At 39.9% G+C, this 72,089-nt stretch overlaps 1 protein-coding gene across 2 annotated transcripts; it reads right to left on the bottom strand.

The window, feature by feature from the left end:
• Nucleotides 1-21,100: 21,100 nt before the first annotated feature.
• CNKSR3 (CNKSR family member 3) lies at nucleotides 21,101-40,049 on the bottom strand. 2 transcript variants are annotated; one of them, XM_054392337.1, is made up of 12 exons: nucleotides 39,856-40,049; nucleotides 38,467-38,554; nucleotides 35,617-35,658; nucleotides 33,718-33,837; nucleotides 31,921-31,980; nucleotides 28,924-28,992; nucleotides 28,047-28,193; nucleotides 26,266-26,390; nucleotides 23,846-24,051; nucleotides 23,262-23,356; nucleotides 22,178-22,184; nucleotides 21,101-21,399 (listed from the first exon to the last, which is right to left on the bottom strand). In XM_054392337.1, exons 1-12 carry the CDS (start codon nucleotides 40,032-40,034, stop codon nucleotides 21,101-21,103), a joined length of 1,437 nt encoding a protein of 478 aa, XP_054248312.1. In that variant the 5' UTR covers nucleotides 40,035-40,049. The 2 variants fall into 2 exon arrangements, with proteins under 2 accessions (XP_054248312.1, XP_054248303.1); XM_054392328.1 differs by lacking the exon at nucleotides 22,178-22,184 and having other exon boundaries at nucleotides 23,267-23,356.
• Nucleotides 40,050-72,089: the final 32,040 nt, after the last annotated feature.

The following is a 72,089-nucleotide window of genomic DNA, read 5'->3' as shown; positions in this document are numbered from 1 at the left end:
AGCTGAAGTGTTCCTGCCTGCAATAGAAATTCAGGTTTTCTATGGCTGCTTCCCAATTTAACATTCATCAAACAGCCAACACCCTTGGTCAGGATCAAGGCCTCATCATAGTAGATATGAGGTAGATAAAGCAGATGACATCATCCCATCCCAAAAACTTGGCAAAGATAAAGAGGGAGTAAGATGAGAGCAACGCTCCTGGAGCAGGAAAACCAAATCCAGCCATGCTGCCCTGTGCCTCTATCAGAATAATGTTGATTATATGTAAAGCCCTGATTGTATGTGTACATGTAAATTTAAAAAAAAAAAAAAAAAAAAATCAAGACTTAAACTCAGAGCCAGGAAGTTTGACTGAAGTCTATAAGTGTCTGCCTGTAATAATCTTCTTGCCTTCTGATTAGAGCCAAAAAAAGGGTTTAGCATTTTCTTCTTCTCTAATCTACTATTTGTAAGTGTGCTTTTCCCCCTTCTATCTTTCCACTTGGTTTTATTTATGTAGACATTCTGACGTGGTAAATTTCAGACCTATAATTTGTGGCTTTCTGACTTGGGGATAGTTCTGAAGTAGTTCTCATGTGGCTGTTCTTCCAGCTAAATATTTACACACATATACACCATGCATAGGTTTTATGTGTATGAGCAAGGGCTCTGCATGCTTCACATATTTTTTTCAGAGTCTACATGTGTTTCTGATCATGACAACACGCTAAAATTATGTGCCTATGAAACACATTTCAAATGTATTTATATAAACTAGTACATGCTTACCCTTGAGGTGTTTTCTATATATAGAAAAGCTGAAGATTAGACTTCCTGTTCTCATTCTTTCCCTTCAAATTCTTCTCTTGTTAGTCATTGTATACACATTTCCATTACAACTCAGCCAGACATTATTTTTCACTGGCATGGAATCAGTCAAACATGAATTCCGATGATACACATGTCCATGATAAAGCATGAGGCTATTCCCTAAACAGACATCTGGACTTTCATATTTCAGTCAGTTCAACAATGGCGGTGCAGGAATAAGCATCATTCTCTTGCTCAGTGTCTGCTGAGAGATCACAACATACAAGTCTTCAACGTATCAAAATTGGCCATTGGAATGTGCTGCCCAGGGAGGTGGTGGAGTCACCATCCCTGGAGGTGTTCAAGGGGGGATTGGACATGGCACTTTGTGACATGGTTTAGATAGTCATGAGGTGTAGGGTGACAAGTTGGACTCGATCCTTGAGGTCTCTTCCAACCTTCTTGATTCTATGATTCTATGAAAAAGGAGTACAGTTATAAATGACTATCAACATTTGTTGCCATCGTATGTAACATACATACCCTTTAAATCTCTTTTCTTTAAAAAAAAAATAAAATCCACTAAGTTCAAATCAGAGTGATTTTAAAGAGTCATTCAGCTCCAAAGCCTTTTTTCTTTCCTTGTTCTAGTTTGTGGATGAGGTCAGACAAGTCATTCTAAATTTTCTTTCTGATAGCAAATCCAAAGGCATTTCTAGGAAGCTTCATATCCAAACCTAGCAGTAAGTTACTATATGCACTATCAAATGTTAGTCACCCTGTTTATCCCAAACAGGAAATATAAAGTCATGGCTAGTTCTTGATTGTCTCCATTTTGAAAGCTCTAATTCTCAGCAGACTTTGTAATATGGGCCTTAAACATTACTTTCTCCCCCAAGACTTCCCTTTCCTACTGCCAAGGTGCAAGACGGCAGGGAGGCTGCAGCAGCTCTGAGATCTAAGCTCAAAATTTACAAGTCCCCAGGTAACAGCTATTCATCTTTGCGGTAGCCTTCCCTTCTCTGTGAAATTCAAAATACATATGTCCACAGCCTGATAGTAATATACTAAAAGAGATGAGATTCAAAATTATTCTGGGTGTTTCGTAGCCTTTGGACTAATCTTATGAACTCAAACAGTTCCAAAAGTCAATGGTGCAACATAAATGTATTCACGTGCTGATAAATGCACTATTATTTGGATATACAGAAGATGATCTATTTGACTTAGGTATGTTCCTTTTTCATCATCATTATCTTGAATGTATTTTTATTTATGTGCATGGCTGGACAGTCTGTGCTTTGTATGAACACTCATATTCATCCACAGAGGAGACAAGAAATCATCTCTCTCCCACTGCAAAAGTTTGTCAGGGAGCAGAGAGAGAGAGACCTGCACATCTCAGACAGGCAGTCAAGTACCATGAATAACAAATAGAAAACCACGTTTCCTATTTGTTTCTGAAGGAAGCTGGTGGAGAGTTTCCAGGGGACATGTATACCACACTGTTCTACACAGGTACTTGTCACACTGTCCCACGCAACTTAAAATTTGTGTGGTTCAGGATCTTTTTGCAAGATTTGAGATAAAACGTTCTATTGGAGAAAAAACAGAAGGCTGAATAGACAAGAAAAGCCAAGCAGAGCTAGTCATCACTGACAGCTTCTCACTAGCCCAGCTAGCTGAATAGTTTCTGTTGTGCTCTCCCACAGCAGAGTCATACAGATAAAAGCCAGACTGCCCAGGCAGTCAGACTGCAAGCACCATCTGCTCACTTGGTGATATCTGAAGAAAACGTAAAAAAAACGTCAGAAATTCCAGATAGTATTTTGCATGGATCTATTTGAAATAAAGCTAGTGAAAGTGACATGAGAATAGGCTGTTCTCATAGGTTCAGCCAGTTGAAGCAGCTGATGAATATTCAATACCATGCTGACATCATGCCTGCTGTAGGAAAGGGCTGGAGGGAACAAAGGATGATGGGCCTGGGAGTTCAGACACTCTGACACTTCCCATTTCCAGTGGCAATGTCTGGCCAAGGCAAAGGATCATGGGGCTTGTAGATTGGACTGTAAGATGAGATGCTTCCTGTTTCCAGGGAGGACTTGTGGTTTCTGGTTTGGAGTGTTGGTCTCTTCTGCTTTGCTGGCTGCAGGCTGGAGGTGGGGGTGCATTTTATCACTGGATTGCTTCTGCCGCTGCTTCTGGTGTGTTTCCTGTGAAATACACTGCAGTATTCATATATTGTATTACTTTGTTAAACTCTCTTAATCCACAGGGATTTGGGGTTTTTTATTTCTCTTTTTGAGATAATAGTCGTGTGAGTGGACTGCTGGAACTCGACCAGCTGCTGAGTCTTCAACCACAACAGCTGCATAAATAATATACATTTTGGTAGTCCCTGCACATTCACACAGAAGTTCCTGTCTTGGTGAAAATCAGCAGAGAGTGGCCTGTCAGGGTTACCAACACTGGATAGTGCAGTCTGCAGAAAACCACCAGGTCTCTCCAGCTTTGTATGCTCTCTGAAGGAGGAAAAAGCTCAAGTAGACAAGCATCAGAGTATCACGTCCACCAGAACAAACTTTCTCAAACAGACCTTCTGACCAGGGTCACAGGTACAAATGCCTCTGAGCAGCAATGGTGGGTAGTTGTTTGATGCCAGTCTCTGAGGAGTGAGGTTCAGTGGTTGTATCACTGTGCCTACTTTCACCTTACATGATGCTGCTGCTATGTGATGGACTCTGCAGACATCAAAGATGCTTTGGTGTGGGAGACCTTCCTCTGCTGTAATCTACAATCCTCCCCAGGGATCTTCAGTAACGCCCAGTGCTCCTTGCATAACAGGATAATCAGACACCTTGGCTCCTCCAGCCATGATCCTGTCCCTACCATGGCAAAGAGGAGGCACCATTCCTCCTAAGCCTCCACCCTTGTGAGCAAGACCTTGCACTGCTGTAACCCTTTCTTGCACTGGGAAGAGTTTAGTGGAGAACATCCAGCTCACTTAGGAGCTTTGTTAGAGACCATTGGTCTCACACCAAACTCTGGACTACATCATCTCTCATCAACTATTCCATAGAATCATAGAATGGTTTGCAGTAAGCAGGGACATCCTCAACTAGATCAGGTTGCCCAGAGCCCCGTCGAGCCTCACCCCCCTAGGCAACACATTCCAGCATTCCACTACCCTCATGGTAAATTTCTTGTTCCTAGCATCCAATCTAAAGCTACTCTTCTCTAGTTTGAAACCATTGCCCTACATCCTGTAACTACAGACCTTCTTCTTCCTGAAGAAAGTGCTGTGCCTAGGATCCACAGGTAGGGACACTGGGAAGCAGAGGGTACTGACAAAATGCTGGTTTGTACAGTGATAAAGCAGAAAGGCACATGATGGCATGTCTGGGAGAAAAAGGCATGAGCATGTCCTGAATGCATGTCCCTCTCCCAGCTGTGCTTCAGAGTCCTAGTGTCAGTCATATATCAAAGAGGCAGAGACTGAAGGTAAAAATAAATAACCTAAAGCCAGAAGCCATTTAGGGTAGGGTTTTGTATCCTGAAACATTTAGCATCTTTGAGTCTTGTTTTAATCTTGGAATAGAAATTCAGACCACTGTATTACCTGAATTTTATCCAAATCTGCAAAAATACAGTAAAACAGTAATTTTAAGTCAAATTCTCTGCAATAGAACTGAGCACAACTTTAATCTAGTTTCTCCCATTCTGGCAAACCCACAGTTTGACACAGTCTCTGGTATTATAAATCTCATTCAGAATAATCCACTTTTTCTGTTCATTCTGATGGAGATGCCTTGATAGGAAAAAAATGGATCTTTCAGACAAAAGGAATTGAATTTTTTATTATTTTTTTCAATGTTCAGTGGTGCCTCATAGTCTACAATCTGTAGGATTAAACAAACAAGGAGGGGAGAAAATCCTACCTTGTAAATGAGGCAATTACAAATCTAGTTTCTACAATCTGGAACAAAACCAAGGTCTAAGTGTGAAGAACCAAGAGGAAAGTCTGTTGTAAATTTCTTCAAGATAAAATCCCTATTTAAAAGGCAGAGAACACCAGTTTCAGAAAGGTCACAAACTCACAGCAGTTTTCCCAAGGCACGACTAACTATCAACTCGATGACTTTTTTTTAAAGGCAGGAGCAGGCACAGCTGCACTTGGAGTGTAACGTTTACACTAGGAAGATAATAGGATGATGAACAAAATCATCCTATTTGGTAGATATCCATTTTAAAAAATGTAGATATCCACCATAGAATCATAGAACTGTTTCATCTGGAAAAGACCTTTAACATGTCAACTAGCCATGTGCCTTGACCATAGCCAATAAATTTAAACTCTGCAAGAAGGATTACAGCAGAGATGAAAGAGTGACTGAAAGATAGAATTGCCATTCCATCCTGTCATTCCATCTCTGATGAATCATAGAATGCTTCAGGTTAGAAGGGACCTTTAAAGGTCATCTAGTTCAACCCCCATATTATAGACAAGTAATTTCATTGGGCAGGATTCAAAAATGTATGGGTATAAACCCACAGACATATATGCACACCTAAATGCACTCACACAAAGCTCAGGCAAATTCCACCTAAACTAGGAAGCCAGACTGGAAGATGCACTTTACATTAAGCCTTTGCATTTTATTCATAAATTGAATAGACTCTGGATGCTGTGACTAAGTGGCAGATGTCAAATTGAGCCACTGCAGGGTGTCTACCACAAGGTAACTTGTTGCTTCATCCTGAATTTTAATCGAAGGTTAATTGAACTCTGGTGCACTCCACTATAAACAAGTCCTGACATTAAAAACAAAAAGGCAAAGAATATTTTCATGAATGTATTTCCATAGTCCATCAAACATTCATTACTTATGTTGCCCAAGGTGATAAACGTACATATAAATAACAATAGCCTCATATTCTGCTCTAATTTCCATCACAGGAAAGGAAAGCAAAACCATAAGGTGCAGGCACATTCAAGAATGTGAAAGATCTGGCTCTGATTCTCCAAAGCCTTCCTGAATACATATAGAACAGCACAATACCTTAATCTCAGTCTTCTATTTCTACTCACCTCACACTTAGTTGAGCACATACACAAAAGTGACTACGAAGCAGGTATAAAATGAGCTGGCAAAATTTGACAAAATTGTGTGTAACCCCAGAAATGCTACAACCACATGATGTTACTCCAGTCAGGATGCCAGCAGATAAAAACCCAACAATAAAAAAAAAACCAACCCAAAAAACAAAAACCCCACACCAACCTACAAACAAACAACAAAAAAAACCACAAAAAACCCCACCAAACAAACAAAAACAACACTTTGCAAGAAAGAAGAATCATGGCAGCAAAATAATTGTGAATCCTAGAACAAAGCTACTGTAACACTATAGTACATGTAGGCAGACCTGAACAGTGACCAGCTGGCAAAGCTGCCACACATTTCAGGCAGTATCCGAGTGACCCAGATCTACTCAGAGTTGTACTGTGGCTCAAGCAGAGATGAAGATACACAAATATCTCATTTGTAGTTTCCTGCATGTTTTGAAAAACAGAGATTAGTTACTGGGGTTTCGTTTATCAGATTGTTATTCTCCTACATTGCCAATTTGTTATGTATATTATGCCCCAACCCCCCCCCAAAAAAAAAAAAACCAAACAAAAAAACCCCAAGCAACTAAACTAAAACACAAACACAAACTAACAAAACACACCACCCTTAATCACAGGTTGTTCTCACTAATAAATTACCTATTTGATATGTTTATATAGGCTCTTTTCCACAGTATGAGTCATGATGAAATTGCCCTAATTAAAAGATTTCCATTTATTTGCATGACTAATCAGTATTTATCAGTAATGTGCCATTTTATATCTTCAAAGCACTTTAATTGCATTAAAACTTTATCTGAAAACTTGCCCAAGAACATATCTTGGAATCTGATGCAGAGTCAGTCAGCTATTTCTTCCTAAAATAACTACTGCCTTTATGTATGCATCAAATTGCAGTGAGAGTAATAGTGACAGGCCTAAAGAAGCATGTGTGTTACTCATGGAAATAATGAAGAGTCCACAGAAGAGATAGCAGACAAGACAGTACTCAGTGATGACATGGAAGAGCAGATGGCTCAGTCCTTTGAGTGGTAGAAAAGACACTGTCTGTCCCGCTTCCCGCCATGCGTTTTGCTGAAGAGAGCTGTCGTAGTTGTGTGCAAATGAAGTCCCACATCTCTGAAATTGCTTGCACTGTTCTTTCACTTCCTCCTCTTCAGAGCTTTCTATAGACGCACACATCAAAATATTCAAGGCATCTGATGCCTCTTTCTGGAAACATCGGTTGCTGATCAGTTACACTGGGTGGGAAATTAATGTTTTGGTGCCTCCTCACAAGGCTCTTATCCCTGAAGCCATCCATTACATGAAAGAAGACAAGGGTGGGAAGTTTTTTGTTTCACAGCTTGTTTTACCAAAGAACCAGAGACAAGCTATTTTATATAAGCACAATTCCTGCCTATCCAGAAGTTATACTCCTTTATAAAGACGAGGAACTACAAGAGGAACAAGGCAGAGGGTTTTTGTGTGTGCACGTGTGTGTGTTTGTGAAAGGTCTTTCAACTCTATCATATCAAAGAAAGGAAAATAAAAGGGGATAGATTTTGTAGATCTCTTGTTTTCGTTTTCAAAGACTCGAATACCTTTTAGAGCTATCAATATGCTTTCCCTTGAAGACTCAGAAGTGTAATGCCAGCCCTAATAGTTTCCTTTTGTTGAGGGGAAAAGAACTCACAGTTCTTCAAAATAAACACTATGTTTTTCCACTGTTTTGCAAATGCCTTGACTGAAGGAATGACAATGGTAATTGCAGATGATGTTTTTATTCTAGGTAACTACAAAACTGTATGTTACTGCCACTGAACTGAATCTTCTCATGAATTCATTTGAGTGCTTCAGGCTCCTCTGATCCTCAAAACTTTTCTACAGTTATAGTGAGTTAAAATATATATGGTGGCTTGTATCCAGAAGCACCTGAAAACACTCTATGAACTCTAACTGGGTGCAATTATATACAGCCTACTCACATCTCAGCAGATTCATAAGGTTGGAAAGAGACATCAAGAGATCAGTAAGCCTGTCCCTCCCAGCAGGATCAATTATACTTGGGCTACTCCCAACAGAGACTGCCTAACCTGTTACTAAAGACATCAAATAATGGAGGTTCTGCAGCTTCCTTTGGTAGTCTAAACCAGTGCTTAACTTTCCTCTTTATTGGATTTTTTTACCAACTTCAAGCTCCATGCTGTCAGTGGAGGCTACCTCTTGTCCTGTAAAAATCTATCCTATAAATTTCTTACATAAATCTTTATCATGTTTGTTCTTATGACACCAATTCAGTCACCTCTCCTTAAGACTACACAGCAATGTTTTTTTTAATGTTTCCTCAAATGCCAATGATTTCTAAGCAAAAAGCCCTATAAGGCAGCTGTTTCCCCCTCATTAGAACTACCTGCTGTGTTGAGTACTTCAGGTTCTGTGACAGGCACTGCCAACCCCAAAATGACAGTCATCAAAAGGAATGGAAGTGTCCCCCCATGACAGTCCATAAGAGAATCTCTTTAAGCACCTGCTGAGAGAACAAGAACCCCAGCTTTTTCTCTCTCTGCTAGGAATTTCTGGTTAGAAATACAAGAAAACTACCATCACTTCCCAGGCTGATTATTAGTCAGTTAGAGAGTTTGATATAGACTTAAAAGAAGACTTGAATCCCTTCTGTTTGTGTCCCTCTTCAGTTTTGGAAGGGAAAAAAGGAAAAGAAAACTCGAGCCATCAAGAACACCTCTAAGCAATCTTCTTTGCATTATTTTTTCCATTCTGCCACTCTTCAGGCTTTTTGAGCTGTATTTTTTTTTTCTACTTACTATAAAAGTGCCTAGAGACCAACTACATAACCAACACAGAGTGTTCAGGAAGTTACAGCTGTGAGATATGGCTTGCTACCAAAAAAAAAAAAAACAACAACACCAAACAAAAAAAACCCAAAACAAAATCCAAACCAACAAAAACAACACAAAAAACCCCCAAAGCAAAAAAAAAAAAAAACAAATAAAAAACCCAACGAACTTACAATCTAAATTTAGAAGAGATACTGGGAAAAATGGATAGAGCATAAAAACTTGTTTGCCAACGTCAACATAAACAAAACACCTCACAGAAAACTAGATAAAACTTATATGTGGAAAACTAATGTTGCATCTGCAGTGTGTGCAGGCTTCTGTAAAACTACTGCTCTTCCTCAACCCCCAACCTATGAGGCCCATTCCTTAGCTGGGAACTTTTTCTTCATTAAACAGCCCTTCACCACCATTGAACTTAGGTTGGTGAACATGTAAATTAAATATTAAATTTACAACAGAGGCAGCACAAACAAATAAGTCAAGTTACCATTTTCAGGAAACAGAAAACACAGTTTCAAGGATCTCCAGACCTACTGGGACTCCTCTGTCCTTCCCATGGAGCACTGTCTGAAATACAACTTATACTAAGCAAATCATACCTGAAAAGCATATAAAGCATTTTTACTTCAAAATAAAAACAATTTATAACCTAGCTGTAATAAATATTGCCTCCTCAAGCCTCTGAACATACTTACCACAAGTATAGAGACGTCTCTGGAAAATCATGAAGTTTGCACATAGGAACCAGAAGGGCTTTCCCTTCCAGAGACTCCTTCCTGTCTTCCTTTTCTTGCCCCTCCCACCCACCCCATCCCCCTAATAGAGGAAGAGAGATCACCAGCTGCCTGGCGAAGAAAACAGCCACCCAACAGTGTGCATCACATTCAGATGGCTTGAATGATTCAGCTTTTCAAAGTGAACTTTACTGAAGTTGCACACAGATGATCCTTTGTGCGTTTCTGAATCAAACACATAGTAGTTGAAGTTTACATCAACACAATTCCTATTTGAAGAACGACTTTCCATCTAAGATGTAGCCTTGTATCCATTATCTTACACCTGCTCCAGTTCTCCAGCATATTAATACCTACTTGTGCTTATATACTGCAATATCTCCAGCCTTTAAAAGTGCATTTCATATTGTTCTCAAAAAGTTGCACCAAACAGGGCAGTGAAAAGAGGATCCAGGAACAAGTTCATCATCTTGAAAGTCACCTGATGTGACATTCATTGGGTTTAGAGTGGGAGGGCTGGGAAGGAACAGAAAAGCTAGATTTTGCAAGCACTCTACCCTCTGCATGTACATGTCCCATGAAGTTACCTGAAACTACATTTGAAAGTTGATTGTCCAGAAACTTGTAGAACAATAAAGCTTCCAGACAGTAGGCTGTAAAAAAAAAAAAAAAAAAAAAAAAAAAAAATCAAACAAAAACCCCACAAACAACCCCAAAAAACTAAACAAACAAAAACCCACAAAAATGCAAAACACATACATCTTATGTGTGTATTTTTGGTTCAGCACTGCTCAAAGAAAAAGAAATATTGCTGGGTTTTCCTTTTCTAATTTCCTTGGGCTTTTCTCATTTGTTCAAATGTTCACTTGAATCCTCTTCATCAACACTCTATTTTCATTTCCCTCCCACAGGCATAAATCAGAAATGTCTCTAATAAACCAGACAGATTTGACAAAGAAAAGTAAAAAGAATAATCAGACCTAGTACTGCCTTGGACAGAACCTTTTGTCAGGCAAGATCTGGTTTTTAGCAGTAGAAATGCTTATTAATCTCAGAGTAGAAAAGCAGCATGAGTATGTCAAACACAGCATGCACAGCATGACAACACAGAATCATCCATGGTGTTCAGCAAGGGGGGGCCAAACTGGAGCCATCCAGAGGAACACAAAACTGTTGCCCAAGTGCATGTGTAGCACCCATGCCACCACAGGCAGCATTGCTTAAGCAAAGGGAGAGGGCAGCAATAGATTGAATAGAATGATCATCAATGGAAGTCACTGAAAACCTAGAGGGGAAAAAAAAAAAAACAACAGAAACATTGCTTGGCCTGGTGTTTTGATCAAAAGAAGGAAGCCCTTGGGGTCACCCAGTGTGCCTCTTCCTTCCTTTTGTCTTAAGGGTACAAGTTAAATGAGAGTACTGGAAAGCAATCTGAGAACCATGCTTTGGCAGCATCTCTTCTTCCACTAATGGCTTTTGTTTGGTTTTGTGTTTTTATAACTGACTTTCACTTCATTTTAAGACAGAAACACATTATGTATGTCCAACACAAAGAGCTTGTGTCAAACTGGTCAGGCTGGTGCTACCTTCACCTTGCAGCCCCTGCCCCGAGTCAATACTGTCAGACCCATCCACTCTCACCAAGATGTCTCCGATTACACCCAGCAGCAAACACTGCATGAGACCACAGGGTGCACAAAATTTTCTACATTTTGAAAAATGTCACATATCTTACTGGAACTAGATGAAAAATCCACATTTACAGGAGTGAGCTTTGGTTACCAAGGATGGTTCAGATTTTCTGAACTTCAAATTTCTGGTGATGGCTTCTTCATTCCCTGTCATTTCTTGATAGCAATGGGAGTAGTGTTCATTATGGCTTCCCACCATGTTCTCCCTCTTTGGTCAACCACTGAGAAAATGAGTCATGCTACTGAAACCTGAGCTTCTTCCATGTCCTGCTGGAGTTCTTATTCTCCACACACAGACCATACCCATCCCAAAGAAAACAGCAACCTCCAGCCAGTATCAAGTCAAGTTCATTTCTGCAGCCAGGCTCACCCATGTATGAGCATGCCTAGGTGTCTGACTCAGTGCCTTTGCAATGCCCCCCAGATGACCCCAGCTTACCTGCCACTCTGCTTCAATAAAGGCCTTCCTGCACAGCATTGGTGAATCATGCCCATGTCATAGAAAGGAGCTCATAAACTGCCAAACTTTTGTTTTGTTTTAAATAATGGCTCCTTCACATTACTTCTGTGTTAACACCATACTGTGGCATTCATCATCCCCCCAAACTCTTCCCACCCTTCCACACTAAAGCAAACTTGGAAAAATCAAAGCAAACTTGGAAAAATCAAAGAACACTCATGCATTTTACCACATTAGCCTTTTATTCTGTTTTTTCATTTTCTAGTCCCAGATTAATTTGCTACTCAAGTATACCTGTAAGATAGTTCTGACCTACAGCTCATTGGGAACCCAGCCACAGCAATCAAGTGCAGGTTATGCACCACAGGACACCATGTGGTCTGTGACACATGATAGCACACCAGTTTCTCTTCTCTCTCCCAGCTAATGGGAGCCAGGTAAGAGCCACTCCACAACTTAAAAAAAAGCCACAAATAGGAGGAAGGTAATGCCCTATTCAACTGTAGGGCTGCAGGAAGTTGCCAATAAAAATCTAGCCCATCCCTGAAAAAAAGGCCATAGAGTAGCCCCAGCATGATAGCAGGAGAGAATTCGCCAGTGGCTGGTTAATGGCCAGCCACATCAGCAGCATCGCAGGCATGTCTTCTGACCTGGAAACAATTAGGTGCACTCCTAAGTATTTTTACTTCCTGTTTATTACTTCTACAAAAAATACCTGAACAATTACTCATTTCTTCTGCAACCAAAAACTTTCTAAATTTGTATTTTGAGAGCTGAACCAGAGGGTAGCCACTCAGCTCCTGAGCAGGAGGAAAAGAGGGACTGATGTTTGAGCTGCTGGGCTTCTCCTCATCTTCTGGCCCTTCCATCCTGCCAGATAACAGAGCAAGAGAGGAGCAGGCAAGAAAGGTCAGGAGGCCTGTGCTGTAGGTCTGCACCCAACTGTCCAACAAGACCCACAAATTCAGAGTTACAAAACTCAGAGGAAAAGTAGACTTTTATTCCTCTCCAGTGATAAGAAGCTGATGCATTTGGAGATAAAGGGCCAAGCACTGCTTGGGGTGGTCTATACGTCTTTAAAGCAGAGTCTAAGCCAACACTTTACTAAGCAGAGAGGAATTCTTTGAATCTTGGGCTTGGAAACACTGTCCTGCCAGCAGCACTATTTTACTGGAAAGCTCTGCCCAAAACTACCTTGGGCAACAAAACAAAATAGATTATGCTATAAATATTAAAAGCTTTATAGCTGTTTGTTTGTTCAATAAATTCCTGGAAAGTCCCCTGGCCTTAATTGAAAGAAAAGGTCAGAGAGGAAGAAGTAGGGAAAAGGAAACAATTCATTTTGGAGATCACTTATTTTGTTCTTGTTGTGCTCCCTAACAGCAGCTTATACCAACTACCCACCAGAAACAAGCAGTCAAGACCTGTGCCAGAATATATTAAGAATTCTATGTGTTCAATGGGATGTTCAGAAGGCTTGGGGAAGACAGTCTCAGCTAGAGCTGTGTTATGCTTAAGAAAACATTTGTTCAGGTTCTGTAGGGAGAAATTTAAAACACCACAGTTGCTCTGCAAGAACATACAACATCTGAACTACAGCCCTTACTTCCTGCTGTTGTGTAATGAAACTAAGCAAATCACCCCCTAAAGCCTGGCTGATCATTTAACCTGGGTGAAAATCCTTCATTTCATTATTATTCATTATCATTCATGGTACTCATAAGACAAAAAATGGGTTTCTTGTGGTTTAGAGGGTTTTTGGGGGGTTGTTTGTTTTTTTTTTTTTTTTTTTGGTTGGTTGGTTGGGGCTTTTTACAGTTTACAGACAAAATTTCCCAGCCAGTTTGTGACTACTTGACACTATTAACATTTTAATTGGATGTATGTGAGAATTTCATTAGAATCATTTGTGCTGGCAACAGCTAACAGGGGATGGAAGAGGGAAACACGTTAATAAGTAGCACTGAGAAGCACATGATTACTTGGAAAAAACAGTAAATACATATGAATTGAGACTGTGGCATTTTCTATGGTTCCAGATAAATACTTCCTGAACACAAAAGCCTCATGAGGGTCTGGGGCTCATTAGCTGCAAAGGCCCTCCCAGAGGACATCAAAATGCACGACAGATGAGTGCTGAGTTGCACAAGCACAGCCCACAGCTTTGTTGGGATCCCATCACCTACATTGTGTCAGTCTTTACTCCTAAGACTGAACTCCCCTATGAATTCCAGACCCTGAATGAAGGAGAAGAAGCCTGGAGGAGAGAAGACTCTCCACTAGTCAATGAAGACTGGGTTAGGGATCAGTTACATAAATTGAGTATTCATAAGTCCATGGGCCCTGATGAGACGTACCAAAGAGAGTTGAGAGAGCTGGCTGATGTTGTTGCTCTGCCACTCTCTCCATCATTTTTGCAAAATCTTGGCAGATAGGAGAGGTTCCTGAGGACCAGAAGAAAGCCAGTGTCACTCCAGTCTTCAAAAAGGGCAACAAATAGATTCCAGGAAACTACAGACCAGTGAGCCTCACTTGCATCCCTAGAAAAACGATGGAGTGGCTCATTCTGGAGGTCATCTCTAGGCACTTGGAAGAGATGATGATGATCAGGAGTAGTCAGCATGGATTTACCAAGGGGAAATCATGTTTGACTGATCTGATGGCCTTCTATGATGTCTTAACAGAATGGGTAGATGCATGGAGACCAGTGCATGTAGTCTACCTTGTCCTTATAAAGGCTTTTGGCATTGTCTCCCATAATATCCTTGTGAGCAAGCTCAGGAAGTGTGGGATAGAAGAACAGACAGTGAGATGGATTAGTCCAAAGAGTGGTGGTTAATGGTGACAAGTCCAGCTGGAGAGCAGTAACTAGTGGAGTCCCTCAGGGATCAGTGCTGGGTCCAGTCCTGTTAAACTTCTTCATCAATGACATTGATGAGGGGACAGACAGACAGACAAAGTGTCTGCTCAGCAATTTTGCTGACGATACCAAACTGGGAGGCCTGGATGATTTGCCTGAAGGCTGTGTGGCCATTCAACAAGACCTGGACAGACTGGAGAGCTGGACAGAGAGGAACCTAATGAGGTTCAACAAGGATAAGTGCAGAGTCCTGTATCTGGGAAGGAATAATAAACTGCACCAGTACAGGTTAGGAGGTGATCTGCTGGAGAGCAGCCCCATGGAGAGGGACCTGGGAGTCCTGGTGGATAACAAGTTATCCATGGGTCAGCAATGTGCCCTTGTGGCCAAGAAGGCCAATGGGATCCTGAAGCGCATTAAGAGGAGTGTGCCCAGCAGATCGAGGGACGTTCTCCTCCCCTTCTATTCTGCCTTGGTGAGAGGGACAGGGATCTACTTGACAGAGTCCAAAGAAGGGCTACCAGCATTATTAAGGGACTGGAGCACATGCCTTATGAGGAGAAGCTGAGAGCTCTGGGTTTTTTGGGTCTGGAGAAGACTGAGAGGGGATTTAATAAATGTTTATAAATATCTGAGGGCTGGGTATCAAGAGGGAGGGGATAGGCTCTTCTCAGTTTCACTCTGTGATAGGACAAGGGGCAATGGATATAAACTACAGCACAGGAGGTTCCACCTCAACATGAGGAGGAACTGCTTCACTGTGAGGGTTGCAGAACATTGGAACGGGCTGCCCAGAGAGGTTGTGGAGTCTCCTTCTCTGGAGACTTTCAAGACCCATCTGTGTGACCTGTGCTAGATTCTATGGTCCTACTCTGGTAGGGGGTTGGACTCCATGATCTCCAGAGGTCCCTTCCAACCCTTAACATCCTGTGACTCTGTGATCTCAACAGTTCCTATTCTGGCCCATCCATAATGAAGAGGACTTACACTTATAGGAAAAAAAAATAAACCTAAAGAAGAAAACCCCACACAACCAACACACTTTGATAAAAGCTGCATTGCAGTTTGGACTTGGTCATCCTCCAATTCTTTTTGGCTGCTACCTAGCTGCCAAACTGCACCATGTCTGGTGACCATTCATCCACACCAGAGCACAGAGAACAAACAGAAACTGTAATCACAAACTGAAGGAATCTCCATACATCAGCACTGTCCAGCTAGTTTTCTGGTTAATTCCTCTGTCTCCATACGCAGTTAACACTTTGTGTAATCCCGTAAGAAATTATATCTTTGCCGTCTCCCCAAAAAATAGTAGGTTAGCTCCTTAGTCTCTCAATGGCTGATTACATCATCCTGAACAACTGAGGTGGCCACACAAGGAGGTTTAAAAAAAAATTGTTTATGTCTATTTAACCTCATGCTGAAACAAACATTTCTCCCACTGGTGAGAACTGGAGGACACCCAAAGGTCTGGGTTTTTCCCCCTTCCACTGAATATGTAATCCTCATTTTTCTTCCTACTGGCAAGTGATATGCAATAGACAACTTGTGCCTGTTTCATATTTAGTATGTATTAAAAACATCCCAACTCAAAGTGATACTTGCCCAGTAATACTGTTTCTAAATTGACTTTCAACTTTTGAGCAGAGTCCAGAGTAACCCAAACTAAGTTTTTAGACCTCTGTATGAGGCCCCATGCAAATGGCAATCTCAGCAGTGGATACTATCACAAAAGACAGCAAAACTGATGGTCATGCCCTTGCCAGAGAGCTGAGATCACACTGTGCAGACAATAGGATAAAGATGGGTTACTATTTTAAACTGATGCAGCAGCAGCGTAGGCAGCAGAAATTGATGAAATTATATATTGACAGCAGCTCTTCACTGCTTTTGTCATGCATCTTACAGCTTAAGCGCCACACATGCAGCTATATATAACTACTTTGAGTGACTGCCCTTGGTTCATATTCCAGCACCACGTGAATGTAGCAGTAGAAACAAAGGGGCAAGCAGTATTGTGAGTGTAGCTTTCTCTGAGAAGTTAGTGCTACACAGCTGAAACAGTGTTTGACACAACACAGACCCATATATTCAGATTAGCCTGGCCCCTCTTTCTTCAGTCTCCAAACTGAATCTATTTGGAGAGCTCTTTCTACATTTCAGTTTAAGTCACTGGCTTTCTTGAGAGCTCCTGTCATTATAAAACCTTACAGCCTGCAAGATGGCAAAAGCATTTCTATGTAATGGCCACAAAGACCACATGCTCCATAACCACAGCACTTGAAAAAGAAAACTCAGATTAAGGAGAAGAACGAAGCCACAGTTGTACAGCAAGACAAAGTCAGTTTACTCCAAAGGACCCAACACTCCTTTCCAGTTGGACACATGAGATGGTGTACTAGGACATACACTGGAAGCTGAGGGAAGCAGCACTTAGCGAAGTGCAACCACAAGCCAGCACCTACTCTCTGCCAAGATACTGATCATGCTGGCAAAGGCAGTCCTGAGAATGCAAGCACACAAGGGCCTTGTTGTCCAGATCATGTACAAGAACTTTCAGGAATTGACTGATGAATGCAGAAGTAAAACTTGAAAAACGGCCTTGAGCTTAATTTCTCATTAAGGTCCATGTCAAAGCCTAATGAGTGGTTAGCTTAACGTGGTGTCATAGATTGACTTGAACCTGCTGCTGTTATTCACACCACGCTGCAGTCATGCCAGCTTCAAAAATGAAAGTGCTAACTGAATCAAAGTATTATGGGGCTTGAAGTTCAGACTGCAACATGGGAGACTTCCTGTTCCAGTTGCTGCTTCTGGGTTCCTGGTTCTTGGGTGTTGGCTCTTTTCTGCAGACATGGCAGCACAATGAACAGGCATCAGCTAGATGCTGGTTTGGGGTTTTTTCCCCCCCCTGCATTTCAACTGTGCTTCTGCTGCAAATAGGCTATGCTAAGGTAATCATGTATTGAATTATTAGATACTTTAGATTATTAGCTAAGGTAATTATACATTGTGCTTATGATATCTCATGTTGCATTAAACTCTTACCTCTTTATCTGAGTTGTGTGTTACTCTTCCCCTCACTTTTGTATTGGGGGACCAGGCAGTTTAGCCCTCGCACTAAACCATTACACTTGGTCTATTCAGGATGTGGCTGCAGGTATAGAGCAGTCCATAAAAACTGCCTGTTGGCAAGGTAAGAAAACAGCACATATAATTTTTTGGGGGGGAAAGTTTTTAAAAAAAAAAAAAAAAGGTAAAAATATAGTTCTTTATCCTATCCAACTACATAGTTTTCACTACCTGTTTCCCAGTTTGGCTGAGTTTTAGATTAATTTCCACCTCCCCACCCCATTTTGTTCAACGAGCTCACAGAGCATGTTGTTTTTAAAACAAGCCCCGCTTAGGAGGAAGAAAAGATTATCAGTTCATTGATTAGTATAACACTCATGAGTACTCTCTGCCCACTTCTGTTGGTCATCCAGAACTCAAACAGTGATTAACTATCCACAACATTAGAGGAAACACATTGCTTGAAGAATTGCCCTGAACTCTGTCTCTACAAGCCATTAGTATTGATTTTTAGATCTTATTTCCTCTAGCACGTTATCATCTAGAAGAGTATTTTCTTACAACTATTATGTAAGGGAATACCCAAGGTATTGGCTTGCAAATTTACTCTGCAGACTAAAATAGAAGCCTGCTCAATATTTCTGAAGGGCACATTGCTTGCAAGAGCACCTAATAATCTTTTTCCTTTTTTGTGGGGTGTACATTATTTTTCCAATTAACTCTGTTGTTTTGCCTCTGTGACAGTGTATTCAGAGTAATGTGGGGCACCGTACCAAGGCAGGATATCTGGATACGTATGTTGTATTCATTAGGGAAGTCAACCTAGGCACAGTTTCTGTTATAACAGATACACCTACCTTCAACACCAAGAGATGAGCCAAGTTTCTGCATAACAGCAGTTTCTAACTATTACCTACATTTTTCTCAGACTAAGCCAGAAAGATATTGCCTATGATTGATTCTTATATCTGTCAATCTTTTTAATTCCCAAACTATACAAGCACTCTCTATATTCACTACACACAGTAAGAAGTTAAATGATCAGCATCTTCCAAATCTAACCTCTTGGACAAAGAAAGTGCAGCAGCCTGTGGGAGTTCAAACTTTTCAGATATTAAACCTTGCTTTTCAATTTATACGGTACAGAGGATTATCACAAGAGACAGGAAGAGCAGTAGGACTGGACCAGATGACCTTCAGGGGGCCCTTCTAAGCTTCTAAGCTCTCAGACTCTGAGAACTGCAACACCACTCCTGGTGATTTCCAGAAACATATTGCTGTTTCTCCTGTTTGTAAGAGCCAAGCAACTTATCACAATGATGAACTTACTCTGTCGATGCACATGGAAGGGGTACACAGAAAAGACATTGGTTGGCTGCGTGGGTTGGCTGGTTTAGCTTTATTTTCATTTGGGAGGGTAGGATTAGCTTGTATTTAAGCAACAAGGCAGACTTTGAAAGTTTCGTTCTGCCTAAGTGTGTGCAATGGTTTTTCCTCATTGCTGCAGTGATTTAAAGCCACCTGTTACACTGAGGCAAGTTTATTTCACTACTCTTAGATCAAACTCCAAAAGAACCTAACAAAACAAAAGAAACAAAGTTTCCAGTGTCTCTAAAGTGTGACCAGGTGAAACCCAAAGGAACAGAATACATCCATAGTTTCTTCTGCATCAATACGCATGACACTTTCACATTAATTTTGAAACCATGGGAAAGAGGACACAAAACTCGTTTAGGAAACATCTCTGACTTTAACCTAGTTCAGTAACTGTGAGTAAATTTGAAACAGTTGCATCCATTTGGGGCTGGACCATACACAGTGCCTACAACACAGCAGTTTCATCCCTCTTCTCAGAGACAGGACCAAACTGGTCTAGGGTCCAACTGCACTGCAGCTGTGTTTGGCAATGTCTCTAGTACAGACTGCCACCTTGGGGAGTGGAAGGGAGTGGCACAAGACAGACACATCATAATCTGCTTTGATCAGAAAGGTCCAAACCAGCCCCTACCTAAATCAGTGAGTCACAATCAAATGTAATTTCTGAGAACTGAATTTGACATCCCATCTCTGTGGGGCTGTAGCACAACTTCATAAGCTTTTGCAGCAGAATGGTCACATCTTCACAGCCACAATTATGTTATGTTATGTTATTGTATACAAATCCTGCTCCAGTCCAAAGTGCAAACCAGCATTTAACCTCTCTCTCTCCCCACCAATTATTAAAAATAAATTCTTCTTCTTTTTATTCAGGAAGGCTACAGGAGTAAAGGCTGTTGGCAATGTATCATCTAGGAAAATAGTTAGTCTTATAATTAGCAGGGAATACAAAAGACTTTGTTTCTTTTCATTTGACTAATCTGGGCCCAGTACCGCAGACAGGAAGGTACAAACTGTATCTAAGTGTAAAAATATATACAACTATATTTAACATTTAAATTACTTTAAACACAACTGTTTGCATACTAACAATCTTATGTACATTCAGTTTTAAGCAATACCTCTTCAATATCTTCCTTTGTTAAACAAGTTTTATTTTCCTCCCCAAATACCCAATGTTACTTTAAAATTCTGGAGGGGGAAAAAGTTGGAGCTATATAGAAAATAGCAAGATGTCTTACAATTGTTATGTATCATAGCACACACTCTCCATAAAAACAATGTATCATTCAAAAACTGAACCACTGTAAAAGTTCTCATAAGTCCAACAAGACTGTCTTTAAAAGCTTACTTTGGTTAACAGCAAATCATTCTTAATTAAGGAAAAAAAATATATATACTCTTTTACCACCTCTACAGATGCATTTCCTTGGCATGTTGTAACAATCCATGTATCTTTTCAGATGAGCACTGCAGTTGTTCAGTGATCTTCATTTGTACTGAGATTTCAATAAAATGGATTATAGATCAGGTTGTTTTGATTTATAATTAGATTAGTCCAGCTTCCTAAGATCTCTGAATAAGAGAACTCTTCCCAAGACTTCCTGAATCTCTGGCTATCAGAGAAAGAACAACACTACTACTTCTTGCTGACACCGTTGATCTTATGCAGTACTCGCAACGATATCACTAAATTGCATGAAACTGCTCTTTCCCTGCCCATCTTTCCTGGTCAGGAGAGGAACAACTTTTCCTGAGGTCTACATACTCTGACATCCAGCTAGTCATACCAGCCTCTGACCATTCAGACAAGTGAACAGGCATTGCACTTTACAGTAAAGCAATGATTTCCTCTGAGTCATTATACATATTTCAGGTCATGTCTGCCCCTGGAATTTTACTCATTTCCAGGGGAATAAATGCCCTCAGCTTTTGGTCAGCAAAAGGAACTTGACCTTTATGTTTCATCCCTGCTTGCACTATGAAACCCTCTGATCCATCAAAAATCACAAACGAAAAGGCAAAAATGTCAAATTCTCCAGGAAAGGAACACTGCATTAGTCACTATGCATCAGTTAAGCTGAAAAGTAGAAAAGTCTGACTGATGAGCAAAGGCACTTGGTAACAGTCCTGTGAACAACAGTCAATGAGTCAACAATTTCAGTCTTGTGATCCAGCTGACCAACAGCGAGGGCTCTGTGGAGGAAGATTTTGTGGACGACGTAACAGAGGATTTTTTAGCACCTTCCTCTTGAAAAGGAATTGTTGCACTGTTGTGAATGTCTGTATTCATAAAACACCTGCTGCCTCGAACATAATCCGTTCCTCTCACTAACTGCTTGTCAGACACTGGCCTGGACAAAGGGTGCTTTGTGGAGGGACTTTCTTCAATGATTGGTGGTATCCTTTCATTACTGAAGTACCTGCAGAGGACATCATCACCTGTATGAACAGGAGGAAGAAACCCAATTATTCCTGGCCTTAAAACACTTCATTAGCATTTTATATTTTTACTAAAATAATCTGGTTAGGTTTCAGATTACCTAGAATTTGGTTGACTTCCATAACACACCTGGACATATCAGCTACCAATAGATTTATGGCTTTTTGCCGCTCTAGTATTTTTAAGCAATGGCAAGAACAAGAAAATAAATTCACAGAGAATATACAGTTTGACTGTTAAATTCCAGATTCATACACACTAAAACTGTGAGTACAGATTACCTTTATGCAAATCATAATCTTCATGAGCGAGACCTAACAAACCTTGTAATGTGTGCTTCAAGATGTTGATAGACTGGGGATGAATCCATATTCATAGAATCATAGAATCAGTCAGGGTTGGAAGGGACCACAAGGATCATCTAGTTCCAACCCCCCTGCCATGGGCAGGGACACCTCACACTAGATCAGGCTCACCAGAGCCTCATCTAGCCTGGCCTTAAACACCTCCAGGGACCGGGCCTCAACCACCTCCCTGGACAACCCATTCCAGGCTCTCGCCACTCTCATGGTGAAGAACTTCTTCCTCACGTCCAGCCTGAATCTCCCCACTTCCAGCTTTGTTCCATTCCTAGTCCTATCACTACATGATAGCCTAAAAAGTCCCTCCCCAGCTTTCTTGTAGGCCCCCTTCAGATCCTGGAAGGCCAGTATCTGAACGTATTTATCTGAATGTATTCATCTGAAAGTATTCGTCTGAATGCAACTCATGACTAACCTAAAATCTAAAATCTAAAAATATTACTCTGGAAAACAGAAAGTACACTTTTGTAGATAAAATTGGAAGCACTTCCCTGGTTCTGACCATTGATCTGTGATGCTTTGCTGTTTTCACTCTTCCCCAGATACCTGACCATGGCAGCTTCTGCTAGAGATATCCTACTGGGCTAGATAGCCCTTTGTTTCAGACCCAGTACAGCCTACATACACTTGAAATATACTTCAGTGTTGTAGGCTTGTTTAAAAAAACCCAACACAAAATCAAAAGTAAAGCCATACACACAAAAAAACCCCAGCCCTGCCACCTGGTGATCATTCTGTTACACTTTTTACATACCTTGTTTCTAATATCCCTCCAGGTTGATGCTTCTTGCAATTACTTTGTATTTTTGGATAAAAGTAATATAATTCAGCTTCTATTTTCCCTAGAACTACACATTAGTGTCCAGAACTGATTTCAAGAATAAACTAAATAATCATCCTTTCTTATTTGACATTGTAACATGACTCAATCTTTCAGAAGTGAAGGAGGAGGGAGAGAAGAGCAGTGGGGAAGGAAAAAAGCCACCCAATCTAACACCCCACATTATAAGCTTCTTCTGTCTCCCTCTTATTCTGTGAGATCTGCAGAATATGTTTTCTAGCAGTAGTTACAACAAGAACCATCTCCTAAAAGGCCCTACAGTTTAATTTTGAGAACAAGTTTGCTTTCAGAATAGTCTCCACAGTGAGCTAAACAGTCAGAAAGACTTAAAAAAAAAAAAAGAGCAATTTTATGATCAATATTAAACAACATGCTATGAAGAGATAGATAGAGGTCTGCCGTCATCACTTTAAACTACTTTTAATTTTCATAAAAATTCTAAGAAGGGACAACAAAAATTTGAGCCCTGGCACCAAAGAGCCTCACAAATTTCAAAATTAGCATCTGGCATTCCTGCTAAAATCAGCAATCGTCATCTTGAATCAGTTCAGCAATATGCAAACACTAATTTTCCATTCCTAATTTAAACACTTCCATCCAGTTCACCCCAAGGAAAGTTTGGAGAGGAAGAGAAGAGAAACAGGGATGAAACCAAAACCTTGCCTTTTCTCCCTGATGCTCGTGGCCTAGAGAAAGGTTCTGCAACTCCAATCCAGCTCCCATCAGCAGGCATTGACAAAGGACGAGGTTTTCCTAAAGGCGAATATAGGAGATCATGAGGAATTAAAGTTCAGGAAACCAGTTTTGAAATTTATACTTCTCACAACAGAGCAAAGTGAGAGGTACACGAACAAGGCATTAAAATAGCACAAAAATTTAAAAAAAGAAATTCAAGATATTTCCACTGGTGAAATATAAGAAAGCAATATGCTGAGACTGAACAGCCACAACCTTCCTCATTTACAGCATGTTACAGGGAACATAACGACCAAAAGCTGTAACCAAAACACACAGGGAAATGACCAACTCTGCAGCAGTAGAGCCCAACTGAATGACATTCATTAGAGAAATCACAACGTTTAAAGGAAATTATTTCAGATGTGGAGTATCATTCACATTCACAGCTTGCAGAGACTGCCTTTAATATCCATCAAGCCTAACAAGCAGTTTTCTAACATAAATTATTCTAATCTGACCAAAGGATTTATCATAACAGCAATAATGAAAGCAGAATGAACTGACCGTAAGACTGTGTTTTTTCCCTCATCCTGGCTGGTAGGATATTTGCTTCTATGGGATACCCAGGTAACTGATCCGAATCAGCAATGGTGAACCTTCGCCTCCGACTCTCCTGATCCAGAAAAGAATTGGGAGACTCGGCACCCTTGGACCCAGGCAGTAGCTGGCTCGGTTTGCCTCCTCCATACACAAAACTCCCTTTTTCGTCTCTGAAAGGACACAAGTCAGGTGATGGAAGAGTTTGTTTATTTATTTACCAAGGAGAAAAGAAAGCTCCTCCCCTTATGCTAATTCACTTATTAAACACACAGAGAATAATTACATTGCATTAAATGCACCAAGAAGTTTAGAGGTGCTGCTCCTGAAGAAGTTTGAAAAATGAGACCTTTCTGCTCTAAGGCTATCAAAGCTTCTGATTCACTGCCTGGTGTTCAGTACACAGCTGTGACAGAGGAGTACATATATCAATCTACACATCTTTGTGTAAAGGCAACATCTACTACCTTCATCTGAGGAATGAAGCTTTACTGTCTTAATTATAGGAGTCCAATAACTATCACTGATAAGTTCATCACCTTCACCTTCCATCCAAAAGCAAGACCTCCTTGACAGTTTCAGTAATAAATTCATAGTTTATATACAAATGATTTTGAGCAACTTCTGCAGGAACTCCCTTCCCAGAGCAACCCCTCATTCCAAAAGCTAGGAACAGACACTTTTAGAAGAAAAGCTACCTTCCAAATTGAGATTTTCCTGTTTTGTTTTGTTTTTTCCCCTTCCTACAAGCTGCAATCTAATTGTTTGAAGCCAAGTCAGGCATAAAAATACACAGCTGTCTAAACATATATGTACTCCAGTACTCACAACAGCCCCCTGGACAGCATATACCACTTCTTCCAGTTCTCCATCAAGAATAATGGTAGAGCTCAGTGAATGAGAGGGAGCTGTTTATGGAGATTCAGGGGCAAGACTATTACACCACAACCACATGCATACAGAGAGCTCTCCTACACCACCACCACGTGGAGACTGCCATGGGGAGGGAAAGCAGCCAGGGCTCTCTGCCTCCTCAGTGTGGACCAAAGACAATCCATGCCAGAAAAAAAAAAAAGCCACAGCACGCAAATGCACTGCAAAACATGCTAGGTAAAATTCAATAGCCAAACAGAAAGCAAAAGTACTGCCCTTTCTCCTCTTCCTTGCTGCTACAGTTTCTCACACTTATTTTCTTTAAAAGTTGAAAAAAACTTCCCCTTTCCCCCTTGTCACCTAGGACAAGTTCCTCACTGACAGAGATTCGGGCCTAAAGGCATCTCAAGCTAGATATGATTTTGTGACTTTTTGGGAAATATAAACTGAATAAATGAACATAATTCACCAATGTATTTGAAATGTAACCATTTAAAGAAAAGACCAAGGCATTCTAACCTCAAATGCTAAACCTTTATGCCCGATTTATGCCAAAACATTTAAAAAAAAAAAAAAAAAAAAAGAAGAGAGACGTGAGCATGCATAAACATGAAAAACAGGGAGAGACCAGGTCAACATGGTAGAGAGACCCTACCTTGGAGAAACCCTCTCCCCCCTGCACTGCCCTTAAAAACTGCAGTAATACAACCCCTGTCTCTGTATCAGGCTTTGAGTGACAGGAGGCAAGCTCTCCTCCCATGAAAGTCCTTCAACAAAAGGTCAGTTTCTGTGCAGGGCTATCTATGTGAAACCTGAAGTGTCAGGGCCAGTCAGGAAGCATGCCTTGCCTGAAAACTCTTCTGTTCACCACCTTTCCAGGTCGGCTGGCGGGGTTCCACCATGAGTCAACACGGACTTGAGAACAAATAAAAAGCTAGCCATACCATACACCCACCACTCCCACATGCCTTTTGTGTACACAGGTCTGCATTTTTATAGCTTACACTGCAAGATAAGAAATAAAGTTTAATTAATTGACTCTTCTTTCTCCCCTCAGTGGGAATGCTCCTGTTGTATACAACTTGCAGGTTTAACAATTTAAACAAGTTCTTTTCTATTCTAACTCCCAAAACACTGACTTACCTTGCTTTCAAGAAAAAAAAAAAAAGGTTACAGATAAAAATGACTTCTTGCTATGTGAAGTCAGATTAAAACAAAAATCAAAAACATTGCCCCAAAACAAAACCAAGAATGACATCTGTTCACATTTTGGCAACAAGTCTGATCTATATGGCCCACAATAATGTTCTACTAATAAAATCTGTTACTATCCTGGTAGTTTATGCATTTAAGCATAAATTTAAGCAAACCTACATAGTTAAGGAACCAGAAGAAAGTCTGTGAGATGTGTAATTTCCTCAAGATAATGTGTAGAGAGCTCTAACAGCAAGCCAGATTAGAAACAAGCATAACATAGACATTTTTTGTTCAGTTGTGCATGTTTATTTGCATACCGAGGAGAATACGGAACAGCTGGTGGAGGTGGTATGTACAGATCCAGAATGGCTGGCTTCTCTTTTTTCAGTGAGGTGTCCATGGTGCTCTCTGGTAACTGGGCTGAACTTGGCAGAGGATTGGTCTGAAATGGTAAGACAGCTATCAAACATCTGAATATTGATTTACCATTCACAAAAAGTTAATTCAATAATCAATAGCACCATTTTACCCCCTAATGAACTATGTTTAATGAACACAAAAAATTCTTATCATTTAAATTTTCTTCCATCCTCAGTTGTAGCTAGCTTTGCAGTCCCTCCCCTGCAAAAATCCAATCACATGTAATGCATTGGTCAAGAGTATTTTCCTTTTTCCACTTCAATTTTTCCTGCAAATTCCATACACAGAAAAAAATATAGACAAAACCCTCCCCTCTTTTTCTCAGACGCATTAAAAGAATGAGATCTGTTAAATACACTACCCTTATTCCATACAGTGCAATGCCTGAGGCATGCGCAGGAATACGTTCATTTGCATCAAGGGATACAACTAGGACAAGGAAACCAAAGGAGAAATATTTGGTATTGCTCATCTGAGCAAGTTTGCCATTTTGCTTTTTGTGGTTCGCTTCATCTCCATGATCTTGTCAGGCTCCTGTCTGTCTCTAGGAGAGTAAAAGCTTGAAGGACTCACACTTTTCTAGTAAGAGGACTGCATTCTCCTCTTTTTGACAAGGCTTTCATTCTGGCCACTCAATTAACAGCATCCTTGCACAAGTATCTGCCTTTTACCAGCCAGTATGTTGGAAACCAGAACTGTCAGCATGCTTCTTCCAAACACTCATTCTCCCCAGGGAAATGCTGCTTGGCACAGCCTATATTCCCAGCCCACCTCCAGTCTTCACACTGGAAACACAATCTTTGCATTGGGTAACCCTGGATGGTGTTTTATTATCTTTGGCCCAAATTATATGACAGATATGATGCCATAAAAACAAGACACAGGTACTGGTAAAAAGAAGGATGAAAAAAGGAGTCATAAGCACATCATCTACACACAGTTTATGAAAAATCTGCCTGCCTTAAGACTTGTGATAGGCACTGGCATTTCATAGGTTGATAGATTATTCTCACAACTGTAGAGACAGATGTGTCAGAATAGAAGTCAAAATGGAAACTCTCCCTGGTTTTCTTAATTTCAGGTAATCAGTTTAGATTCAATTAGGTTATTTCCTCCTGTAAGCATTAATCCCTAAGCTTCTTAATAAAACCAGCCATTCCTCAACATGGGTATTTAAGAGTTATTAACATCACTTTCTCTGTCTTCTCATTACACAATCTGAATTGCCCAATAACTGAATCTTATTTAAACAAGTAGTTTAAATAACTTGAAAAACACTAACACTTTCCCACCCTTCACTAGACTATAAAGAGGGCAAATACATGGAATAATCTCAGTTATTTCAACAAAACACTTATTACTCTGCTAAATTCTTCCTCTGTTTATTACTCCGTGGTAATGAATTCCATCAGTATCAGCAGTTTCGCCTCAGGTAAGTTCTCTCTGTGGCACAGAGATCTATTAAAATGCTCAACACACTTCTGTGTATCAAGAGGGCATCAAAAACAAAAGGTTAAAAAAAGGTAAGAACATTTTCCCTTTTATCTAAGGAACCAGAAGAGGACTTTGACTTATACTTTAGCACTGGTACCCTGGGAGCATTTCTGGCACTTGTTTTTTCAAGTTAAAACCAAGGCTTTCCCATGCTGATATCTAAATGGAGCGAGCAGCCTCTCACCTGCACCAAGGGTGGTTTCCAGCGCAGGTTCTTCAGTGGAGCAGGAGTGAAATGGAAAGAGCCAGTAGGACGTTTCTTCAGCAGCAGCCTAACTCCAGCAGGATTCTCTCGCAACTTTGCCACCAGGTTTTTCAGTTGCCATCCCACCTGAAAGAGAATAAACACATCTTTTATTTATTATTGCTTCTTTTCTGAAAGCAAACAAGGAAAATCCAAACCCCCTAAGTCAAACTGCCTGTTTTAATATGAACATAAAGAGAGAAAAGAGATTAAAAAAAAAAAAAAGCCACCAAAGAAAAAAAAGGAAAGTTCCCTTTTGGAAGGTGCTTATTTGTTTTATTTCAAAGTAAGATCGCTACCTAAGCTGTAAATTAAACACTGAGATACTAAGCAACGCTCTTTGTGCCTCAGCTCTGGCCCTAAAAGGATACATGAGTGTGCTGAAATTGAGTAACACTGGTATTCACAGTGAACAACCTTTCTCATGTTTGTTTCTCACATTGAAAAGCATTGCTGACCTGAGATAAGCAAAAATGTAATCACTTTATTTAAATTCCCAGGTGCAAACAAATCGACAAATACTCAGGGATTTTTTTAAAGCTGTTTTTATATCTATATTGCAGTAAACTGTAACAATGCATCTTAAAAACATCTTAAACAATACATGAAGTATTTAAATGTGAGACATCATGTATTTTTAATATAAAAATATTGTGAAGAACAGAATTTGTCTTAGAAACAAAATGTTAAAAAGACCCAAAGATTTCAACAGGGAAACATCTGAACTGCCTCCTCACCTCATCCATGTAGAGCATGCTGGGAGAAAGCTTTGCAGAGCAAGGATAAGGGAAGGTTGGTAAGGCTGTTTGTTACTCACCACGGTTTGCCGATTAACCTGGATCACTTCATCACCAGCATGAATCTTCTGAGATCGATCCGCAGGGGACTACAAAGAGAAACCAGAGGCATATGCTTCAGCAGGTTCTCTTACCTCCTATAGCAACCCACACCAAGCTAAGTCCAAAAGTTTATATCTATAATGAAGGCCACTGATGAAAATTTTTGCACTGCTAAATCACACATTACATCTGTTGATGGCCCGAGAAACACAAACAAATACAACCAGCAATTCATTTTTCACTGGGGGAACTACAGGAAAAGGGAGAAGGCAGAGTCTGTATCTGTCACACACCAAATTTTACTTCAGTCATGAGATGGTCTCCACTGCCTCTGCCTCCAGTTTACACTGTAGTTTCAGACAGCAGTGGGAGAGGACTGAAGAGAAGACTTCCATCCTAACACAGAAATTATCTTTAACTTAGCTTTCAAGGAATACTGAATAAAAGAACTAAAAAATAATTTTCAAATGTAGGACCAAAACCCTTCCAACAAACAAAATAGATCTGTTGCATTTTCCCTTTCCTAATGTAAATAACATCCAAAATGTGAAATTATCTCCCTGCCTCACCAAGTCAACAGAAAAAAAAAAAATATATGCTTGCACACAGCGAGTGTGTGTATAAAGCTATTTTTTCAAATACCTATCTAATAATAATACACCCTAAAATACAATTTTCTTGGAACAAAAGCCAAGCCCTGGGAAACCATTAGCAATTAATAGCTAAATATGTCAATATTTACTTACATTTATCTACAGCTGGTGCCATACACCAGCTATTGCTGCAGCTTTTAAAGAAAGAGTCTCACTGCTTTTACACACCAACTCTGACAGCCTTGACAACACCCACAGCGTAGCAGCATACTATCCTGGTATATTGCACCCAAGCCCCAGGACAATTTCTCCTCCCATTCCCATGCCCCCATGAGCTGGCAGCAGGCCAGCTCTTCCTAGAGACTCCAGAATTGTAGGAATACATAGAGCAACAAGAGAAGAAAACATGGGGGAATTTATGGGAGGCTCCAACTATCATGAGTAACCCTGTTTCTTCATTGTCTTCTCACTTCCCCTGAGAGAAAATGCCCCCATAGAAACTGCATATGTATCTATGAGTCAACCAAGATCACAAATGCTGGGCCAAAGTCAACTTTGAGAAAAACAAAGCTGATTTCCAGCTGTCCTTTAGGCAATCAACAGCCCATGTAGGGGAGTGCCAGATATCACAGCAGAGACTGCAATCTCATTGTGAGAACAGAGAAAAGAGCAAAGTTTAGATTCAGACCAACATGATGCTGGAATTTACAACTCAGGAATTCTCTTGGCTGATTGGTATCAAATTCATGGACTTCCCTGGCCCTTGCAATGTACAATACTGTTAATTTTGGGGTGCAGTTTCACTGCGTTCCAAAACATTGGATTCTGGAGTTAGCTACTAAAATATCATTCCAAACCTAACAAGAAAACTGATTCAGCCTGGGCCACCCAAATGACTTCGCTAAGCAAGATTCTGTAAGCACTTATGGAAAGATACCAGCACAAAAAATCATTAAGTGAATGGATCCCAGGATGTTAGGGATTGGAAGGGACCTCCGAAGATCGAGTCCAATCCCCCTGTCAGAGCAGGACCATAGAATCTAGCCCAGGTCACAGGAGCACATCCAGATGGGTCTTGAAAGTCTATAAAGGAGGAGTGGAACAACATGCCAATGTATCAGAAATGCTCTGTCCAGCAGGAGTAGGGAGGTGATTGTCCCCTTGTACTCAGCTCTGGTGAGGCCACTCCTCGAGTATTGTGTCCAGTTTCAGGCACACTACTCAATACATGAGAGATGTCAAGGTACTGGAGCAAGTAAAGAGGAGGGCAACAAAGCTGGTGAAGGGCCTGGAGAATAAATCTTATATGAGGAGTGACTGAGGGAGCTGGGGTTATTTGGAAAAGAGGATGAGGGGAGACCTCACTGCTCTGTACAACTACCTGAAAGGACATTTTAAAGAAGCAGGTGCTGGTTTCTTCTAACAGGTAATTAGTGATAGAACAAGAGGGAATGGCCTCAAAGCTACAACTGGGTAGGTTTAGATCAGACATTAGGAAAAAAGTTTTCACAGAAAGAGTGGTCAGACACTGGAATGGGCTGCCCAGGGAGGTGGTTGAGTCACCAACCCTGGATGTGTTTAAAGGTTGTTTAGATGTGGTGCTTGGGGATATGGTTTAGGGATGAATCTTGTAGAGTTATCCATTGGGCTTGGTGATCCTGAGGGTCTTTTCCAACCAGAACGTTTCGGTGATTCTGTGATCTTCCTTGTAAGGAGAGACTGAGGGAGCTGGGTCTCTTCAGTTTGGAGAGAAGGAGACTAAGGAGTGACTTCATTAATGTTTATAAATACATAAAGGGTGAGTGCCAAGAGGATGGAGCCAGGCTCTTCTAAGTGATGACCAATGACAGGACAAGGGGCAATGGGTGGAAGTTGAGGCATAGGGAGTCCCATGTAAACGTGAGGAAAATTTTTTTCCCTGTGGGGGTGACAGAACACTGGAACAGGTTGCCCAGGGGGTTGTGGAGTCTTCCTCTCTGGAGATATTCAACACTTGCCTGGATGCATTCCTGTGTGATCTGGTATAGGTGATGCTGCTCTGGGAGAGAGGGGTTGGACTAGGTGATCTTTCAAGCCCCTAACATTCTGTGATTCTGTGAATCACTCAAAACAGCAGATACAGTAACTTATAGCAATTATTTTAACAGCAAATGTTGGAACTAACTCATGTACTTGCAGAAACTAGGTTAATTAGACTAACAGTTAAGCCATGCAGACAAAATATTTACAAATTGTGGATAAACAAATGATGCCTCTTACAGTATTTAAAGCTGTTGTATCATGAAAGCCATATGTAAAACAGGACGTAGTAGCAAAAAAAAAAAAGTCAAACTCAAAGCTACTGTCAGATAACCACAGTTAATCTACATTTATTTCACTTACATTTTCTGTAGTTCCAGTGATTACATGTAATCCATCATAAGTTGATTTGATGTACATTCCCTAAATATAAGTAGAAAATGAAAAACAAGTTTAAAGGAAAAAAAACAACCAGCATGACTTATCTGATTAAACAACTGATGGCAACTGACTAAAAACATTAAAAACACTTTAAATCATGTATTTTCCCTAGAAAAGTGTGTGGCCTAATATTACAACAGTCTAAACCTATTCACAGGTCACTTTTACTGTCATTCATTATAATAATTATAATTACTTAAGCCATCTAATATATGGAACGTAATTTAGGAATACTGTCTGGTTTGTGATAGCAAACACTGCTGGTCTCGCTGGCTTGCCAGTCTTCAGCCTAGAACAAAACCTTTTATCTTCACTGCCTGCTCTGCACTATAGAATTACAGGTTTTACTAGATGGCTACCAGCTCTCTACATACAAAGCACACTTACATAGGTAGGCTACAAATACTGCCTACATGTTCCTTTACAATTTCTCTTGGCAAGTAAATATGCAGACTGCCCTGTAAATCAGTGTGACATAAGCACTGAAAGCTATGGCAGAACTAAGTATTGGTGGCTTTATGCTATGCTGAGTGTGACTACAAGGACAAATTCAGATGCAGTGGATGTTAACCGTAGGAACACAATTTTTTTAAAAATCACCAACAGACTATGTACAGGCTATTGCAGAGTTTTCCACACAAAAGATGATCAGTACATTGGCTTAATCACTTATAAATGAATACATTTCCACTTTTCCTACCTACATCTGTTGCTAGAAGCACTTGCAGAGAGCCATACAGAACTGTTATTCAAGAGTCACAGACATCTTAACTGCCTGAAGCTACTGCACTTCCTTAGAAGTGCAAGAAAAAGGACAAAATTTCTTTGCCCCTTCCTCTCCAGCTAGTTCCCTTCCCTGTTTGCATGCTCATATCCAATTGCAGGCACCTATCTTCCTGTTTCTTACTTAGTCCAGGCTATGCTGGTGCTCTTTCATTGTAGCTTGTGCTTTCTCAAAGAGGTCCCCACAATTTCAAAAATGCATGACTGATTCAGTCAAATCCAGTGGCCTAGGTAAAATTATATAGCATAGTAATATTACAAAGCTTCCTCTGAAAGCGTTCATCTTTTCTGCCTGCAGGGCTGAGAAACGGAACACAAATGCACTCAAGAATTTAAATTCCCTCCAACTCATATATGTTTGTCTGTACCCCAGCCAGAAAATCCACCAAGATTTAAAACAGTTTCTCACAACCAGTCAGCTAAACAGCATCCACTGAATGAACTAGATTCAGTAACGTTACAGGGCCACTGAGCATTTGAAAGGTTTTCTTATATTCCTGCCAACAGCAAACCTCAAAAATCCTCATATTCTTCTGTCTTGTTATAAACACACATAAAAATGTCTTTGAAACACAAATAGCATTTTTCTCATCACCTTTACCTTCCCCCAGTCTAGAAAAAAACCTGGTTACAGTAACCTGCAAAAATAGAACAATTCATTTAACAAGTATCTAAATTCCCCAGCATCCTGGTTAAGACACAAATCTGCAACAATTTACCATCAGAAAAATATATTTGGGATCAAACTTATCAATGTACATACCAATCTCTGGCAGCCACTTCAGCATACTACCTGACAATTAACCTCCACATTTCCTTTCCCACTCATCTTTCTGTTTCCCTTAATGGTTTTGAAGTATCTTCTTGTGAGTGCTGTCTCACAAAACTACCTATTAAACACTGGAGACATAAGAACACTCCAGAATCAGTCCTTACCAGGCCTTCCCCAGGTTTAATGTTGGTTAAATGAACCTCCTCCAGACATGCACACTGGCTCATCAATGGATCTGTAGTTGATCGGATGGCTTTATCACAAATACCGTTTAAAGTCTTGGCCTACAATGAGAACATACAAGAAACCGTTACAAAAACTCACTCCTGGCTTCCTCCCCTCTCAGTTATCAAAAATGGAAAGGAAACGATGTCTAAAATTTGGCCCACTAATAAAAACATAGTTAAGAATCACTGAAACAGGAGTTTAATTTGTACAGACCTATCCTTACTGTAACCTAGCACAACCTGTTTCCATTAGTGCCACCTCATCATCACTAACGGATGCCAACACATTCTTCATTTAAAAAAAAAACAACCAATAAACACAAGAAATGAAACAAATTGTTTGCTTTAACAAAAAATATAACCCACTAAAATAATGAATAATTTTGGTGATTCCTTGTGGGAACAACTGGCAGTTTTTCATATTGAATAATACGAAATTTCTGCTATAAGGATAAAACTGACCACTTGTCATAAAAAGCATGATAGTATAAGGTCAGATATCTGGCTCTTAAGCATTTCAGCATTCCTTCTCTCCACTGTGCCTCTGAATTGACCTTTTCTGGAATGCTTATGCAGGCAAGGTTCATATTTCCTTTTTACCAAAACATAACTGATCCTAAATCAATATTGTAACTAAAGGCAAATTCTGACCTTGTGTGTGTACCAGTCAAGTCAGAGGCTTTGTCTTGTACAACTTTTAATGAGCAAAATGGCTAATCAATCAGGGAGAGGGGAGGAAGTCTAAAAATCTGGGCCCCCCTGCACTCACAAATACACAATCCAGTGTGTTTAGGATTTTGACATTAACTAGATCAATGCAAAGTAAATTAGGAAAGCTTAAAGGAGAGGGGAGTGAGGACCAGTACACATTTCAGTAGTTTGGGAATCAGCAAGGTAAGCCATCTTTCACATGGGATTTGAACCCTTCAAAGTAGACATATGTAATCACAGGACCAGAGAAGCTGTCTCAACAGAAGACATCGGTTTTGAACTACAATGTCCCTGGAAACAATAGTTCCAACTTTTTTTGTTGCTGTTTTGTTTTACATCAGATTTGCAGGGCTGCCATAAAACAAACCAAAACAATGCTTAACTGTGAATGCAAGGAACTGCTCAAACAAGGGCGCTCCAAACAACAATAACTATTTCAGAGTGGGTGTGCGCGCATGGAAAGATGCAAAAACTCCCATTTACGTGGTCTCATTATTTATGAGCAACATTATTTTTAGTTATTGTGCTACTAAATGCCTAAGCATCTATGAGCTAGCGGAAGGCCTTATCAAAGAGCACAGCCTGGTTCATGTCAAAAGCAGGAAGCGATGATTAACTGTTAAAAATATAAAAAGCATTCCATTACGCTCCTCCTTTTGTCACAAGGCTGCTTCAAACAGCCATGAAAACTCAAGCTCAAGTACAACCAGAGACAAAACTTCAGTTCTGTAGCAGGGCAGTTCTTTTATACGAAGAAGCTTAATAAGGTTTAATGTCTGTTTATTAAGGCACTAAATACACCTCACAGGCTTAATTGGTCTAGTCTACAATCAATTTGAGTACTACCCCTCCCTTGAAAATCTGAATTTCTCTTGAAAAATAGCTATGCAATGAAACTTTAAGGAATACTTGATCCCACGCTATTACAGACACTACTTGCCTGTTCAAATTTCATTGATTTCCTCTACCAAAAAAAGTATATTCACAAAATGGTCCATAACAATGTTTTCTTGCATGATGTGCTTACATGTGTGGATTACAAAGCTGTTGTCAGTAGTCAGTGTAAAAGCCACTGAAATAAACATGAATGAAGGCAGCTGAGTTTCAACAGAAATGTGTACTTACTACAGTCTGAACTTTATCTTCCATGTCAGCTACAGTGCAGTCCTAAAAACAAAGCAAGAACAAGAGCTCTACATTAACCAAAAAACATGCAAACCCATCATCTCTGAAAACTCTGCAAGACTGTCACTTTAACATGAAATAGAGGTATTTATGTTGCAGGGATTAATCAGATCAGCTTCACTCAGGCTATTCACCAAGTATTTTCTGGCCCTGGTAAAAAGCAATAATAAACCTTGAAAACTAAGAGAACACAGAATTCAATTACAGCAGCAGGCTCTTCCACAAAAGCAGAATCCTGCACAGTAAAACTAGACTCATAGAAGACCAGGCACATGAGCTTGCCTTACAATAATAAACTCCAGCTCAGGCCCTCCTCAGTCCCAGGCATCAAAATGGATCTAAAAGTATTGTTAAAAACAGAATGAAAAATAATTATTTTTTAATACACTATTGATGACATTCCTGAGGTACAAAGGACTAAAAACAAAGCACTATTTACACAGCTCAGATACAAAAGTCTTTGAACTGAAACAACTTCATGTAATAAACCGCAGAAGTCATCATTTTCTTCAAGAAGAGCTGAAGTAGAGAATGGTGTTAGATTCTCAGATTAAAACACTAAAACAGCAAGTTAATAATGGAATAAGATTTACAATAGCTATAAGGAGAAAATCCTCAAATCCCAGCATTTAAAAAAGGTATTTGCCTTAGACATCTCCACCTGCCATAACTACTTGCATATCTAACCACACACTGCCCAGAGAACTGTGAATCATCCTCAACATTTCTTTTGGTCCTTCTTACCTCTATTCTGTGCTTTTAAATATAGAAATCCAAGACAAACCACACAGTCCTCCAAATATGGACACAGAAGAGATAGATAAAGCAACTCATCTATGTTCTCTTTTATGTTTCAATAATAAGTCTTAATACCCTGTTCACTGTTTTAATGACTACCAAGAACTGAGGTTACACTTTTCACACTCTGGCAAAAGCCTTAAGACACTACTATGAAGTTGAAACTCCATCATTGAAACTCCATTATTGTAGATCAGCATAACTTTTCCCTGCTAAATACATCTGCATGAATCCACAGTGAATCAACAGTGAATGTCACCTATCACAATGCAGCCCAGTTGCTCAAAGTCCTTCTGATTCTTCTCATTTCTGTTTACACTGATAATTATTTTAACCCCAAAGTTTGCCATAAAATTTTAAGAAACAGTGGTGTAAATTCTGTTCCTTGTATCTGTGTAGCTGTCATTAAAGGCAATTGGAAACTTAATGCATTCCTGCCTTGCTCTACTATTCACCCACTTTTACAAATAATTTATGATTACACTGAGCAGCATTGGTTCCATAAGAGCCACATGGTCTCTTCTCAGCTATGAGGACTGACTATTTATTCCCGCAGTCTATTCCCTCATAAGAAATATTTCTGAAGTCTAAAAATTCATCTATATTTTTTTTCAACTGTATCTCTCTTTTCTACATAAGTGAACTCCTTCAAACCATTCTAATGCATCTGAAGTATCCCAATAAAAAATAGCATTGATTTTTTTCCCCATTAATGCTTTTTCTCATATTCATCAACCCATTTTTTATCATAACTCACATCAAATTGTCAGAGAAGCATTCTGACGTGGTTTAAAAGGCCAGGGTTGTATTCACCAACTGCCACTCCCCTGTCATCAAAGGCTGATTTAACTGACAGATTAGACACCATTTTTAGTAGTTTTATTAACACAGTTCAGCAATCTCTTATCTCAGTTCCTATAGCACTCTTGGGTTCACACCATCTGCTCCTAGAAATATTTTCTGTTCTACCTCATAATGTGCAAAGTTGTAGCTGTAAAATCTTTCTGCTGTAAATGACTTTCTGCAATTGCACACTCAGCATTCAAATGAAAAACAGTCAGGAGCAAGGAAAAATTGCATGCCTTCAAACTTATAATATCCAGACACTATCTTTCACAATGATCTAGCCAATATAATTGTGTGCCATCATAGCTTGGCAGTGCATGGGATGTCCTTTGACATCACCTCCAAAGAGGAAGAGTTCCATGTCCCATATCATGGAACATGGTCCTTCAGAGTTCAAACAGTATACCACCACAGAATGATGGTTATAAGCAAGTTCAGCAGGAATGTAAGTGTGCACACACTGCTTCAAAGCAATGGCACATCAGAACAGTTTAAGTCAGGCAGTATTATTCAGAGTAAAATGACATCCCAGTTGCTATGTGTCCTTTCAGTTATCACCGTACAGACAATGAACGAAGTGTGGTCTCACACTACTGGCAGAAGGCTGGCTACTGGGCTTGGTATTGTAAAGGTGGCAGCTCCTTCCATTGAATGCAGCGTTTCCCATGTGATGACTGAACCAGTCTGTACAGGACAAGACTTAAGGAGTACACAGGCATGTGTGCAACCACCAATGGACTCACCTTTTGTTAGCACTGATAACTGTTTTTCAACATGTTGTCTGGAATTTGAAAAAAAATCTTGAAATGCGTATCAACTACTTCAAACACAAATGCTCTTTCCATTAAAGCTCAAGACAAGGAGTAACTCTCAAACCACAGTCACTCAAGATACAGCTGACAATGACAACAGCAAAATTGGAAATTAAATGGGGGGATAAACAAACAAAAAAAACCCCACCAAACACAGCTCAGAAAAAACAGACAATTAAAACTGACCTCCATGGACTATCAATGCTTCAAACAAGCTCTCATTTCCACATCTGCCTTCCAATTAGCATTCTGCGAACAGCAAGCACATTACTTCCCCAAGCACCCCCCCCTTCCTTCCCTTTTGGAAAGCAAAGAGGAAAAGAAATCAGCTGACCTTCTGAACAGTAGTAGTGAGATCCAAGCAGAGCTGAATGATTCTGTTCTTCATTGAAGAAAAGTCAGCAATACCTGTAAATGGAGCCCTGCAACAAGAGAAAAATCCCTTTAGACAGAAGGGACCAGTCTTCTCCCATCCTACCTTATCAGTGAGGAATACAACATGAGAGCAAGAGCTGTAACTCTGATGTCCACACAAAGACAAGGCTGCCGTTTTCCAACATAAATACTCCTGACTACATAGTTCTGCTCTGCCCTTGCACCAGAACTAGTGAATATCGAGCCGTGTGTGGTAATAAGCACAGATAGAGAGCAGAACCAGAAGAACCAGTCAGTTTCTCCAAACTGCAGTTTTCTCAGCTGCATGCTCAAGTTAGAACATGCTGACCATGTTGTAAGAATCACACTCTTGGGTTTGCCAGTGAGTAGATTTCTAATGTCCATGTCTTTGATTACTAAACTCAGAATGGAGAGGGGGGGGAAAAAATCTAAAAAGCAAAACAAAACAAACAAACAAACCCCAAACAACAACATAAAAACCACCCTCTAATCTCTACCCAAAAAAAAAACCAAAAACTTTCACATTCTACAGTCAGTCTTAAGAGAAGGATCATTATAGGTAGGGCAACTTTAGAGCCTCAGACCCTCTAGACATCTGAAAGAGCTAGAAGCAGGGTTGAGAAGTAACTTGAGCAGGTTTGGACATGGACAAGCTAGCCATCTTGCTGATGGTGCGCTGCAGAAGACATTTAAGGCAATGTGTCAGGAACAGGATGAGAGAAGCGAATTAGGTGAGAGGCACAAGCTGTTAACATCACTGCCTGGAAACAGAATCAAGGTCTTGCTGGAAACCAGAGATACTAAAGGATAAAACCGTTCCTTGCTGCCAGCTCTCTTCCTAACTTTCCTTCTCAGGAAAGCTAGCAAGGGAGCTTGAGAATTTATGTTCATCTGTTATCATGGACTGCATCCCCGACAGCACCCAAGTGGCTCTGTTGCCTGTTTGCTTCTGCTGCAGCTATCAGAAAACAACTCTGGCTCTCACCAGGAAAAAACTAATTTAAAAACACAACAACAAACAAAACTACAAAACAACAACAACTAACAACAACAAAAGCAAACAAAAAAAAGTTGCCCAGGGAGGTTGGATGCCTCCTCCCCAGCAGTGTTCAAGGCCAATTTGGATAAAGCCTTGAGCAAAGTAGTCTAGTGGAACTTGTCCATGCCCATGTCTGGGAGGGTTGGAAATGGAAGATTTTTAAAGGTGGCTTTCAACCCAAACCATTCTATGAACCTATACAATAACAACAAAAAAAACCAAACCACCAGCCTAACAAACAAAAAACCACACAAACAAACAAAACGCACACACAAATTTTATTCTTACCTGTCCAACCATGCAAGGAGGGCTTTAGCAGCACCAATAAGCTCTACCACAGAAGTAAGGAATTCATTCGGGGGCTTGTGAGAGGTATTTCCATCATAATTTGAACTTTTCCTACGGCTGCTGATGTAATTTTGCAGATTGTTGGATGATGCTCGCAGCTTGAGAACCAGGTTCTTCATATTGTCAGTTTCAAGGCCATAGTTCTGCAAGGAATATTAAGCTTAATAAATTTCCCTATTGAGGAGTTCTATTTACCATACAGAATACATCTGGTTGGAAGAGACCTCAAAGATCATCATTCCAACCCTCAACCCAGTGCTGAAGGGTCAACACCAAACCATGTCCCTAAATGCCAGCTCTACATACTGCTTAAACGCTTTCAGGGACAGTGACACTCCACCACTGTCCTGGGCAGACCAACATTTTCAGTGAAGAAATACCTCCTAACATTCAGCCTAAACCTCTCTTGGTGCAGCTTGTAACCATTTCCTGTAGTCCTGTCACTTGACACCAGGGAGGAAAGGCTGGCTCCCTCCTCCTTCCAGTCTCCCTTCAGGCTGATATCTCCCCTCAGCCTCCTCTTCTGCAGACTGAACAACCCCAGCTCCCTCAGATGCTCCTCATAGGTCACATGTTCCAGGCCCTTCACAAGCCTCATGACCCTTCTCTGGACACACTCCAGCACTTCATATGAGATGAAAGGTCTGGCTATTTGTCTTTTTTTTTTTTTTAATGTCTTCTAAGATTTGTTCTACACTAAAGCCACTGAATAATGTTTTGTGGGTACCAAATTTGCTCAGTTTCTGACATTAATGAGATCAGAGGACACTTTTTGATTAGAATGAAATCCAAATACCCTAATGTGATAGGACATCTTAAAATACAGTTGGAATAACAGGATTGTGTTGTTTTTCTTTCTGTTAAAACAGAGCAAATGGTGGTTTTTCTTCAAATGTTTTCTCCACTGTGGTACATAAACACTGAAGCAACAATTTATTCACAACTAAAGATAAGTTTCATGTGGCAAGAGATGAAACCAACAACAGGAAGCAAATGTAATTTCATAGTCAAAAGCTGGAATATTTGTATCACAAGTTTTCGGTAATTCATAGAATCATTAAAGCTGGAAAAGACCATTGAGTCCAACCATAACCCAACCACCATGACCACTAAACTACATCCTAATTGTGCTCCTTTATTACAGTAGTGCATTTATTTGGAAGTTTGAGGACTACATCGACACTATACACAGCCATTAAAGCCAGTCTTCAACATTGTATTTTTCTTTCAACAGAATCTTTATAACAAGTTTTGAAACCTACAAAATCTGCAAATCTTGCCCATAACTTCACCTTTATAAATTCAAACACATGAAATCACACTCTGTAACATTAAACCAAATTGTTTTAAGCAACAAATCAATAATCTCATTCCAAATATGTCAGGAATACAGTTTTTTATCTGTTCTCAAGCCAACTCAATTTTGTAATCAAAACGGTCTTTTTGCTGTCAGTGTGCAAATGTGGGAATTACATAGCAATGCATTGCTGAGCAGCTTTGCTTTTGAGTTATGCAACTTTGCATGTGGGCATCTTTTGAAAGTTACATCTCAGGAAACACCCACCCACTCCCCACCCCAAAAAAAAAAAAAAAAAAAAAAACCACAACAACAAACCACCAAACAAAACCCAAAAAATAACCCCAGAGACCCAAACCAAATCACTCAATAATAATAAAAAAACCACCCTGCCTTTCTCTATCCTTTTGTTGCTGCTATGGAACCTCCAAGTTCCATGGATTAGTCAAATAATCTCCATTTTTCCTTTCCCTCTCAAAAAACTCAAGCAACTACAGCAAATATTAATTCCATTCAATTCCAAGTTTCCATTGCCTCCAGTCAGGAACATCAGGAACACAGCATGACAAAGGCTGAAGATTTTCTCAGGAGGTCTCAGTCCAACCTCCTGCTCACAGCAGGCTCAGCTGTGAGCTCAGACCAGCTTGCTTAGGGCTGTATTCAGTCAGATCTTAAACTTTCAAGGACAGAGACTGTACAACCTTTCTGGGCACCGTGATCCACTGTCTAACTATATTCACGATGAGAAAGTGTTTCCTCTTACCTACCTCAACTTCTCATTTCAACTTCTGCTCAAAATCTCTCATCCTCCCACCATGCACTTCCATGAACAGCCCAGCTCTGTCATCCTCCAACCGAGTGCCCCCTCATTACGAGTGCTGGAGGTCTGCAGCGAGGCCTCCCTGAAGTCCCAGTTCCTCAGCCTCTCCTCACAGATAAGTACTCCAGCCCTCACCAGCCTAGGAGCCCTGTACTGAGCTTGCTCTGGTTTGTCCATATCTTTCCTGTATTTGAGGTGGTAGGGGGGGTGGCATGTGTATACTAATGAGTGCTGAGTAAAGAGTGATAATCACGTCCCTCTCTTTCCTGGCTGTGGTCCCATTAATGCATCCCAGGATGATGCCAACTTCTTTGCTGTCAAGGCACACTGCTGGCTTGTGGTTGCATTCCCTCCATAATCAGGCACCCATAAAATAGGCTGGACTATCTTTAATTAGGTCTTTTACAGAAAATGAAACAGAAAATTGCCCCAAAGAAACCTACCAGTGTATGGAGAGGATTCAGACATTCAGCTACCTTGAAAACACCTATCACCTCTTATGGATAAGATCCCAGTGGGGTCTGAGTTACACAACTGCCCCCCCTCCTGCCCTTGAGGGCCCTTGGCAAGGAAGTAGCCTTAAAGTGCAGCCAGCAGTAAGGGCTGAGAGGATATATCCAATTTTAAAAATGCCACGGTTGCAACAAGCAAAGGATATCCTTACATTTTCCAGGTTCATAGAGAGGGAAAGATCTGGATAACTAAACAATGTTGAAGCACTTGCACAGCGCCATGTGTGAACTTAAGCTTTTAATTAAAAAAAAAAAATGAACAAGAGCATCACTCAGATGCATCTCGCATAGTTAGTTTTCTCCTCCTCATAGGACATTGCATATGAGCCTCTTTTGGAGAAATACTTTTTCACCAGCAGGTCAGGATGTGGGGTGAATTCCTGTGACCACAAAAATTTGAAAGCAGCCATGTGTCTGAAGTGTACCCTTTCAAGAGAGGGATTAAAAGATGCTGACTTCCATCCTTACATAAAGGAGCAGAACATATAGAAATCATTTTTTTCTTATACAGTGGTAAAAATCACCTAATCATAACAACTCTGGTCAGAACCTGAAACTGCCTTCAAATATTTAAGTACACCCAGATCTTTCTTTCTGACATTCAGGTGCAGAAACTCTGCCCACCACCTGTGTCTGCAATTAGAGATGGCCCCAGCATTTAAAAGGACGTGTTGATACACCAGCTCAGATTCTGGTTTTGGCCCTAAAACCTTCACATACTCCCTATTATCTCTCTTTCACCTTATTTATGTGGTGGGTCAGTCCATTGTGACTTTTCTAATTCAGCTAGTTTTTAATAACTTTTTCAAGTAATTATCAGTTTTGAGATGGATTTCAGCAACACAGGTGCTGCCTCTAGAGATACAGGGCCTCCATCTTATGACTGCAATTCATCCCCAACCACCTATCAGGAACATATCACAGCCAATCTTTCCAGTCTCTGCACTAAGCTTTCCTACAGCTTCCCCTAGAGATTCTGTAGTGTGCACCTCAGTTACCTAATAAACTGGCACAGCAGTTCATGCTCTAGGAAAAGTCCTGGCTAAGCAGTATACCTACCCAACACAACAACGAGCATGTAGCTCTTCAGTACTGGCAACCAAATTCTCCAACTATGGATCAGACATATGATGATCCCCAGAACAAAGGGTCATCACAACCCAAACCACTTCTGCTCTAGGTGCAAGCCTGTCTCCTCACCTGTTTGCTATAATACACAGAAAAGATGCCTTTTCACCACATATAGCAATGTCACTACCTGACACTACCTTGACCACCTGACACATAACCACCTATTTCTGCTATTTTTGTGCTCCTTCAGTTGCAGTGTCCAGTCTGTTGGGAGGGCTGGTTTAAAGAACTAAACCATTTAAAAAACAAAAAACCACAAACACAAAACCAAACACCCAACCTTTTTTTAGTGTAGTGTGCTTTCATCTGGTTTAGCTTCCTGAAGTAGCTCACCTCAGGGTCAACTGAGTGCAAGAACAAACGATCACTAATCAGAGAACAGGAGGGAGCAGAGGCAGCAGCTGACTTGGATTAACCTAAATTGTCCTGGAGCTGTAGCCCCAATTCAGGACAGATAGGAATGTTGATACTGTAGCTGCACAGCAAACAGCCTTCAGTGACACTGTTGCAAGTCCAAAGCTTAAAAAGCTTTTAAAAAGTATTTCTACAGGACTGTGGCTACAATATCTAACAGATTATTATTTAAGCAACCAGAATGTTTTAGATGTTGCTCGTGAACCAAAGCACACACACGCTGTTTTCCTATTGCTCCCAATTCACAACATCAAAGTTGCTTTCATCAAAACACAGGCTGAAGCCAGCGGTTAAGGGCACCCCATGTCAAACATTACCAGGCTGTTACTCATTAAGCTGGGGAGCCACAGGCAGGGCTGGAGCAAGAGACAGAATCCACACGTGCACAAGAGAGCACATGTGCACAAGGGCACGCTCTGTGCAAACTCCATTACATTTAATGAGAAAAAAATACACTGACCAACTAATTGCTCAAGGTCAGGCAGGCAACAAAAATAAAAACGTGTGGCTAACCAAAGTCAAAAGAGCACAGCACTTGTGTCAGAACTGACGGGCTGATCCAGAGCTCTGCTACTGCCCAGGAGCAGCACCCCTTCACAACCAGATATGAATGCTGATATCTGATATCTGCTGGCTGATCCAACTGAAAACCAACTCTGAGAAAAGGAGAGAAAAATGGAAAATTAAAAATAGACAGAATGCCTGTTCCAAAACTGATCCAACTCACTGCATGCCCATACAAACACTAGAGTTCACATGAGGTACTGCCACAGTCAACCCATTCTAGATCTCTTTATAAAAATGCATCCTAAAGATCCTTTGGACTCTCAAATTTCCCAATAAACAGCAATAAATTTGAGACCTCTAGACAACTTAAATTATGAGGTGATGAAGAGATGTATTATATCTGACAAGGATTAGCCACAAAGGTTAAGTCTTCACATATGCAGGTTCAATTTTATGTTGTGATGTTTAGTTGCACTGCAAATATGCTGGCTGAACATTACCACAAGTGAAATAACCAAAGACATGACACTAAAACCTGTTGTTTGCAGTTTGCTGATTATTTTTTTTTTCTTTAGATTGCTTAAAACTAGTATCTCTTCATTTTAAACTCAAGAAAAATCAGCTGGTATTTTTGCTTTCAAACTCACTCATCACAGAGCATAGGTAAATATTCAGAAACCTAATCCACATAATACATTAAATGTGAAAATATTCTTGTTAATGCTTGCTGGTTTATGTTTTTTAAGCTCAAACAGGGAAGTCATCAGGGAATGATTAGTAAATATTTAGTTTTCACCACTGCTCTAGATTATTTTTGTCCCAATTATTTGGCTGAGAAAGTTTATTTTCTGGATCCTTGCCCCTGCTTTTGTGGGTTTGTATAGGCTCAAATGTGCGTTCTCCCCCTCCCCCAAATACCTCAGTCAACTCAGAGATGTCTTCCTTCCATCTCTTTTCTCCCTCAAGTAAATGTTGTCAGTGACAAAAAGATGAAGACACTCAGTTGCTTTTTTTACCCTCCCCCCTTGGAGAATTCAGTTACTTTGATATGTCCTATAAATTCCTTAAACAACCCTTCAACACCTGCTCAGAAAAGTCTAGTAGACTAGCTCAGGAGCAACAGAAACGTGTGCTTACAGGAAACTTTCAACTTTTTACCCCTGTTCACACTCTCTCCTGCTGCCTTTTCAGAAGTTTTGTTGCATATGTGGCCACTGCTATGAGGAGATGAGGGAACACAGCCTCATCACCAGAGAAGCAAAGATGCATACATTTTTATTTCAGCTGTATTGGTTCTCGAGTTTGCTTACTGCAGCAACGTAACTTGCAGACATTTTCAGCTTAGCCACATGTAGCTGCCAGATGGCTCTATATCCCTATAAACTGTGAAAAGAGGGGAAGGGGGGAGTTTATTCAATGTTACTCCCCTCCCCAAGAATGGCAATTTTCAAAGCCTGATGTCAGGTAGGTCCAGCCAATGATGCATTTCTAAGAGTATAGTGGAGAGTGGAAAGAGAGAGAGATAAGAGAAGGAATTAAAACACCACCACTGCAGTTCCTTTGCTTTTTTAATTCAAGGCCTCAAAAGCTAGCAATATGCATACATCCCAAAATAATTTCTACTAAATTACATCAATACACAGATCTACTACAGTTCAAAAAACTAATAGATGTGGAATAAGGTAAAGTTTTATTCTCTCACACAAGTTGGGGGGGGGGGGGGAGGGGAAGGCTGTTACTAGAACATAAAACACACCAGCTGCTGGGAACAAAATCAATGGTGATTTTATACAGTTCCAAATCTCCTGGAAAGGGGCATCAGGAAGGTGCCAAAGGGCAAACCCAAAACATGGGACGTCGTGGATATTTCAGCTGCGATACGTGAAATCTGTCTAAAGCATTAACTTGAGCTGCATTTCACAAAGGATTTCCAGAATCCAGTATGAGGTCAAAATTTTTGTCGACGAGGGAAATTAGGAGGAAATTGTAGGAGATAAAACACAGCTTTAGGTTCTGGCAGTCACCCAGCTTTGTTCATTTTATTTTAATATTTTAAAAAGTAAGAAGTAAAAAAATACCTTTGGGGGCTGCCACATCCACTACTTCAGGCTGGACTGTATATAGCATACAGTACATTTACTAACTGATCTTTGCTTGCCTGACAGATTATCCCTTCCCACAGCATGAGCTGCCATTACATTCTTCTATTAGATTTTCAAGCTTAATGTTAAAAAGTCAGATCAAATAATGAAGAAGAAACAAAACATTTTTCAAACATAAGAGCAATTCTTTGGGAAACACTTCAGATTGTATGAACTGGTTACATGAAATATACTTCTTTTAATACAGGCCATCTGATCTGTTCCTGGTTATGGAATATAAATGATTCTGTAGCAATGAAGAATCTCCATTTTAAGAAGAGTATGCTTGGCACTGCAAGTTTTGGCAATGAAAGGGAAGCAGGCCAGTGCTGGCCGAGGAATCATTGGGCAGCCTTTCCTATCCTTCTCCCTGATGTAACCATATATACCTCTGGCTCTCAGTCACTGACTTGCATAAAATACATATTCAAGACTGTGTCCAAACTAAGGCTATTAATAAAGCATGCAATAGCAAAACAATCCAAAATACATATTTTTTTTTCAGAGTATGTTTGCTTTGAATGTATATGCACAGTTATATTAAGAGAGAGGAACAGTTTAAGTCCAGAGTATAACTTAACTGCAACTGAGTTAGGAAAACATCCCTCATTTCAAAAACATTTTCTTCACTTTTTATGTAGACTACAAAACTTCCCTAAATGCATTTCAACTGATGTGAGGAACCATTAGCAGCTGTCATTTCAACAGTCTGTCCTATAGGGCAAACTCACTCTACTCAATAGCAATTTTAATCATGTTTCACAAACAGGAGTCACAAGATCTAACACTACTACTAAGAAAACTTCTTTAAAAGTGCAACCAAATGAATTAGCATTGCCTCTTATTAGGAGAAAGTTGAAGAGCTATTAACACAAAGCTTGCAAGAATCAAACAAATCCTTACTGTTTTCTTTTACCATGATATGTAACAGAAAGCAAGAGACAGTATTCTGGTTTTATCAGACTTGCCTTAGTTATTCACACAAAAGAGTACTGTAAGAAATTATTTATCTCTCTTCACCACTTAACTAACCAGTGCACACAGAAGATCCACAGCCTCTAGAACCAGTTCCTGGTGCCCAATCCGTGAGATACCCAAGTCTTCAAGATCCTGGTGAGAAATCTGTAACAGCTGTTCACCATTTATCTTCTCCCGTTCAAATTTATGAACATACTGCTGCAGGCTATCATCCAGGCCTACCAAGACACAAAAGAAAGAAGTGGAAGTGCAGTCAAATTTCTGTGTTCTCTTCCCCTTTCCCTCCATTAAAAACAAAACGCAAAAAGACAGACAAAAATAAAACACCCCAAGGAAACAGACCAAAAAAAAAAAAAGCTGTAAAAACCCACACACAACCCCAACCAAAAAACACCACACCACAAACAAACCAAAAACCCCACCACAGCAAAACCAAACACTGCAAAAGGCAGGGTTCATACAGTACACAAATTGAAAGTTCATACAGTACAAAATGTCAAATTTTGAGAGAAACTTGCAGCAGAACTGAAACTGCACCACAGGGGCACACAAACAAAGCACACATTCTGTGGATCTTTGGGTCACCTAAGTCAATTCATGACCCACCTTGCTCATTGTGGATCAAGCTCAGCAGGAAAGAATGTCCCTATGGCATCTGCTTAGGCAGACCTATCGAGGGCATGCCCAGACTCAGCTATTAGGGTTACCCAAAACCCTTAAGGGCAACTAAAGCAACACAACAAATAACTTACCAAAAAAAATTATAAATACAAGGCAAGAACAAAGATCTTGCCCAAAGCTTAGTTAAACAAGGAAACAAAAGTACAAAAATCCACAGTTCGTCATCTACTTATATACAAAAGGGCTGAATGACTGATGAGTAGGAAATGGGATAATCAAAGGCAAAGCAATCAAAATTATGTTTGGCTCAAGTCTCATTATTCCCTTAATTTATGAGGCCCTGGAGCTTCCTGAAACAGCCATACCTTCCCCTTGCTAAGGATTAAAAGCAAACACCAATAAGAAATCTACTTCAGTGTTATCTTTGAAGTTGTTTTTAAAAAGTTTCTTTTGTCCCAGCAATATCAGTAAAACCCTCACTTTAAATTGTGATTCTATGGTGCTGTCATCTACAGTATCTTTCCCCAGATATTACAGATAGGATTTCTGTTTTTTGCTTTAACTATAAACTTTTTGAGTTCATCCTGCTTTCTTGTGTATTCCACTCACTTCACCAGTTTTTTAAAGATCCTGTAGACAACAGTTTGGATGATGTGTTAGTTTAGATGCGAAGTGCTCTTTGACACGTTAGCTACAGCAAAAGGTACAGATCCCATTAGATCTACTTTGTAGAAATACACCATATTCACTGAAAAGAGTTGATAAACAAAAATTCAGCTTGCACTTTCAAGGTCTACTTCACAGCATCCACAACAGCTGCATTGTTTGACCATTCAGTTTTTTAAAAATTGAACCTTTAGTTGCATAAAGGATGTTTATCCACCAAGCTGGCTCAAAAGGAAGCCATTGAGATGGACAGGATGTTGAATGCTGCAGATGAGAAACACAAAGAGCATCCTGAACTACAAGGAAACAAGAGCCAGAAGACCAGCACTCAGTTCCACTCGTGGAGATGCAGTAGCAGCCTGGAAAACAAGCACTCCCAGCATATTCTGCTGCCAAGAAAACATTCGTGACAAATCACAAGGAGGTTTCTAGAAATCACATGAAACCTATTCACTTCATAACAGCAGCACAAGTAGTCACTGCTGCCTTGCAGTGTCTGGTCACAGCAGATTTGTAGATTATGAGCTCTCCGAGGCATAGGCTTACTGAACATATTGCTTGTTTTTAGAATTACTTGCTCAGAAATTTATAAGGAGAGACACTCTGGCACTTAACAGTCACCCCTCTATACGACTCGGGCAAGCTTAATTATTACAGTATATCAAAATTGGGCTGAACAAGCTTGACTCCTCCACATGCAGAGCTACTGGTGTGCACAGCTTGATTTTTAAGTATAATTATGAATGGGAAAGCCTGCATGCAAGATGAGCAGTCTCCCAGGGCTACAGTTGTTTGGGTTGAACTTTTGTTTCTTCCCATCTGTCTTGGCAAGGCCACATAAATTTTGAAAATTGAGCTCAGTGTTCTCTTTCCCACAGGCACCAAATTCTCCCTTAGGCTATACAAACTCTTTTCCCAGGAAAAATAATAAAAAGATCTGGCCTTCATTGTTTAAGAATTTATTTTTCAAAACAAATTTTCAGATGAGGCCAACATACAGTGCACATATTTGGCATTCCCAATTTTTAATGCTGTCTTGCAGACCACTGTTTCCCATCACTTGCCATTGTAAGCCCAGTTTCCATTATAAATTATACAAACACCTAAAATAAAATACTTCATTCAGCATGCAAGGAAGTTTTTACTTAAGTTTTTTGGATGCAGTGCTGCTTTTGCCTACTATCCTGTGTGTTCATTCAACTTGCTAGATCCTCATTCTATGCTAAAACATGAGACTGAAAAACATAGGTGTATATATCCCCTTCAAGAAACACAGCTATGGCTTTCAGGATGCCTGTGCTTTTTTGTTTGTTTGTTTGCATTTTTTTAATTCTTGGTTGCCTGTTCTTGAAGGTCTATTAGAATGTGAACAGCATTTTTAAATAACAGTCCTTAAAAACAGTACCTTCTACAATCACCCTGTAAGACTATATTTTATTAAATATGAAATTCACACAAATGTTAATTCAAAACAGAGACTAAGTCCTCAGCTAGAAATGTATTTAAGTGACCAAAACGATGCAAAGCTGGAAGTGAAGACAGACCTGCACACTCATGCCAAGCAATCACTAATGGTTTTAGATTCACTTACTAACATTAGTGTTAGTATTACTTCCACTAAGATACATATGGAAAAATGCTTAAATATTTTGAGACTGCAACCACATTTAGGGCCTATTGTTTAATTTTCCGTCATACAAATGAAATGTTTAAACTCCATATGCAAACCAAAAAAGTTTCTGTTTCTCCAAGAAGGGATGAAAAAAGGACCCATAGATCAGTTCAATAAAATAAATTGAATAACATTTAAATAACATTTTAAATGTCAGTATTCAGATGCCACAGGTAACCTAAGCGAACTGCTCATTTTTACCTTGTTCCAAACCTCTCTATTTTCTCTGATTTGCAGAGTCTCATGCAGACTTGGTATCACCCTTTAGCAAATTCTGAATAGTATGAGAAACTTAGGTGAAATAAAACTATAAAAAGTGGCATACATTACTCAAAGATGCTTCTTTAAATGTCATTTTCAACAGTGTAATAATAGCAGGTTGAAGTAATAAAATAGTTTTGCCTATTTAAAAAAAAACCAAACACCATACACCATTAAGACTCTGACACTGAAATAGTTATCTATATTTATCTCCTTTACCTACACAGAAGGGCCTGAGAGAGAGAAACTAGCCTAGTTAGTGTCTGTATTGTGAAAAACTTTCTTAATAACTGCAGTGTAACAAAACTCACCCCCAATTTTGGCAGGTGTGGAGATGTGCAATAGATCCTAAGAAATGTCTAGGCTTTTTTTGTCTAAAATAACCTTCCATCACTATGCAAAACACTCCAGAGACATTCAATACCTTTCATTCATGCAAGACCATCAGGACAAGCCTTACATATACAGATTTGCACTGATACCAATCTCCGTCTGACTACAAGATTAAGAAAGTTATTTTGAGTAAGAGTTGAGATTAAAAAAAATAATAATCACCTTTGAGGGGGTTAAGGGGTAGACTTAGGTCTAAGCCATACCTATCAGTTTACTATTCAGAGATCATTACATTTTCACCATTGACGGATGTTAGCCATTCAGCAATGACGTGTCTGACTCCTAAAGTACTAGAGACATGGTTTGCAAGCAGTACATGAAACTACATCAAGTAGTTTTACACTTTTTACTTGACTTCTGTGCTGGCCACTACCAAATAACTTACTTACCATAAAGCAATAAAACCTGTTAACTGACGTATTACAGCCACAGGTCCAAAACCAGCTGACTTTTCTTTCCTCCCACCATTTCACTCCTCCTCAGACTCCAGTCTTGTGAGACCAGGGTCCTCATATTCCAACATGTCTGGAGGAGGAGAAATAGAGGGACAAGGAAGGCAAGATAAATAGGGCAAGGAACTAAGAAAAGAATGAGGGAGAACTGAAAGGTGATGAGGATCATTTTCTGTTAGTTCAGGAAGAGATTCTCAGGATATCTCATAAAAAGTCAAACCTGACACTAGGAAGCAAGAGAAACACAAGCCACTCAAACAGAGGAGGAACTTGAAAGTACACCACCATCTCTTTCATAGCACCACTGGTCTCAGGGATATACAGCCTTATTATTACGAACATGTACTCTTTTCTTCTCTGCTGAGTGACTAAAAAATGGGCAGCACCAAGGTTAAAATTCAGCCAGTTGAGAGGCTCCCTTACACTTTGGATAGCCTGTTGCTCAGACTGCAGTCTTTTTTGCCTCATCACCTTAAAGGAACACACACATTCAAATATTTTAAGTACCTAACCTCCCCCACCTAAGAAAGTATCTCTTATTATGGTCTCCCCTTCAGGATCTATTCAGTTTCCACTTTCAGTCTCCAAAGACTCCTTGCACACACCAACTTCAATCCATCCTCCTAAGGTTTCAAACGTAATCAAATTAGGAGAATCTTTGATATACCCCATGGTACATGTCATTATACTATCATTTATATTCCACAGTTTTATAACTGTTACTGTGATAGCTTCCTCCCTTTGCTTCTTCCATCTGCTTCCAGGACTGGAAGAAATTAATTTTAAAAGAAGAAGGAAAAAAAAAAAAAAAAAAAAAAAAAGGGCAAAAAGCAGGATGAAATCAAGGCAGCAAAGGAGCCCTAGAGAGAAAAGGGCCACTTTGTAAGTGGGTGAACCAGCATCTGAGAAGGCAAATCAAAGTAAGGAAAAAGGGTCTGCAAGACAGCTGTGAAAAACTGAAGCAGCTCAGTTGGACAGGTACGGGATGAAAAGGAACAAATTGAAAAAAGTTCAAGGAGAAATAAAACAAACACATAGTTTTCTTTAACATAGAATGCAGTGGGAAGCTTGTTCCACTGTAACACCACAGATGCCATCCTCCTGCAATAGCACAAATAAAAATCTTCAGGGAGGACTTAAAGGAATTCAAGGTCCTTTAAAAGGCCATACATCTACAGCAGTCAATGGAAACTTAATTCAGTAATGATTCTAGCCTAGGTAAGAATTCACTTTCTAGGGCCCACAAACTTTATTGTTTCTTAGGTATCATGACTATTTTAGCATTCATCTTTCCTTAAGTATTCAAAACAAAAGTTTAGTTATCAGCTAAGGGCCAGAAGAGAGCCCAAAGGCCTTAGTTTGCCAAGAAAAATATAAAAGCCTCCAAGAGATCTTTGAGTTACTGTCTGGTGTACAAAGTTAAAAAATCCTTCCTCATTCAATGTTTTCATCTCAGCAGTTTCACAATTACTCATAACACTGCTACCACCTGAAAGATTAATCATCAAAAAAAAAAAATCCTCACAAAACCCCAAAGATAATTGAAGAGCAAGAGCTGCTTATTATCACCATCACAAAATATCTTCTGCATAAACCAGCTTGTTTATAAAATAAGTTCTTCTCATGTAGTCAATTGTAAGTAACTCTTCCACCTGTTTAATCATCTGCATGCTACTCAAGGAGGCATAGCCTGTAATCTCAATAGGCATTAGGTCTAGCTTTGCTGAGGACAGGCATTGCCTAGAACAGCCAGAATGGTACAGAAGTTTGTCTGCATGTCCTCACCCCGGCCCCACCTCATCCCAGTACAGGGATGGAATCAGACAAACTGCTGTCCCGTGCCTGCCAGCAGGGACACAAAAGGCAGCTCGCTCATAAAGGTCACAGCAGGATAGAGGGAAAGGGCGAAGCCTTCAAATTGAACAATGACTGCTTTATTGTCCCCTCTGTAATCCCCTGTGATTGACAGCTACACAGAAAGAATTTTGCAACAAGCTCCTATTTTCAGTATTTCCAGCTAACATATTTAGCCTGGAAAAACAGACCGCTACATGCATTCACGCTACCTCAAAATAAATCTGTTAATTCTACCCAAACCCACCCATAAACCCCTCAGCTTCTTTTGAATGCAATACTAAACGTTTTGCCTTTGAATAAAAGAATTGGTGGATAAATTTGGGTTGTAAACTATTCTGAGCAGAAGGGCTATGGAGACCTTTTAACCTTTAGTTGCTTAATACAGATGCAATCTTGGACTGACGGGCCTTCTGCTGATACTTTCTAACAATCCTACCTATAAAGACATTGACTAAGACCATTACAGCAGTATCCTAGTATCACCTATAGGACAGCTATAAGCTTCAAAAGTTCACAGAGTAAATCATGAAGTTTGTCAAGGAAGAGGCAAAACAGCTTTTGTCCATGCATGTGCTGAATCCTCTCACATACTCCAAGCAGGTATGCAAAGATTTCTCTACAAAAGTCAGAAAAATCCAGGCTACCCTCAAAATATTTTCATGAAACTAAGCACACATGGAGTAGGTAACAGAGGAGTCTTTACAGAAAATTACAAGAAGAACAACACCACAAAGACTTATAAATCCAGAAGTGGCACAGAAAAAACCAGAAATATCACCAATCATACACTGTCTCTTGCAATTATGGGAATTAGGGAGAGACAAAGCTAGCATGTACAGGTCCAAACAAGCAATAAAAGAGTGATTCTTCCCACAGCAGTATGCAATGAATGTTCAACATTCATACAGGTTGAGGGGAAGATGAACAGGTTTATCAAAGGGAATGACACAGAAGTCTCAACTGTCTCTGAATAACTGAAACTGGAATGGTAGAAGGCTTGAGGAAGCCTACAAAAGGCAACACACAATATATCATCTTTCCTACAAACTTCCTTAATGTATGTTTGACAAACATTTAGAGTGGGACTCTAAGCTAGATGGCACAGAACCTCCACAGCCTCAAAATCTAAAGAAAATTCTTATCTCTTCACTAGTGAAAGCTGTGAAGTTAGCATTTAATGTAATAGTGACACAAGTTTCTACCCAAAACTCCAAAACCCTATACAGAGAAAAAGAAGACAGGGGGGTGAGGAGAGGTGATGGGAGTGGAGTATAGCGGAGGAAAAGGCTCAGTGAGTCACACAGCTGCTTTTGCAGCTTGTAATCCAGCTTGAGATATTAACAGCAAGTGGGAAATTGCAAGAGTGGCTTGATGAATTGTACCTTCAGCTGACAACGAATGAACTTGCATGAGGATTGAAAAAAAAAGATATTTAATAGGACTGAATGCTAGGATACAATAAGCCAAGATAAAGGTAATTCATTCCCAAAGCAGTTCAGCTTTTTTTTTTCTTCAGTGAACTTACAAGAAAAAAAAAATGGGGTGATATGGCACATCTTTAAAGCTTCAAATTAAAGGCAAAATTCAAATGTTATGCTATAGAAAAGTGAATTGTGCTGGCATGTCACATATCTAACAAAGAACACAAAACAAAAAATAAAACACACACAAACAACAGGACACAATATGACACAGGTTGAACCAGAAAGATCTCTCTTTATAGAAGTGATACAACCATATGGTCACAGGCCAATCACACTTCACTACACTGAAAAATAGATCACAGTGCCACAATCAGAGAGATAAAAATTAAAGCCTTCTTCAGTTTGACAGGGCATTCCCTCTAGACATCAAAAAGTAGAGTATACCAGGAAACAAAACACAATTTAAAAATCTGTTTTATTACATTCCCACCACATCGAAGGCAGGTGGGTCAGAACAGATATGCAGTCATATTTTCTACTGGACATTTGTGCACAGCTGTGGGCCCCTGCTGCACAAACTAGGCCATAATGCAGCAGGACTTAGCTGCCAACATGCTTGCTAACATCATCCACTTCCCTGAAAGAACGCCTCTGAATATCAGGCCATTAAGTATCATTTGGATAACAGGGTTGAAATTTTGACTCACCTGGAAGGAAGAGGGAAGAGATGAAACACACCCTCATTCAGGACATACCACTCACCCCCAGGCAGGCCAGACTCTGCAGTGTCACCCCAAACACTCATCTTGGGAAAATGGGTTTCCAACAGAACAGGAACCACAAACTAGAGCTCACATTCAAGACCTCAAAGACCTGCCAGTGTGATACCTTGCTGGCAACATTTCAGCTGTAACTCTTTCCTAATCCCAGCCAACACCAGAAGAGGACTCCTAACCAGAGAAAGATGAAGGATGAAAAAAAAAAAAAAAAAAAAAAAAAGAAAGAAAACTGATGCACATCATTTTTTCTTGATGACTTTGATATACTTTCTCCATCTGGATCAAGGATTAAGTTCCATGAGAAGAGGTGGCCCCACGCAATGTAACACTCATGTTTTGGTTTTTTGTTTAAGAATCAACTACATCACTCGCTGACCAGCTATACTTGGCAAAAGCAATCTTTCTGTGCTTTAACAGATTTTGTTTGGCAAACTAAATAAATGAAATGGAAACAGAGCATATCCGTATGTTCTTTGTGGACAGCCCTGGCACTACATGTTTTAACAGAACTTGCCATGATAGCAAACATTCAGCAAATGCATGCAAAACACAATGAAACAGAGAACATACCTCCCATGGGCAGAGAAGCCCAAATGGTTTCCTAGCCAATACCACAAGATGCCTTCAGGGACACTGCTGACAACATCCTCCCAGACTTCAGAGTAAAAACAATACCCTACTTCTAGCAAGATGCAAGTCACACTCATCCCCTGGGTGTACTGCAGCATGAGCAAAGCAACATGAACCAAACATAATGACAGTATAACACAACTGTAGTGAAGTACTTTCATGTAATCAACATTTATTGCTCAAGTAACACCTAAGAACAACTATAAACTGTGAATTGAAACAAGAAAACATCTCTTTGCTCAATATACTAACACATACTATGTTGTGCCTATTTGTCTGTAGGATTCATTTACAATAGCTGTAATTAAATTGGTTTACAATGGCTCTCCACTGACACAGAAGCACTTCCAGCAAATACAACCCAGATCTTGTTACTCATTTTCACTCCAAGCTTTTACCACTTATTTAGCAATCAACTTATCCCCCCATTTTTTTCACCCAGCACTGTGTACTTTAGTAGACTACTGCAATGGCAGAAAAAAATTACATTTGCTTGTTACTAACAAGGATTGAACTAATTCATTCAAACTCTTTTGACAGCCATCACATTTAATGATCTTATCCTAGTGTTTGTCACAGCCCAATAAAAACCACTTTGCCAGTGAAGAAGTGACTGAGTGTTAGCAAATATGGACCTTTCAGCATGGTGAAAGGATAATCACTCTGTGTGACTCTAAGTCACACACAGGCATTAAGAGAGGCAAGAAAGATGATTAAATGGCAGTGGCAAGATAGCTAGAACATGATCTAAAAGGTCTAGAAACATTGCCTGCTCCTTCACATACCCTAGAAAATTCTCTTTTTTGTTGTTTGCAACTGATGACTATTACTAATTAAAAGGTGTCGCCTAAACAGGGCAGCAATAGGAGCTACTTTATTATACCAGCATAAAGTGGTTTCATCAATTCCATTCAAGCAATGAGTGTAAAACTGTTCTACATACATCAGGATAAATTTATGTGTCATACAGGCTGTAGCATGATCAAAACTAACAAAATTTTAATACATTTTAAACATGGGGCCTCTTTTCCACCCTGGGCTTGAAAAATCTCACTATTCTTGGATGCCCAGGTGTTTTCCAATGTACATGGGCTCAAAGAACCCCTGAGTCTTTCACTAGAAGGAAACAAAAGCAAGTAGTAAAACCAAAACGCAGAAAAAAAACAGATGATTCCAATATTCTTTTTTTCCCCACCCCAAATGCTTTTTCTTCATACTAAGTACACTTTAAGACGTGCTAGACAATACATTTTAAATTATACTCAAACAGGAATTTGTAGTTTCTATAGTGAAGGTTGGTCTGGTTTTCTCTCTCATTGAAAAATTTATTGTTCATCCCACTGATGCGAACAACAGCTTTGCCTAGGCACAACAGGCTTTTGGCTGGAATGAAAGCAAACTGGTACCTGGCCACTGAAAGCTGAAGTTGAGAAGAATCTACAGGTATGAGCCTTTGTCTTTCCCTACAGTGCCTAGGTTTTATAGGCATCAATCCATTTCATGTGCCCTCTGTACAAAGCAGACAGGATAAGTAGCTCAGAAATAAACTGCCCATAGACATACCATAGCATGTCTCTTCTACAGCTAGGTGGCAACAAGAACTGAAGTAGGTGACAAATTGCTATTTCATCTTCAGGCTCACTTTTATCCAAGCCTGAGGTAAGGCTTCCTCTCACCACCAGAGTTAGATTTGTCCTAGCCACTTAACATCTTGACAGGAAATGGTAAACTGCATGGATGCCTGTGCCTCAACTATTGCAATAGCACCTTTTATGAGTTCAATACCAGCAGCAGCTTCAGCTGCTATAGTACAGTGGGCTGTACATTGGGAAAAGATGTGGAAGGACACAACCTGCAGAGGATAAGGTCAGAAAGTTGCAGGGGGATGGGGGATAAACAGCAGAAAGTGGCACAACTATGTCCAGCAGAGCTTATCTGTCAGAGACCTGACTTGTTTCTTTTGAGACCCCTCCATGCTGCTCCTCACTTGACCAGCTATGGACTTCACTTAGAGAGGCGTATTTCCTCCACCCATTAACAGCTCCAAAGAGAAGCCCAAAATCAATCTTATTTCTGCTGCTAACAGGTACAGATGCTTTCACTAAATCTAACCACTGAGAAACAGATTGCCCAGAGTTTTCCAATTCACACAAACTTACTGAATTTGTCAGGTGGTTTCTTTTTTATACCACTGTCCCAACACACATTTTTTACAGGAGAATCTTTACTGAAAAGAAGCCTTTAAACCACTTTACAACCTATGGAAGTACAATAGCTAAAGCTAAACTGAGCCTAAAGTAGTCTCAATGCTAGTTGTGGAATCATCCACAAGATTACAGGAACCAGATTTTCAATTTTTTATTGGAAACAATTAGATTTCATTTTATTGTTCTAGTGAGATATATTATAAGTTTAATCCTACCAGAAATACGGATGCATTTAAAATCCGGAGGTAAAAACTCTGGAAGCTGTGGAAACTATGGAATTATGACACAGTCTGTAAGTCATGCCCAAAGTCCACCCCTTTGTCTCATTTTTTCCGTCATCTAGGCCACTACTCTTTCCAATATCCCTGGATCTTCTTCTTTCTCACCTGCACCATACTATCACCTCCTTCCCAGAAAACTTTCCATATTCTATACATAAGTGGTGAGAGAGAGAGACAAATGAGGTGATGAGGGGCCCCACTGGGTGCTCTGGTTGAGTCTGAGCAGTAGTGAGAAACACTACAAAGAGCAGGCTGAAACAGCTCTGTGTTGTGAACCAGTATACACCATCCCCTAGACACTACTGCCCAGCCTGGCAGCAAATGACCCCATGCAAGCAATAGGTTTGGGGAAATATACTATGTAGGTGCCACACAGGAGGAACCAGAGAGATGCTGCAGGGTTGTACTTGGCACCATGGACTCAGAGAATATAAGAAAGCACTTTAATGACTGATGAAACATTGGACAAGAGGCAGTGAATGCCATACAACGAGGACAGTGAGAAATAATGATATGGTGTGAGATGAGGGTTGAACAAGTAGCACGCTAATATAGGGTCCTATCAGGTAAAGCTGACAATCCTATTTGTCCCTCTAAGTATCTGCAGAGGCAAGGGGAGGGGATGTTGGTGATAGAGGGGCAGAGAAGATGGGACACAGGTGGAGGTATCTCTGTAGTACCAGTACTTAAGAACAACTGAGTCCCTTCTGCATGACACTGCTCTCACCATATCCTGAGACAAAATACTCAAGACAAGCAGATTTACTGCCCAAGTGTTCAAAATTCATATGCCAACTTTTTTTTTTTAGGATTGTCTCTCATACAAAACAAATTAATCAATAATGATTTTTTTTATCAAAATTTGTCTCCGTTAAGCACAAATTTAACAGCTGAAAGGACAGGAATTGGTAGAGAAAGATAATCCCTACAAGAGGCAAAACCAGGCAGATACCTCCTCAAAACTGACAAGCTACCCATGGAGAAAAAGTCTGTTAACCCAGTAGCTGATCCACCTTGTAACAACCATGTTCCTCCCTCATTTCAAGTACTACTACTTCCAATTCCAGTTATAACAAATTTCATATCACTCATATCTACAGCTGTATGGGAACCAAGGGGGGACAATTCTCTAAACTGTATTTTAAATAAGTTAACATTTGTTGAAGCAAAAAGCTAGCCATTTAACAACCTTATTTTTAAGACAGTATTAACTGGCCAATCTCCCCTTAAGGCTTTAAGTTCTGTATCTCCAATACAGATGCATGAAGGGATGGAAATCCCATAAATGGTTTGCATTCTTAATGTATGACACAATTTACTCCTTAGGGAGCACACAATACATGTTTCTGTATGTGGGAGACTGCATGTCTAGGATCACTCAGAGATTCATTTCTTATTTTTCTTCTACACCGTTCCTCTATTTACCTTTAAAATAGCATTAAGTTTTTAAAATATCAAGCATCTTCTTGGTGCTCTGAGGTTCTGTGTTGTCCACTGGCAGTTACTACAAACCTCAGTGTTTTTTGGAAATCAGTACAGAGTAGAAATAATGAGAAGCAGTAAATGAAAGATTCCATGCGAAACCAAGTGTGCCTTATGTAGCTCCATGACTAACACTATACTTTGAAAAGAAGAATGAGTTCAAAGAAGAACTAAGTTATATTTCATGAGCACTGTAAAAATCTCAAAGCTTTGCTCATCCTTGAAATACAGACTTGGAAGAAGCCTAGTCACTTTGTTCTAACAAATAATTTGTCTTCCACATAACTTTCCAGAGCAAAACTGAAATACAATATACTCTCCTCTTGATCTTTCAAAGCAGGTATAATCACCTTAATCACAGAATGGCATTACTAGAGCCATTAATTCAAATCATGCAAAGAAAAATATTACAAAATTCCTTTTTTTCTCTCTATCCTCTCCCTTCTCATCTTTAAAAGTTGCATCATTCTTGTAGAAATGCCATATGATGGATATAAAGACTATATGATACTCAAAGGTATGGACACTTACTAGAAGCAGTTTGCCCACTAATAAATTACAGTTCATCCAGAAATATCCTAACTTTTATTCAAATACAGTTGTTTGTTTTGAGCAATTTAAAGCTGCCTGAGCAGCCTCTCTCTCCTAGATGAATACTTTATCTCACGTGTTACAGAGCCTTACTTCCATGTTACCTGAAGAGATCAAATGTAACTTGGACTTCCTCAAGTTATCGGCTGTATAGTTAGCACTGCATAGAAATTTCCAGCTAGTGGTCAAATTTTCAAACTTCCAAATCATGAGAAATTTCTCACTGTGCCCAAAAATGTATTTGGAAACAAATTCAAAAGCAGTATTTTGGTGTTAATGCTTTCTAAGTGTAGAGAGAACATGCAAGAAGGCTGATCCAGTTCAACACCTGACAGTATTGCTATTGGCCACACAATAACAGACTAAGATGGTGATTTATGGAAGCCTGTTTGATCACTGTTAATCTTTGCTCCTCACATACAGGCATGGCAATGGCTTTATTTACACCCAAGTTAATCATTAGATCTTACAGAGTGTGGGCAGCAGAGGGGAAAGTGGTAGGGAGAGGGAGGAAAAAGAGAGTTTCTTTTCTAAATTAGAGGCATTAGTGATTTTTAGAAGTTGCAGAAACAGCATCAAAGAAACAATCTCATACAGATATTCTCTCTTTATGCAGACTTGGCTTCATATTCCCAAACCAAAGCTGCTACTGGGCAACACATCTTCACATGCTCTCTCCCAAAACTTCCAAAAAACCCATCAACTCCAGTGGTACCCTCTGTGCAAGTAATGGTCACCCATAAGCAGAAAGCTGTGAAATAACAACTTGTTTCCAAATTGTCACCAGAGGCTACCAGACACTCCTCATTTTTTTCCAGATAATGGTAAGCAGAAGACAGGGCTCCTCATCTAGGGACTAATATAATACATCCAAACATTTGCTGGTCTTTGTTACTTCTATAAGCCACTTCCTTACTGAGGAAAAGTCCAAAATCCTCATTAAACTGTTATATATCAGCCAGTGACACAAAAAGATTGCTTCTACTTGGGCCTACCCAAGTAAGACTAACATAGAATCATAGAATGGTCCAGGCCAGAAGAATCCTCCAAAGGTCATCTAGTCTGTCCTCCCTGCAGTCAGCAGGGACATCCTCAACTACACCAGGTTGCCCAGGGCCTTGTCAAGCCTCACCATGAATATCTCCACATGACAAAATACTATTGGAAAAGAACATCACGTAACAGGAAAGCACTGGGAATAAAGGCAAATACAGCTGTAAGCTGTACAATAAGCAATTTTTTTTAATATTATTTGTCTGTCTTACTGTTTCAGATTGCCAGAAGTCACAGTACCTAGCATTATGGGCATATCATAAACAGGGTTAATATAAAAGTCTTCTTATCCCAAAGTTACTGTCTCTATACACCACGTCTTTCTCACATGAAGCAACTGCATAACAAAACTCCCTGGCAAAGCAACAACTCAAAAAACAACAAACCCATTTTGCTCAGAGACAAAAATGAAAACCTCAGCCCACTTTATGCAGAGCTGGACTTCCCTCAGCCCATACATTCCATCACAAAGCCTCAGCCCATCTGGTTTACTGTTACTAACAACTTCTTCACAACAGCATGGGTAAGTGCTCTTCCAAAGGAATAAAATAGAAGCAACTATGAGCACAGAATTCAATGACATGTAATATTAATCACTATGAGCACAGAATTCAGTGACATGTAATATTAATTACAAGCATTACACACTGACTACAGGCAACAGAAAAAGCACTGTCCCCTTTGAAGCATGCTTTCCTAATGTGGCTGCCTCCACGGCTTGTCAACTTTAACAGGTTAGTCCCCTTCCCATGGGGAAAATAGGTCAATATTGTTGCAGTAAGGGTAATTTTTATACTCCTTACACAGGTAAAAAAAAAAAAAAAGTCCTTTGCTGGCCATAAAAATAAATACTACCCTTCAACAGGTCAAAGTAATTTTCTAAAGGCAGCAGCAGTACACTCTACATGACTTGTGTTTCTAGCACATGAACCCCATGTGCCTGATAACTTTATGTGGTTAATACAGCACAACAACCCCCTGCCCTAGGGCTTTCATCTCAAACATGCAATTAAGAGCCTGCTGTTTAGAAGTTTGCAGGGTTTTGTGGTTGAAGGAGTAGTTCATTAGTCACAAGAGCTCCTTTTCTTGAACTCTGTTAATTAACACTCTGATGCCTGTTCCCACAGTGGAAACAAGAAGGAACATTGCAAAACTGTCTGCCTCTTGGCTCCCAAGTTAAAAAAAAAAAAAATGGGGTGATCCCTTTAATTTGGATTGGCTGCCTTCTCACACCACCATGTGGAACTGTTTCGGCTGATTGCAGCAAGGTCCATTACTCACATCTGCCTCTCCTTTGTGTATGCACCCTTGCAAACACTGCAATTGCTGCTACACCCATGAGCTAGTCACGGAGCAGTTTGCTGCAAAGCAACAGCTGATATAGTTGCCAGATAACCATCCTTTTAGAAGACAACCTCCTACACTGTTACTAAACATTATGACTAGCACCTTACAATCTCAGTCACCAGTAAAGCATAAATACAGGCACATTAGAATCACCAGCCATCAGCATTTGCTAATCACATTAATGCTCAAGCTGAATGACATTAAGAAAAAAAATGCTGACAATGCATACCTCTTTACATCATGGACAGAACTGCAGGAGTCATTACTGGATTCTCCTAGGAGACACTGGGATTACTTGGATGCATTCATTACTTCTTGTTGAAAATCTCCACAACATTTACATCAGGAATTCTAACTTCTTAAAAGTTATTGTCTGCATTATTTTATATAGTACATTGGAATCCCTTCCATAAGCCAGGACACACAAGGAGCTTTAAAAACAAAGAACAAAAATCCCAAACTCTGTCCAAAGAGAGCCTGAAACAGAGGAACATAAGACAAGGAATGACACTCCACCTCATTGGACAAACAATCATTTCACTGTGCTAGCTACTGTCCTTCACCTGCAAAGAGCTGAGAAAGTTGATGCCATCAGAGCTGACAGCTTTGAGGAGAGCTTCACAGCAGTGTGAAAAGGATGAAAAAGCATAAAGGAATTCAGGTAAATTAGTCATTGGATTCCCCACAAGAAGTGAGGAAAGATGGGCAGAATGAGGCTAGGTGGTCTGGCCACAAAGATCTCTGAGAACAAAAGCAGCCAGCATAGATCTGAAGCAAGAGAGGTAGTATCAGAGAGGGTATAAAAAGACTGATGCAGATAGCACTCCTAACTGGGGGGGGGGGGAAAGAAAACCACAAAACACCAAAAACACAACACACAAAAAAAAAAATAAACAAACAAACAAAACAAAAGCTTTTTAGCAGCAAAACATGCAAATAAGGTTGTCACAGTAACTTAAGCATTTTCAAGCATGGTGTTGAAGCATTTCAGCTTCCTTTGAACAGACTGTCAAAATCCAAGGTTTATCAGCTGAGCAGTCAATCACCTAATCTCTTGTCCATTTTGTAATTCTTTGAACATCTAAAGCAATTGCTTCAAACAATTTGATGCCCAACACGTTTTCATTATTCATTATATATTTTCATTATTTTCATTATGTTGTCTTACAGCCCTGGTTGGGTGTGCAGTAATGATGTTACTTCCTAAAACATCAGAGACCTCATCAGAGTTCAAGTGCAACACCCACAACCATAAGAAAGCCAAAAGCATCTAAGGTCAGTGGTGGCAAAGCTGACTGAGGACTCTGATTCATACACAAGTCCAAAATACCACCAACCAGACCAGGAGTCCTACTTCATTTTCCAGAGGTAAAAATGGAGCAGAGAAGGTTAGGAAAGAGCTTCATATTTCTTTAAGCCATTGCATCTGACATCCTCTTACAATAGTTTTTGTTATTACAAAGGCACAACAGAACACCATTGCTTATTTGTAGGAAAGGCAGTCAGTTCACGTGATGGCTGCATGCTGGGTTTTGTTTGGTTTGTTGATTCATTTTTTTTTTTTTTAAGATTAGTTACAGAATGCAACTTTATTGGCTCAGCTTCTATTAAGTGCATAATTCTTAGCTGCCAGAAGTATCTCTAGGGAGGGCCCTTCACATGGCTAACAAAGCTGCTACAGGGATGCTGCAGGCAGAATGAAAATAGTTAAAATTGTAATAGAAAACTAATTTTCAAAAGTTAACAGATTTTTGAGCACCCAATGACACAGAGGAATATTAAAGAGAAAAATATATTTCAGTAAAACCACAGGAGATAATTGATTAAGTCTCCAACTCTCATTTCAACACACTTAACCCTTGGAAAATCTAGGATAATACTGGACAATAAAATGACATAGATTATGCTCAATTATACATGGGTTAAAAACCACATAGTCCATGCAGTATTCTACAGCAACAAAGCCATGTTAATCTGGGCAAAACCTGTAAACCTACATACAAGATTACAACCTGGGATATTAGTATTTCTGTGAATGACAGCTCAACAAAGCCTCCAGGCATACCTAGCATGAGACTGACTCTACTGTGAGCTGGAATTCCTCTCCAAATACACCAACCTGAGAAGCCAGTACTAATCTTACTACACTAAAAGCTGACAAGAGTGTTGCTAGTGGTACTGTGGCCACCTCCCAGTGTCCAACTGTCCATTGCCTCATTTCTAGAAACAATTTTATACACCAAAGACGCCCACTAGCTTGGAACCTAGGCATTATGATGTGGTCTAAGAAAATAAAATACTAAGCAGCTTCCCGAAATACTGAAGGCTAGCTAAGGTTTACTTCCAGCAACATCAATGGCAGACATATTTTCCAACTGTTTGCTAGCACCATGAAATAGGGTTTCTGCTGTAAAAAGAATCCAAGGCAGCCCCAGAAGCTGCTCCAGGATTTTTCTAATTACATCACACAGATCTAAAATGTATCAGCCACCCCTGATTGAATTACAATTGTTATCAATTCTGCCCTTTTTTTTTTTGCAATGACGAGGTGTTGCTAATCTACCCACGTAGCTTTACAAGGTAGACCATTGCTCAAAGACACTGCATTGGAGCTGGACAAAGCAGAAAGGTCACTCATCACGTTTGCATCTGTTATTACTCTCAAGTGCAGTATTTTAAGAAGTCTGTGTTAAAATACACAAAATTTGTCACCAGCTGCTGAATAGCACAAGATACAGTTACAGCTCTCCCACATACAGATCACACTGATGACATTCAACAACTTTTCTGTGTATCTGATGCCTGATGACTAGTACTATTCCAACCCTACAAGCAGCCATGCTTTCTTTGCTTAAGCATAAACATAATTTCTAAATAAGCATGCCCCCTCATTTGCTGTTGTGATTTCCTGCACCCCAGCAGTTCTCAGGCGACCAAAGAGGAAAGGCCAGCGTCTACAGTGCTGAACTAGGACCTGCAAGTGTCACTCCTCAGCTTCAGACATTATTGGACGGACCCAGTTGGAGAGTGACATTCTTAAATTCCCAAAATACTCGGAGACCTACTTAGTACTCGATGAACATAATTCAACTCACCCTGAAACAGTGAGCACAAATCTGATGAACCCTCTAGGCTCCCGTGACTTAACAGGAGTACAGACATCTAAATTAATCATGTTCTAATCCTGATTTGAATGTCAACCCAGATGACCAGAGGCAAATCACTTTCCTTCACCGTATGCTTCACACTGCAGAACCAGATACGGACAGCTGAAGTAGCCCAGGCATTTCAGGAGTTCATAAGAAATGTACTGTATCAGTGGATGAAAACATCCAAGATAATCACACTAATGCTGTTTCTACTACATAGAAAACCTACTCCAAATTAATTGGACCTGCTCTGTGTAAGGTAAGCACATCCTGAATCCCTTCTTTAAAATGACAATAATGACAAAGTCCTCCGGTGAGCAAAGCTGAAAGAATAGACTGTGAAGCACCAGGGGAATTGCAATAATGATGTGTTAATGTTAAATCAAGAGAATAATTGCAGAAAACAAAGCGAACACTTCATCAACCACCCAGAGACTTTGTTTCTCAAGACTCCAGTCATATTCTCGAAATACTTTAAAAATCTGAATAAAAGTACCACAACTAGCCATAACCACCAGCATCAATCTGGTACACAAAGTTTCATGCTTCTTGAAGTTTTTTGCTGCATACCACCTTATTAGACTATCATAGAAGCAAACATAAAAATGGAACCCCCCCTACTACTGAGAGATCCCCATGGTGAGTACTTGCTACAGAAGCACAGTGTCCACATGTCAGTCCATTTTTATGCCCCAGCTTCAGCACTCCTGCATCAAACTCACACCCTCTCTCAAATAAGCAAGGAATCTCATTCTCAGTCAAATGCTAGTATTGCATGTTGCTCCAAAATTACCATTAAATCCTAACCACAACTGAGGGCAAACCACGTTCTTAACTTTCAATACAGTGATGTCTAACACATGGTTATTGTGAGATGAAGCCAAAACCAGCAAGAAATAAAAGTGTTTTGGGCAGATTTGATTACCCATTTTTTTTAATCACATATTGATTTATTTATCAAGTATTACTGTCTGAAATAGTGTTTAGTATATCTATATAAATATGTAATAGTGTATATACGTATAGTTAGAGAAAATATGAAGGATTAGTTTTAAACAAGGAAATAACTGATGCTTTTATGTATATACAGTGATTATATTTCACAAGATGTATGATATTATGTCCTCTGGTAAGTACAGCTTAAGTCCAAATACTACAAGTTTTAAAGGAAAACAACAAAAAAAGCACACAATTTATAACATATTTATCTTTTGTCTTCTCATTCTTCCAAACTTTCTATTACAGTTTGTGGTAGGTATGGAGTTTTACTAAGTCTTGTTTTACCATAATCCTTTTAAAATTCTGTTTGGTGAAGCTAACAGAACACAAACAGTAAGAATCCTGCACTTTGCAAAGGGTGGGTGGAGTGGTGAATAAACATCACTAATAGAACTGTACAGGGGAGAAAAGAAAAGCAAACCCAAAAAACTCTGACACCAGAACAGGTATCAGCACTTCACTAGGTTTGCCCTTTCCCTCTACAATACTCTCACCCCCTGATCCCTGCGCATGTTTTTCACTCCACGTTCTTCAGACATGTCTAAACTTGTTCTTGTAGCCCTCCTTCCTCAGGGGAAGTCCTACACAGGAGGGGAAAAAAACAGAACTCTCAGTCCCTTATTGTTCCCTTCTCTCCACCTCCACAGCCAAACACCAGTCTTCTCTGAAGTGCAGCCTGAGATACCTGCTCAGGTACACATTCAGTCTCCTGCAGCAGTGGGATAGCAGCCAACTCAAAATTAAATTTTCAAAGCGCTTAAGTTATGACATTGCTGTCCCAATGAAAACCATCAGTAGGGTGTCATCCTATTTACATGTCCACCTGTCACCAAGGGGTTGCCTTTTGGCCATCACTGCAAGGACACGGCTCTTTCACAATGCTAATTCATGAGGAGGAAAAAAGTACTGCCAAGACCTGCAACTCAGAGCAAAGCATCTTTGGAAATGGCAATAGCAGTAATACCACTACAGAAGGCAGAAATCCTCTTTTATTACATAGGAGTCTTTTACAAGCTAAAAAATTAGAAAGCCCAACTGAAGCCCTTAACCAGCCTGCCTCACTGGCCCACTGGCTCACTAGACTCAATTACATCTGAAGGAAACAATACTTTGAGCTATTCCCTTCTGTTCTGGCTAGAAACAAATCAGTACGAGACAAGACATCTTTTATTTGATGACAAAATGGGCATCATGTAGAGCTTTTCATAAAGCATTCACCCAGCAAACCATTCCAGTAATACAAGACTCTGTGAGATAAGGAAAGATATTAATGATAAAAGGATGGCAACCTCAGCAACATTAATTTTGCACACACACACAAGACAAGAAACATCAGGATCATTAGCCTAGAAGCATGTGCCAACACTTGCTTTAGCAGACGCCTTAGCCCTTGATGAGCTCCAATTAAGTTTTAAAATGGAGTTCATTCCTTTGATCAAAGACAGAGATAAGATCACATTTATGCCACAGAGCTTTAATTGCTACAGCACACCAGGTGCTTTGCTTACCTACAGCTTGCTACTTGTATAAGAAACAGTCCAAAAACCCTACAGATTTTGTCATTGAAGTGGCAAAGAACTGCCTTCATGTGAAAGGCTATCAGTGGAGCCCTAGAGGAAACTACACGAATTCTGTATTGATACAATATAACACAATAAGGCCAGACACTGAGTGCACACCTATCTGTAGATAGAAGCCACTAAGGACAACGTTCTGGTCTCACCAAATCAAACACAGATGCTTGGTTTTTTTCAGCACGTGTGAGGTTTGATCAAAATTAGATATTTCTGATATTATGAAATGTAGATATTATAATAGGTAATGAATGTTTAAAGCTAGTGAAACAGATCAGGCTGATTAAGTATACCTCCTGCAGATCCTCCAAATGTTACTGCTTGTACTCTGAAAAAAATGGGGGCAGGCATATGGAAACTCACAGGCAATTTCCTTGTGCAAATCAAGCATGGTCCAGGAGATCTGAATGATAGCCTCAGAATCCTAAGTCAACTCTGGTAACAAGAGCTCAGATGACTAACACCAGATAAAAATTCACAGTCTAACAGTATTTTTAAATTCCTATCTCTTACTACAGCTCTGTGGACAAACACACCAAAATCTGTAAATCATCCCACAACCACTATAAACTGACTCATTAAGAACTATCATAAATATTACAGATTATCTACATCTTAAAAGCTATAGAGGCTCCAGATCATTACTTCCTGTCCACCTTTCCTTTTCCCATCAGCCTTGAAAACATCAGTACTTCACTACCTCCTCCTCCTTTTGACAGGTCTTATATACTTGCAGCTGAAAACCCTGTCTTAAAATGATGCAACAAAATGAAAGCTGATCAGTCTTGCCACCTCTTCTGCAATTTCTGTCACTAGCCATCTTCTGTTTGATGTGCCTGAAATGATCTCATCTGTTAGAGCATAATTTAAACCAGGCAATCCTGGTTTAAATTTAAGAAACCAAAATTAAAGAAAAATCACCACCCATCATACCCACATACTTTTGTGTATTTGCTGACAGACTGTATGCACATATCACTCATAATTACAATTTATCTACTAGCATGTGTTGGATATCAGCTGTAACAGCCTTTTGTCAGGGTCTTTTATTACTTAGGAAAAAATCAAACGTCATGACAAATTTCAACATGCATTTTATACAGCACCCTGCACTTTGTCTTCCCTTAGCTTAGACAGTGTACAAACAGAGAGGCATGATCATCAGCCAAGAGAATTTACATGCTGAAAACATGGGGTCCCAGGTGGAAGTGCAAGGAATGAACACATCATAAGAATTATGAAAATCTGACATATACACAATAATCCATCAAAAGTGAGGAATTTCCTATAGAACTTTCCACCAATAGATATGAATTGCTTCCTGTAACTCAAAGAAAAGCTTTAAAGAAAGCAGGAAAAAAGCAGCCAACCCACAGTCAATCTCTCCACCTTGTACTGAGCAGTTAGAAGGAATTTCTCTTAATAAGCATACTCCCTTACATCTCCAAATAGTTAATGCCAAGCAAGCATCTTCACACTCTTAATATTACTACCTATGTTCAGGTACTACCTAAATATACTACATTCCCCTAACAAGGTTACAATCAACCTCCCACTAATGCCTGTTATGATTCTTAGCACAATGCTGACATTGTTCAACTTTTAGACTTTCTGGTGTTTGGTTAAAATAGTTTGAGCAGGGGGTGGGAAAGCTGTGTGGAAAAATACAGAACTGACAAGCAGCTGAAGAAAGTGCAACACAGCGCAAAAAAAAAAATTATATAAACGCATGAAAAAATGTACACATTCACTGATCTTAGCAACAATGAATAATTTTAAGACAGCTGTAGCAGAAATCCACAATGTTTTAGCTTGTTTCAGTCTGCAAATAAATGTATTTTATATATATATTAGTATATATTTCTCTTTTGCTAGTGATACATCAGGGTCAGCTACATTCAGAATTTCACCTGAGAGAGCACCCCCATGGAGAAGGACCTGGAAGTCCTACGGGACAAGTTATGTGAGGGACAGCAATGTGCCCTTGTGGCCAAGAAGGCCAATGGGATCCTGGGGTGCTTTAAGAGGAGTGGGTCCAGCAGATCAAGGGAGGTTCTCGTCCCCCTCTACTCTGCCCTAGCAAGGCTTCACATGGAATATTGCATCCAGTTATGGGCTCCCCAGTTCAAGAGGGACAGGGATCTATTTGAGAGAGTCCAATGGAGAGCTACAAGGATGATTAAGGGACTGGAGTACTGCCTTATGAGGAAAGGCTGAGAGACCTGGGGCTGTTTAGTCTGGAGTGAAGAAGGCTGAGAGGGGATTTAATAAATATATACAAATATCTGAGGGCTGGATGTCAAGAAGGTAGGAACAGGCTCTTCTCACTCGCACCCTGTGATAGGATAAGGGGCAATGGATGTAAACTACAGCACAGAAAGTTCCACCTCAACATGAGGAAGAACTTCTTTATTGTAAGGGCCACAGAGCACTGCAACAGGCTCTCCAGAGAGGTTGTGGAGCCTCCTTCTCTGGAGACTTTCAAGACCTGTCTGGATGCATTCCTGTGCAACCTATGCTCTGGCAGGGGGGTTGGACTCAAAGATCTCCAGACATCCCTACCAACCCCTAATACCCTGTGATCTGCAAAAAGTGGTAATCCAATATTATTTTCTGGTCTATTTTACAAATACTCCACGGAAGTATTTTTAAGCAACCAGGTAAACAGAGGAAAGAGATTCTTTGGCAGCCCCAGCTCTCTACTCTTCTTCATTCAAAGCAAGATACTCTGTCTCAAAAGATAATCCAGGGCTTTCTTACTTGTTAGTTTTTCCCAAATAATTTGAGTACAACAGCATTCACTTGAGAGTACACCTAAGAAAAGGAAGGATGAAAAATAACTCTAGCGTTATGCATCACCTATAATTGTTTCCAAAACCCAGGTATGGTTTGCAGCTTCCAGCACACCCAGTTAACATGACTGATCCTGTTGAAGT

Source organism: Indicator indicator, chromosome 2, assembly GCF_027791375.1.
Source record: "Indicator indicator isolate 239-I01 chromosome 2, UM_Iind_1.1, whole genome shotgun sequence".
Classification (NCBI taxonomy): domain Eukaryota; kingdom Metazoa; phylum Chordata; class Aves; order Piciformes; family Indicatoridae; genus Indicator; species Indicator indicator.
Note: the sequence above shows the minus strand (reverse complement) of the source record. Positions and strands in the feature narration are given on the sequence as shown.

Excerpts from the sequence above, each read along its gene's own strand:
- CNKSR3 (XM_054392337.1), bottom strand. The coding sequence starts at position 40,034 with ATGAAGAACCTGGTTCTCAAGCTGCGAGCATCATCCAACAATCTGCAA. Across the intron at positions 38,555-39,855 it reads CTCCTTGCATGGTTGGACAG|GGCTCCATTTACAGGTATTG; the intron begins GTAAGAATAAAA and ends CTCTTGTTGCAG. Across the intron at positions 24,052-26,265 it reads GCTGTTCCGTATTCTCCTCG|AGACGAAAAAGGGAGTTTTG; the intron begins GTATGCAAATAA and ends GTGTCCTTTCAG.